Source organism: Falco rusticolus, chromosome 7, assembly GCF_015220075.1.
Source record: "Falco rusticolus isolate bFalRus1 chromosome 7, bFalRus1.pri, whole genome shotgun sequence".
NCBI classification, from domain to species: Eukaryota; Metazoa; Chordata; class Aves; order Falconiformes; family Falconidae; genus Falco; species Falco rusticolus.
Window position 1 is genome coordinate 180,551 of NC_051193.1, and position 69,019 is coordinate 249,569.

Genomic DNA, 69,019 nt, shown 5'->3' on the forward strand with positions numbered 1-69,019 from the left:
AACCTCCCTGGGCAACCTGTGCAAGTGCTTGGTTACCCTCACAGGGAGGAAATTGTTTCCTGGTGTTCAGAAGGAACCTCCTGCATTTGAGTTTGTGCTCATGGCCTCTGGTCCTAGCACTGGGCACCACTGAAAAAAGCCTGGTTCTGTCCTCTTTGCACCATCCCTTCGGGTATCTGCAGACATTGATGAGATTCCCCTGAGCCTTCTATTCCCCAGGATGGATGAGCAGTCACAGCACACAGAGCCTTGCCTCAGACGTGAGATGCTCCAGTCCCTTCTTGATCTTTGTGGCCCTCACTGGGGGCTCTCCAGGCTTTCTTGTAGAGGTGAGCCCAGCGCAGGATGCGGCTCTCCAGGGACGGCCTCACTGCTGCTTCCAAATCCATCACTGACTGTGGAAGATATTCAGCACAAGCCACCACAAATGATTTTTTAAAAACTGTAGTACTTGATAGCGCCTACCTGGGAATTTTATCAGCTAAGGAAGACTCTGACCAAGTAGCATCGACAGGTGAGAAATACTAATGGCCTATGCCAGGGAGACAGACAGACAGACAGAGCCACACTCACACTCACACACACGACACACAAATCTAACGCCATTCGCACACTCAGGAGCAGCCAGTGACGATCTCCAGGCCAGCCAGCCTAACCGTGTGCCAGGTCACATCGCACACATCGACATGCTGGTGGGACGCGGTGGGGAAGGAGCTCAGAGACACAGAGAAGCGCCGAGCGGCGGCGCCGGCCCAGAAGGCAGGTTTCGGTGGGACCGTTACAGACGGAGAAGCGCGGCACCGGAGGGCGCGGGGCCGCGGGCAGGCCCGGGGGTTGCCAGGGCGGCAGGAGCCGCCCCCGGCGGGAGGCGGGCACCGGGACTCAGGCCTGGGCCGGCCGCTGGCCAGGCTCAGCGGCCGGGGCCCTGTGGGGCGGGGAGGGCGGGGAGGCCGGGACTCTGCGGGGCGGCGGAAGCCCCGGCCGAAGCGGAGGCTCCCGGCGCCGCCGTGAGCCCGCCGCCGGGGGATGGGGGCGGCCCGCCGTGCCCCGGCCCGGCCCCGCCCCTGGCCCCGCCCGCCGCCGCCATGTTGCGGCCGTTGGTGTCCGGTGCGGGGTGAGGCCTGTGCGGGGCCCCAGCGGCGGTGGTGGGGCCCTCAGAGAAGCCGCCTGTGTGGGTGAGTGCCGCTCGGTCGGGCCCGGCCGCGCCGAGGCCCGCCCCTCCCGCTCGCCCTCCGCCCTCCCCGCGCCCTCCCGCCGGCTGGGCGGGTGCTGCCGCCCCGCGGGCAGGGCGGGTGGCCCCGCCGCCGGCAGCTGGAGCCCCGCGCGCCCGCCCGCCCGCCCGCCGCACCGGCTCTTCCGGCCCGCGGGGCTCCCGTCGCCTTCCTCCCGCCGCCGGGGCCTGGCCTCTCCCCCCCGGCTTGTCTCCGGCCGCCGGGCCCGGCCCCCGCGGCGGCCCGGCCCGGCCCGGCCTGGTCAGGCGGCGCCGGCACAAACTAACTTCGGCGGGGCTCGCCCACGTGCGGCCGGGGGCGGCGGGGCTGGGCTGTCAGCGCGGTGGCGGGCGGCGGGGCCCGGGCAGCGGGGGGGCGGCGGCCGGCGGGTGGCCCTGGGCCTTTGTCTGGGGTGGGTCGCGCGTGGGGACGGCGTGGGCCGAGGCGGGGGGCGGCGGCCCTGCCACGGGCCGGGTGACCCCCCGCGTCCCTGGGACCCGCTTGCGCCGCCGGGGCGGGAAGCGGCGTGTTGCCGTACGGGGCTGCGGAAACTTTAACGGGTGTTGAAACGCGGGGTCCCGCTGGCCGCTTGAAGCCTCCGGTTTAACTCCCCCCGCCCGCCGGGGGTTCCCTGCTCCTGCAGCCTCGGCAGGGCCCTGGCGGCCCCCGCGCCGCCGCCCCATGGTGGGCACCCCCTCCGTCCCGCCTGTGGCCCCGCCGGGGCCCGGCGCTCCCTGGCGGGGCAGCGCTGCCCGGCGGCCGCCCCTCTGCAGGTGCCTGCTGCTGCCGCCCCGGGAGCGCTCCTCGGCACATGTTGCCCCCTGTACCTCAGCGTTCCTGTGCAGATTTATCAGTATTTACTGTTATTGCTTTTTTTTCCTTTACTGTCTAACCTTGGTGTAATTGCAGTTTTGTGCTTTTCTATTAGGTGACAACCTTGAACCTCCTCCTTGCACAGTATGGTACGCGCTGGTTTGAAAGCTGCAGAGGAGCTGCTGCAGATCTCCGAAAGTCCCCAGGAATAGCACCGCTAGCAAAAGGTTTGTGTGGCATGTTGTGTGGGACGCTGGTGCCTCTGCCCTGCTGCAAAGTTTTGAAGCTTAGCCACAGCAGAAGGCCCTGGGGTCTCGTATACTGCCTCATGCAAGTTCACAGGGTTTTTTTTGGATGGCTTGGAGGCTACTAGGTTCCCCACCTCCTGGAGGAAGGCACTATAGTGAGGCTGGTTTTGCACATGCATTCTACTCTGTAAGTCCTCCTCTGCTCATTTTGTTCACTTCTGTTGTTTTGCAAACCTTATCCTCCATGTTCTCGTAGGCAAGCAGAGAGAGAAAGTTGGGTTCTGAGCTTGGGCTCTGAGTCAAGTCCTTTGCACAAGCCGGATGGAGTAAGGATGGAGGTCTTCTCTTGTGAGGAAAGCTGAAAATAAAGGCTTTGACATAATTTCCATTAATACACTCTTTCTGTTTGCTGTCTGAGAACAGAAATGAACGGTGTTTAGTCAAAATTTTAAATTTGTATCATTTAAAAATCACTTCTGTTGGCCAGATACTTACTTGGACTTCTCTAGAATCTGGGTCCAGTTCTGCTTTATTTTGAGAAATTGTAGCTTCATGTATGACAGGTTGAAAATGCAATTTTGTGGAGAAAAAACTTGCATAGAGGCTTGCGCTCCTGTAATAGGAATGAGCGTAAAATAGTCTTTTATAGGACTCAAAGATGTACAGGAAAGCTGCTAAAAATGCAAGGTTTCCTCCAAGAAAAACATATTTTGTAATGCTGCAGGTACCTCAGATTGATTTTGTCTTGTATTTTAAAACACTGCCGCATCCAAAGACGTGGATACATGTTTGAGAGTGAGAACGGAGAAGTCAAGAGCAGTTAGTGAGCTCATTTTTCTGTATATAAAACTTGAGCATTTCAGGTTATGGGTGAAGTGTCTTCCTTGTGGAAGGATTTGTGTGCCAGAAGTTTGGGGAGCAGAATGGTGCTTAGCTCTTTCCCAGCTGGCAGAAGTCTTCCTACTCCAAGGAGGGGGAAGTTTCAGGTCCACGCTCTTGAAACATCACAGGTTACTGCAGCTAGAGAAAAGTCCTTGTCAGGTGCTGGTGATGTGAAGTGTATCCAGGGACTTAATGCACAGCTGCCCTACCTTGCTGAGGGATGTGATTATAGATGATTGCACAGCCCTCTGTGGACATTCATATTTGTGGTTTAATTTAAGAATGAGAACAAGTTTAAGCTAAACCACAGCAAGCCACTCTTCAGCCAAGTAAATCTCTGCAGAGTGTTTTGTAGCAGATTAACCAAAGTAACACCTCCAGGGCTTGTCTGTAGGCACAGCTGAACTAAATCTCAGAGACCAGTATGTCCTCTTGTTCCACACTGAAGTGATTTCTTCTGGCCCAGCTTTGTAAATTGTTCCCGCTACCAGCAGTCTGGCCGGAAGGGTTGAGCATTGTTTGGTTTTAATGCAGTGCTTGACAAACTTTTAAACCCAATAAATAATAAAGTAAATAATGAAAGCAGCCTGAAATCAGTGGCCTTTTGTGAAGGTATCAGACAGCTTTCTCTCCCTCTGCCTTGTCCCAGGGTCCTCCTCTCTGCCTGTACCTCTGCTCCCAGCTCTTCTCCCTTCTCCTGGGCTCTTGACACACTCCCAGTCTCCCTTGCTTGCCACTGGCTTTGGCAGCGCTGATGCAGCCCAAGTCAAATGAATGTGGCAGGACTTACCTTGCCTGTGGGTGCTTGTGCTCAGTAAGAACTGGTGCTCTGCTAGTTCAGTTGATGCTTTTTGGGTTTCTTCCTCCCCTGCATACAGCGTACGTTGGTTCACGTACACTGGTGGTTTAAATGGAACATGTATTAAAATAATGGCTTATTAAATACTTGGGAAGACTATATATTGTGCTAACTTGAAAATATTTTGATTAAACAGGGGAAAACCAGTATCTCTGACAGTAGCGAACACAAATGTTCAAGTAATTCTGTGCTGTCAGTTTTCATTATGTGTCTCACCGGAGCTTGATTATTGCTGTCACAGGTCTCTGGCGAGTGTCTAAGTCCCCACTTCCCTTCTGGAGGGCTTATAAAGAGAGAGCTGGATTTCAACACTTATTTCTTGTTATGATTTGGATACAATCCTTTATTCTGTCTTTGGGGAGTTTTGCCTCGCATCGTTACCTAATTAAGGATTGCCCCTTTTTCAAATAAACTCTGCTTGGTTTATGGTGCTTTGAGCTGCTGTATTGAGGTATTTACCAAAGACTTCTATTATTTAAATTGCTCTGGGCAGGGACTCATCTTGCTTTTCAGGCCTATTTCTCTTTGGCCACCTGTTTACTCATGCCTTTTTTCCTTGAAGGAGGACTGAATTCTTCAGATGTGATGATCTATTGAGGAATTGGCAGTGATTGTTGCCTATTAGCTCTAAAGAAAGCCCCAGCTAAACAAAAAAACCTTGTACTAATGCCCTTCTGAATATTTTCTGTTGAGGCCCATGAAAATGGCTAGTTTTGGAGTGATGCACTTGACAGGCTGAAAATGTCCCCTGCATGCGCTTGGTGTTGCCTAAAAGGTTACGTTTGAACTAGCTGTGTTCTGTGTGACCCTGGGAGAAGGGGATGCTATCTCCCACTGTGTTGCTTGAAGCACCAGGAACAGCTCTGCCCACAACCTGGAGAGTGCGGGTTGTGTTGCAGGGCAGTCATGTCACTTGCCACCTGCCCCTGATAGCTCGAGCAGGATGGGACCTGAGCTTTTGCTGATCCCCCCAGGCACAACTAGGACAGGAGAGGTCCCTTCTCTACAGTGCCCTGTGAAATGGCGCTGTTGTGTTGAAAAACCTGGGCTAATGTCTTTGTGTATAAACAGTTGATCTTGGAGTAGTTAAAATGGAAGCTGAAGTGTCTGCTGCAGATGTTTCTAGTCTTTGTACCCTGCTGCGTTAGCATTTTGGGCAGTTGTGTTTTTTTATCACATATGGCTCGTTTGCATAACAATCTTACATTTCCCCCAAGGACAAACTTTGTATCTGATAAAATATTTTTTGTTGCTTTTAATTGTAGCTTTCATCATGGGGGACATGAAAACCCCAGATTTTGATGACCTCTTGGCTGCTTTTGACATCCCTGATCCGACTAGCCTTGATGCCAAGGAGACCATCCCATCAGCTGGGGAGGAGAATGAGAATCACCTGAAGTCATCGGGAATCTGCATAGACGAGAATGTGTCCTTGTCCCACTCTTTGCCTCCCTCTGATGCTCCTGTTGTGAGTGTGATAGTGAAGAACACGAGTCGCCAGGAGTCCTTTGAAGCAGAAAAAGAGGGGAATCACCTCGGGACTGGTCTGCTGCATAATGGGTTTCGTGGGTCCGATCTGCCATCGGAAGCTCATGCTTTAGTGCATAATTATGGCAAGTTTGAGTCAACTTTTATTAATGGCGACAGCTCAAGAAGTTACTCTGATAAACTGGACCAATCCAAATCAGAGCCTTTGCCAACATTTAGTCAGTTTAGCCCGATTTCCAGCCCTGAACCAGAGGACACATTCAAAGAGAACAGTATTGGTGATAAACCCAAACATGCCCAAACTCCATATTTTCCACCACCTTCGATGTATATACCGACAGGAGCTTCAGTACTAGATCATCTTAGGAAGGTACCAGAGCCCGAATTAAGCATGTTTGATCAGTACTGTAAAAAGGAACAAAAGATGGAAATCCACTGCCAGCCAGAGAACAGGGTGGAAATGAGCAGGAGAGAACAAGACAAAGCAGCAGAGAGGTTTGTGGAGTCAAGCAAGGACTTGGTAGATACCAGTAGCTTTCTTGGAGAAGGCTTGGTGTTTGGAGACCTCCCTCACAATAATTTAGGAGAAAGTAAGGGGTCTGTGCCCGAGCTGAACATCTCTTCATCAGTACCACCTCGCCAGAGGTTAAAGCCAACTCATTCAAAGTTGTCATCCTGCGTGGCAGCGTTAGTAGCTCTTCAGGCCAAAAAGGTTGCATGTATTCCAAAAGGCGATCAGCCAAATCTTACCAAGGAACCTGTTCCTTTTAAAGATGGGATGAAGGGAAGTCCAAAAATGCCCAAGTCGCCAAAGAGTCCCCGAAGCCCCTTAGAGGTGGTAAGGAAGGCCAGCAAGCAGCCCGAGAGTCCTCGGAGCGTGTGCAGTGATAGCAGTGGAAAAGGCTCTCCTTCCATGGCAGCTGGCTCTCCGCCAGCTATTCCCAAAGTTAGAATAAAGACTATCAAGACATCCTCTGGTGAAATTAAAAGAACTGTAACTAGAATTTTGCCGGAAAATGATGAGTTGGGCAAATCTTCAGAAGAGTCGCCTGTGGAAACCTCATCTGCTGAAGAGTTTATAAAATCTTTCCCATCCCCTGATACTAGTGCAGTTATGGAAAGTGAGGCTAGCAAGAATTCAGCCAAAACCAGGGCTGCTGTGGCTATCCAGTTGTCAAACGTAACAAGTCCTTATGCAGATGGTATGAAAACAGATATTGCCGCAAACAGCACGCGTGCCGTGTCCTTATCTCCCCTGCCAAACTGTGGCAGTGGTGCCATAAAAGTAGGTGTCAAGAGGCAGCAGCAGGGTATTGTGGTGCAGCCATCCAGCGTGACCACCTCCAGCCTTCTTCCCAAAGCTGTGCACTTGGCAAATCTCAACTTAGTCCCGCATAGTGTTGCTGCTTCTGTTACGGCAAAGTCATCCGCACAGAGACGAAGTCAGCCTCAAGTGACGCAGATGTCTGTGCCGCTGGTACACCAAGTCAAGAAAGCTGCTCCTGTCATTGTGGAGGCATTTAATAAAGTACTACACAGTGCCAATCCGGTGCCAATATATACTCCAAACCTTAGCCCTCCACGTGACACCAATATTAATTTACCTGCCTCTGGGTATTGTTGCCTGGAATGTGGGGACTCATTTGCCTTAGAGAAAAGCCTGACTCAACATTATAGTCGACGAAGCGTTCATATTGAAGTCATGTGCACTCAGTGTTCAACTATGCTACTTTTTTTTAATAAGTGTAGCTTGCTTAAACATGCAAGAGATCATAAGAGCAAAGGATTTATCATGCAGTGTTCTCAGCTGCTAATGAAACCAATTTCCTTAGACCAAATGTTTTCATCTCCTACAAGCTCTTCAGCCTCTCTGGCTCCTCAGACTTTGCACTCACCCTCTCCTTCGCGTAAGCCCTGTGCTGCTTCAGGAGGTGAGGTAGGAATTCCTGCCAACACTCAGCCAGCCTTGCCCCTCTATATGGACCCATTGAGACTAATCCGTCATGGACTTAAGTGTTTAGAGTGTAACAAGCAGGCGCAGGATTATGTTGCTTTAGCAGCTCATTATCAGAGAACCTCAGAAGACAATGAGAGGCTGGTAAGTTACCATTTTAATGTTATTAGGTAAATCTCTCTGAGTTTTAAGAGATTGTCCTCTAGGGAAAAAAAATAGGCATCTTGGTGGTAAATGAGTTGCTTTGCCTAAAAAAGTGCTTGTGGGGAGGATTTTGGATGCACATGAGCCCAGACGTGTGTGCATGAAGAGGCATTTAGTGTTGCTGGCTTGCCTTCTTTTTACCCTTTGCCAGCAAAAAGAGGGTAATAAGGAGACTAGGGAGATCCTTGAGCATCAAAGGAAGGTGTTGGAAATCAAAGATCACTTGGATGAGGTGTGCGAGAGTGCTGTAGGGGAGGACCAGTGGAGTGTGACCTGAAACAGGTTTTTGTGCTCTAAGCATGACTAGAGAACAATTTAATTTTACCTTTCCCAGAGTTTGTGCCAGAATCTTCTGTGTAATACTTGGAATATCGGGTGCTGTTTTTACTGTTAATGTGGTGAAGTGTATATTGTGACAGGACTAGCTGAGAGGTGAACGGTGCCGTGTGTGGGGTGTAAGGCTGTTTGGGACTATTTTTGCCCTTTGGGTGGGAGAGGGACAAGTTAGTGTGACCTGGTTTCAGCTGTGGTAGTGTTAATTTTCTGTTTGGTAGCTGGTGCAGTGCTGTTTTGGATTTGGTGAGAGTGTGAAGTTGATAGCACACTAGTGTTCTCAGCTGTTGCTGTGTAATGTTTATACTAAGTCAAGGACTTGTCAGGTTCTCAGGCCCTACCAGTCAGACAGTGGGGTGTGGGGGGCTAAGGACACCACAAAAAGTTGGAAGGGGACACGGCCAGGCCAGCTGACCTGAACTAGCCGAAGGGATATGCCATACCATAGAATGTCATGCTCAGTATATAAGCTGGGGGGAGTTGGTCAGGGCCTGACGATAGCTTGATAGCTGCTCGTGGGGCTGGCTGGGTATCGGTCAGTGGGTGGTGAGCAATTGTATTGTGCATCACTTGGTTTTTTTTCTCCCTTACCCCTGTAATTTATTCCTCTCCCCTTCTCTCTCCTTTTTGTTACAGTTATTATTCGCCCCTCCCCCCTCCTCCCTGTCCCTCTGGGGGGAGCCGGGGTGGTGTGGAGTGGGGAGTGAGGAGCGGCTGTGTGGTACTTAGTTACTGGCTGGGGTTACACCACAGCACGGTGCTGTTTCCATAGGAGGGCTCAAGAGCTTTGCTTTAGTGGCTTCCTGCCTTGCTCCAGTGCTGCCCTGCTTGGGTCTGCACCTCCTTTGTGGACCTCCCTTGTAGGTGCAGACAGGTGGTTTGGATCCCCTTTGAAATGCCAGCTTAGGTCTCTACTGATGAAGGAGAGATGTTCTTCATTGTGTACCAAGGCCATATGCTTTGTGCTTTTTTTTTTTTATTTTGGAAGATATGGTTATTCCTGTTAAAGTATAAGCCAACCTGAAGTTGAACAGGAGGAGGAATCCTTTCTGCTTATCTTTTTAGATGACATGAAAGCTTTCCGCATCTGTGTGGCTGCCAGCAGAGCTGGCAGGCCCCCAGCACAATCTCCACGAGCTCCATGAAGAAGGACTCAGTGCTGACATAAAAAAATTGAGATGACCGTCAGTGTCTGCCATGGCTGTCATAGTACCTGTATGCTCCAGAGCCTCCCTTTGCTTGTTAAATAGCTTGCAGGAGTATTGAGGTCACTGTGGTCCCTTTTAGATGCTTTGTTATCTTTCTCTTAAATTCATTATCAGGAAAAAAAGGAAAAAAAAAAAAAAGATTATGGCTGAATGATTTTTACGTCATGAAAAATGGTGAGGCCAGGAGGGATCAGCGTGGCCACATAATCAGGTTTATTGCCTGAGGCAGATCAGTGAGCATTGCACTCTGTCAACACCGTAACTTATTTTTCAACTATAATGCGTTTTTAGAAAATGTCAGCAGTCTGGAATTAAAACCTTCAGGTAAAGGGATACAGTGAGTGCTTCAAAGTGAGCTAAAATGTTAATCAGTTGCATTAAAAAATATATTTCCTATTTTTGTTGTGGGATTATCAATTCAAGAGCTCCTTAAAGAAAGAAGGAATGTGATAGTATTTTTAGCTTGTAATCAAATAACATATTCTGTAACTTAACCAAGAAAAGAGTTTAAGCCTCTTGCTTTAAGTCTAGGTCTGCTAGATGTGAGATTATTTTTGTATGTGAGATTATTCAATGCTTTTCTGAATAAAAGCATTGAAACACTGGAAAAAGAGGTGACGTTAGAACTTGTAAAACAATCTCCTTGCTGTTTGATCTTCCCATACTTAATGGCATGCATGCATTGCTCTGGGAGTCAGTTTCCACTATCTGCTGTCGTCCAGACTGCCTGGTGGTGCTCCATGCTGTTCCTGGAACATCTGTTTCAGCAAAGCTGTTATGTTTCTAAAGGAAGTAAGAGTTTGTGCCCATATGCTTGTAATTGTATGCATCCAGATTTAGCAGTAGCTAATGGAAACCATATTTCTGCCTTCTAGTAGTACCCAGGGTATTTGGTGTCACTGGGCTGAGAGGTAAAAGGATAGGTGAAGTTCGGTGGTCTCACAGCAGTCCCTGCAGTAGATGGGTACTTGGCTTCTCTGAACAGTCCAAGGGAGAAGGTGTGAACTGCCTTGACATCATGTGTCTCACTTGGGTAAGCACACTGTGTAGCTCCCATCAGTAATGAGGCATGAGAAGCTGAAGGTTTTGCATATCAAGGGTGTTAATGAACATAAGCAAATCTGATATTAAATACGGTGTGAGAAGGATGTAGGTAAGGCTGTTGGAGTATGCATCATAAGCTCCTGAAATAGCAAAACGTGAACCATCCAAACCCATTCTGAGAAGATGCTGTGGATATCCTTGACTCTGCATTAATTAAGATAATTTCTTGGGTTGCTATTTTTATTTCAGTCAGAAGAAAGAGGGATGTTGGTAGGGGCTGGAGATGATCAAGTGACTGATTTCACAAACACTTTGTTAGGTGATAGAAGCAACTGAATACTTTGGTTTCCATCTCCAGAGTTGTACCAGGTCACTCATTTTTTGGGGCAGTGGTAGAATTTGTTCCTGAGAAAGGCATTGATGTAAGACCTGTATCCAACACAAATCTTTTAGTGCCCCCAGCAGTCAATCAAAACCACTATGTCCACGCAGCAGAAGGTGTTGATTTATATTCTGGTACTTCTAATTTTTTATTTTTTTTAAAAAAAAAGGTACATGACTGGTAGTCACGTACCCATGCCTGATCTGGAGCATGCTGCTGTTGCAGGACAATTTGCCAGGATGCAGAGGTGGTATTAACAGTTGTAGGCAAACTCAGACATGAGCTGCATCCCCAGATCTCAGGGGACTTGATTGTCCAGTATTTATCATAGTTTTGCACATTTAAGCAAAAACTGGTGTGTGTTTCTTCCTCCATACCTGCTGTTTTTTTCACTGTACTGAAACATTAGTTTAGAAGCAACTGTGTGTGTGTGTAGATTGTCATAATTTCTTAAAGCTAACAAAAAATTGTACTCTAGTATATTGGATTTTTTTTTTTCAATTTCTTACTCAGTCCCAGAATTCAGACACAAACTCTTTGCCATGCCTCCTTGAGAAAGTACGGAGTGTCTTGATATTTTCTATGTGAGGCTGTGGCTTGACTTAGCCTTTTAAAGAGCTTCAAGAAGTAGCAAGGCAGGTCCCCACTGCATTATGGCCTGAAGCTTATAATCTGTGACTATTGCCTGGTACCAGATTGTCCCAAAAAAGAGGATAATTGGAAAGGATAGACGGATGTATAAAGGAAGGAGTATCTTTGGCTGAAGATGAAGGGTAGAAATGATTTATCTGTAGCACCTGGGTTTATGCTAGAAGATGGAGACCGTTGACCTATGGAAAGTAAGCTAGGTGGATTTTTGTTGATGTTTTTAGGAGCTCTTCTGCTAAATGATACCAAGTCTGGATTACTAACTGTGATATGCACATCTAAAGTGACCATAACTTGAGAAATAGAGCAGAGCATGTGCAGTGCTCAGTTAGGGGGCTTTTAACTCAAAAACCTTTTCAGACCTAATATAGAATGGGTATGTGACCTTGCTTAGAAGAAAGGGTTGGTCCAGTAGGATTGATGAAGAAAAGAAATAGCAGGTAAAAGACTTATTTTTCAATATGGTGGTTTCAGTTATCCAGAAGTTGAAGGATGAGTGAGCCATGGTAAGAGGCAGGAATGATTGGATTGGAGCAGGGGAGGAACGGCCTAAGCTGGCTCTGCTCCATAAGAAAATTTATCCTCTGTTGATACTTAATACTTCTCACTTTAATTGGTATTTCTTACCATGAGTTTGTGAATTACTTTGACATCTTCATGTTTCCCATAGCTGTTTAAAAGGCGATTGAGTTTCCTGTTTGTTCCAGTTGGTGGCTTGGGAAATGCTTGGTCTTATATATCTGAATGGCCTTGGGTCAAGCCCATATTAATAGGACATATAGCAGGTAAATGACTTTCCTAGGTGGGGCCAAAATGAGAATGACATTGTTGGGTCACTGTTGTTTTGGAGGAAGGAAGAAAGGTGTGGATGTGGTCTGGACAGCAGGGAAAGGAGGAGATTTGGAGCAAGTGAGAGGAAAGAGAGGGGGATGATGCTGTGATTGAGAAGATGGAGGGGAAAGACCTTTAGAAAAATCATGGGGCACTTGACTTTAGTATTACATTTTAGACTCATGGTAACTGTATGATTGCAGTTGTTCAAAGTACAGCAGGGAAATCCTACCTGGTTTATTTTTATATAGAATATGCATAAGATGAAGGCAGTTATCTCAGCCAAATACCACAGTGGGATCTCTGTGGCTTACAGTAAGGTTACAGGCTTTGCGAATTGTGAGCTAATCCACTTCAGAAATAGAACTGGATGTATGTTTTGTGGAGAGTTTTAATGGATCACAGTTACTTTGCCTTTAGCGTGGCCAATTTTGCAATTTTTGCAGGCTTGCAATTGAATCAAGTTGTTGGATGGGATCTGTTTACTGCTTTTTAGATCACAGAACTGCAAGAAGGCAGTGTGTAGATTTGAATACCTGGTAGGTTGGATTTTCTTCAAAATAGAAGCTGGGCTGCATGTAAGCATTATGCTTGTCCAGATGTTCAAAAGATGTTAACAGGTGTTCCCTGTAACTTCAGGTCTGTTGACTGACTACAGTAGCGTTATGTTCCAGAGCAAGAATTTTCCGGGGAAAAAAGGTATAATTAAATAGGTATAGTTTCTGCCAAATTAATTGATAAATTTATATTATTTATAATGCAAGTAATTATACACAAGAATGTGTATTTCATTTATATTTTTAGAGTAGAGAAATTAGTAGATCCTAATCTCATTGATGTTCAATGAGATGGTTGTTAGGGTGCTGTGTGGGGGATGGCTGTACTGAAGAAATTGAATTTTGAGGTTGGAGCGGAATCGGGTAAAAGGGAGGTAACTGCAACTGGGGATGGGTTGCTTGTGAGATCTTTTGAGGGATGGCTTTAGGATACCTCTGCAGTTAATGTTTGTACTAAGGACCTTGGAGGATGAATGTGTAGATGAAATTTGCTGAACCAACAGAGTAAGAAATCATGGAAAGCTTGGAATATTTTACAGGACAACCTAGATGATCTTGAAGACCAAGTAGGAATGGGATGAAGCAGCTGAAAAGCAGGATACATGTGTTTGGTCACAAGAAGACTGAATGACCAAGATGATACAGTTGTGCAGGGGATTTTTGTTAACCTAAGTTACCAGTCAGGGTTGTGTTAATGCTCCCTGTCTCTCTGAGAAATAACTTAGCTGGATAAGTATATTGTTTTGGTTATCAGGGATGAACTGAAGTAAGAGAGGGAAGAATGACCAGAGAAATGGAAAGATGATCTCTTGAGGGGGAAACTAAAAGCACTTTTGAGTTTAGCTTGGCAAAGACCTGGTAAATTAGGGTGGGTCTCCTTCCGTACTGAAGTAGACAGTGTTAAGGGTTGTGACACTTTTTTTTTTTTTTCCTACCAGAAACTAAATCTGTAAAAAGAAGTGTTTCCTGTACTTGGATCACCCCAGGTAGTTGTCAGCATCGGTTTTTATGTAGCCTTTTCAGGGCTGGGCTCAAATTACAGGAGGTGAACAAAACCCATGTAGCTCCTGGTGCCTTCATTTTAGATGTGCTTTTTCTTAAAAGAGTGAGAGTGGGTACAGAGGACACTCTGTATCCGGTCTGAGGTTTATAGAAAAGAGCTTTTTAAATTCAGGGGCAACAGTGATGCAAGAACCAACCAAATGGATTTACACAGAAAATTAGAGGACTGTCTGTAATCATCAGAGGAGTGAATTTAGGAAGAGGTTACAGCAGAAGTAATGAACAAAAGACATAAGCTGATTTTGAGACAGAGCTTATTTGTTATCTTGGCAAGGACAGACAAGTACACAATAACATGTGCAAGAATTCAGAGTGCTTCCTGACCCTCTTGGGTACAATTGTCCATCTACTGGTAACCAGACATGTGTTTTGGGTTTGTGTGTTGTGGGGATTTTTTTTGGTCTTATGTGATTTGACTACCCAAAATCCACTGAGGTAGCTAGGAACTTGAATAAAGTACAAAATGTAAAGGACCTCTGAATTGTCTTACACCTTTGTGCTTTTGTTCTCCCCTCCATTTTGTTCTTCTGTTACCCTTCATTTGTCCAAAAAGAATTTTTCAATGAGTTGTGACATATCATGTTTACATACCACCTGCACTGGAATTATTTAAAAGCAATTTTATTTCTGCCTTTTCTTTTTCTTCTTCCTTCCCCCTCTTAAATCAGTGCTTTATAATTTAGTGGCTAATACTTGTCAGAAGCTAGTAGGACCACATGCTGAACTGGTAAATTCCCAGCAGCAAACTAGCAAGCAAGCAAGGCAGCGGCCATAACTTTGCTATTTTTCTCTTCCTTCCCCCTCTGCCATGTTCGTGTTTTACCTTAGAAAACAAGAGGATTGACAATCAACAAAAAATTTCTTTGCCCCATAAAGCCCTGCTTTCTCCCTCTCCCAAACCAAGAGTGATTAATGTAGTAGTGAGGACAGATTTTGTTTGATATGGATATTTTCTCTCTGGATTTTGTGGAAGCACAGGGATTGAGGATGTTATGATGAAAGCATGTTGAGGGAACGGAGCTCCAGGCAGGGATCCCTGGGAATGCAGACGAAGAGATGAGTGGCAGGATAGGAGTCAGAGCCTGTACCCTGAGGCGAGAACAGAGCATTGGGATGAGGAGGAGAGGCTAGGGAGGAAGAAAAGCTAGAGTGTGGTTCCACGGTCTGCATAAATCAGCATGTGATCCACTGCCATACAAGATGACAATCCCACCCTCTCCTCCTTCCCCATTCACTCTTGCTTGCCTGGCCCTGGTGGTCCTGCAGCCCCTGGGGGACTGAGACCGGCTTGGGGGAAGAGGAGAATGAGCACTGGTGCACACTGGGAGCCAAGGCATGGCTGAGAGCAAGGAGGAGGTGACAATGACAGCTGGAGGCAAAAGCAGTTTGTCTCAGGTAGGATGGAAACTGAGGCTGGAAGCTGGTGTCTTATGGCACCAAGAGGAAGGCTTCTGCTCCCCTGTTCTTATTCCGTGCGGGCACTAATGATGCTGCTAAGGGCAACCTGGAGAATATCAAAAGATAGTGTAGAGCTCTGGTGGTGATGGGCAGGGGCATGAGAGCCCAGGAGGTGGTCAGTTTAATCCTGCTAATCCTGTTTATCCTGCTTAATCCGGTTCATTGGTGGGTGTTATGGCTTGACCTTGGCTGGCCAACAGGTGCCCACCCAGCTGCTCTCTCACTCCCCCTTCTCAATAGGCCCAGGGGAGAACACATGAGAAAAAGCTTGTGGGTAAGGACAGGGAGATCACCTAACAATTACAGTCACGGGCAAAATAGACTTAGCTTGGGTAAATTAATTTATAGCCAACTAATTGTAGCAGGGTAGGAGAGTGAGAAATAAAAAGCTATAAACACTTTCCCTCTGCACCTTCTTTCTTCCTGGCTCAGCTTCACTGACTCTTCTACCTCCTCTCCCTGAGTGGTGCAGGGGAATGGGTGTTGTGTCACATTGCTTCATCTCTGCTGCTCCTTCCTCCTCACATTCTTCTGTTTCATTGTGGGGTCAATCCAATGGGAGACAGTCCTTCACAAACAGCTCCAACATGGGTCCTCCCCACAGGCTGCAGTTCTTCATGAACCACTCCAGTGTGAGTCCTCTCCATGGGGTGCAGTCCTGAGGAATGGACTGCTCCAGCGTGGGGCCCCATGGGGGCCCCATGTCCTGCCAGAAAACCTGTTCCTGTGTGGGCTTCTCTTCACAGGACCACAAATCCTACCAGGAGCCAACACCAGTGTGGGCTGCAGCTTCCTTCAGGGCACATCTACCGTGGTCCTCCATTAGAGGGGGACAATCTGTGTCACCATGGTGTTCACAGTGGTCTGCAGGGGAATCTCCGCTCTGGCACCTGGAGCACTTCCTCCTCCTTCACCCACCTTGGTGTCTGCAGGGCTGTTTCTCTTACATCTTCTCACTCCTCTCTCCCAGCTGTTGCAACAGCATTTTTTACCCTTTCTTAAAATGTGTTCTCACAGGGGCGCTACCTTCATCACTGATGGGCTCAGCTTTGGCCAGTGACAGGTCCATCTTCTCACAGAGGCCGCCCCTGCAGACCCCACTACCAAAATCCTGCCACATAAACCCAATACAGTGGGTCAGAAGAAGAGATATGGAAACTGAAATTCTTGAAATTACAGCTGAGATCATAAAGAGAAAAGCACTACGGACTGAGAGAATTCAGAATTAAGCTTATCTGATGCAACATTATCTAAGATCTGTGATGCTAATATTTTTTCCATTGCAATTCCACTTAGTTTCCTAAGACCGTCAAGTTTCTAGATCTACAATGATGCTTGAACCAGGGATTTTTCCATATGCACGAAAATGTATTTTGTGTTGGTTGAACAGCCTCAGTTTCTAGGGAATAAGATTTTAGGTGAATGCTTTGTTTTACTGAGGCTTAAAGTGCCCTGGTGTCTTGGGATGATTTAGTGGGGGGTGTGTGTGTGTAGGCGTCTGTCTTGGTGAAGGTCTGAGGAGGATGCTGAGTTTGGGAGTGTTGGGCAATGAGTGAGGTGCAGGAATACAAATGAGAGTGAACAGAGTTGACAGAAGGAGGTGGGATACAACGATGAGGCTGAGGATGAATAGGTGTGATGGGGAGAAGTGGACTGAGTTGGAGGTACCAGAAGAGAGGATAGATGGGAGAAGTTTTGCATTGAAGGCTGTCTTATGGTTGTGTCCTTTAGGCCAAGCAGACTTCCTCAGTGGCATTGGCCCCTTAGGCTGACATCTTAAAATAGGCAACTGTAACCAAAGAAACAAAAATATCTTTGCTGTGCTTGGGTTTGACAACGTGAGAGTGTATAGGAGTTAATTGGGATAAAACATCTGTGTTAGGACTGGACTTGGCATGTATTGTGTCACTGAAACTCGAATGCACTGGTTTTAGGGTATCAGCTGGGTTCTAGATTTTTCTCACAGGCTTTATCTGAGAGAGAAGATTGGCTGCAGGAATTTTGCAGGGGTGCCTGCATGTGAGAAGACAGGAGCTTGCTCTGACTCTCTGGCCTGGGGTGCTTTGCACTGCCAGTAGGTAGAAGAAAACACACTTGTGAATGGATCAAATTTGACTCTTGAGTTGTGTAGTCAATCCTTTCAATAAAACAGAAGATTAATTGTGCCAGCTCTTTGCAGGCACTTTCCAGAGCAAAACTGTGTGTTAACTATACATTTCCTGATTTGCAAACACCTCTGTGGCCACAGGGTTGGGTTTAACAGACAAACTTTTTTTGAGCAGTACATTTTCTCAACCTTCACTCTACTTCAGTGAGTGTTTTGATTCCTGCCCCCCCCCCCCCCCCTTCTGAAGAATAGTAAGTAAAAATGGCAATAAAATAAAATGTTCTGAAATGGCTGAACTTCTGAGAATTTGTGTATGTGTGAATGTGACTTCTGGAAGAAAAGCCCAAATGAAATGTGGCAGGCAAACGGGAATTAAAGAAAACTTGTAATAACCTACACTTTAATAAAGAGTTATTTATGGGAATATATGGAAAAACACAGACATTACACAACTCAAAATCATATCCTGGTAACATGCTTTAGAAATAACTGACTAATGAATGTCTCAAATTGCTGCCAGGCTTCTTTGAAAAGTCATGAAAAACTAGGAGAGAGATAAAAATGTGACATCTGGAACCAAGTTACAATTTCTCATACAAAGCAGAAGAGTTGCAAAAGAAAAAGCCACTCTGTCTCTGAGATGAAACCTTTGGTGAGGAAGCCCACGTGCAGCTGCCTGTGTGCTCCTGACAAACGCAGCAGCTCCTGGTGTAAAGTGAATGAGTGGATGCTCCTGTAATACCCCTGGGCAGCATTTCTGGCCTTGCATCTTTTGCAAGTGTTAAAAAAAAAAAAAAAAATAATCAGTGTGAGCATAAAGATGCCAGTTACAATATTTTCCCTCCACTGAACCTTTTTCAGCTCTATGTTTCTTGTTGATTCAGTGGAAAAATAAACCTGCCATTTTATTACCTAGTCACTCAGTCCTGTATGGTGGTCTTGAAGCTCTTTGTGGTCAGCCCTTACCTGTAACATGCTGAGCTGCTGGGTTATGATGATCAGTCTTTGACTTTTCACTGTTCATTTCCCTTTCCTAGATACTTTGAGAGTATTTTGAAGTGCCCAAATCTCAGCAAAACTTCCTGTGGACCTTCCTCCATCGAAGAACTGACTGTTTATTCTTTTTGGCTAACCATTTATTTATCCAAGCAAAACCCTTCCTCTCTTACTCTGTGGCACCTTAGTTTCCTTAAAGTCCTTTAGTGAAGAGTGTTGCAAAGCCATTTTGGAAATCCAGGTAGCCTGACTCATCTGCTGGTCAGATCTCCCTTACTCACATATGGGTTTGTGAAACAGGAAGGGAGAAGCTGCACTGACTTTTCCCAAGAAGTAATTCTGGTTGAAGATGACAGTTTTTCTTTATTCTTACTAATTTACTGTTGTGACTCATTGCTCTTCAATTTGTCTGTTTACTCTTGATTCCTCCATGAGACAATCTGAACTCGGAGGCTTGGGCTGGGTTTTTTGTTCCCCCTGCAGAGCATGGTGTCAACATGGGAATCCTTCTTCCCTGGCCTCTGCAGGCCCAGTAAATTCACTCAGCCTTATCCTTGCTGAGTCTTGCTTTTTATTCCCACATTGTGTGTATGCGTTCTCTGGCAGCCTTCCTGTTCTTGTGGAATCTGAAGAAGATAACCACTAGTTTTGATGCCTCCTGCCAACTGCCCCCCAAACTTTCCTGCCCTATATTAGCATGGTTTTGGTCCCCACTGAGCCTTTCACATAACAGTGGAGGTGGCAGGAGCTTGCTGCTTCTCTGCTGTAGCCAAGCAACAGTGTCCAGGCATGGAGCCCATTAAATATTGGTGGTTTTGGCATATTTTAGATCCAGCATAAGCACACAGCAGTGAAAATTCAGGTTTTTAGTGTGTGCTGATTGCCAGGGTACCTTTGTGGGATATAGGTATTACATGCTGGGGAGAAAGTAGTAAGCCCCAAACTCTCTCTTTGCAGACTTAAAATTGAAACTAAATTGACTTTGACAAGGCAGGATCTGGAGAGAAAATGTTCTTACTAAGCTGCAAGGGAAAAGGTGCTTTCAGCTTGGGGTTGTGCTGAGTCTGCCTTAAATATTAGGTGGGATCGAAGTGAGAGGAGTCCTGTTTTAACAACAAGAAGTTAGATTTCCCATTGCAAATTGAAACCTGGTTAGAAAAAAATGCCGTAAACCATAGTAAAACTGCCCTGGATATTAATTTCTTGTAGCTTTTATTTGGAGATTTGAGAGTGCTTTGGAGAATTCAAGGCCCCACTCAGATCCTCGCAGAGAGGTCCTGGAGGCTTTTCTATTTCCCATTTATATTTCACTGCTCAGACCATGGCTTAGTAGCACTGTTTTTCTTTGCTGAAACTTGAGGGGCTTCTCGGCATTTGAGGAAGGGCTGAAATACTCCTGAATTTATTTGTATTGCATTTGGGTATGTGCATGGTGGTACTACAATACAGTTTCTTCCACCTGTTTATCTTCTTCCTGGGGAAACTTGTTTCTAAACTGAAGTTGCAACATGTTGCATACCATGTGTCCAAGGCTCTTGATGTATTTAGCAATATCTGCAGTTTCTTCCTTCCAAAGCCTAGGTTTTTATTCCCGCCCCGCCCTGCCCCCCCCCCCCCCTGCCTTGTACCTTTTGGGGTTTGTCATAGCTTTGCATTTTATTATAAATGATACTTTCTATTACCTGCAGTGTTTTTGACAGTTTCCCAGTGGATGTTATATAGTGGAGCATCACAGAGATGCTGCATGAAATAGCAATGATATAGAAAATGGAGTTGGCCCTTAATTTAATTTTGTTTTATTGCCAGATTTAGGGACTTCTGTCCCAGGTTTCTACCCTGGTTGCCAGCAGTGGAGCCTGCAGAACTTGGTTTGGCCTGCCTGTGTGGGTACATGCTACGTTAAAAGCTTTGTTTGACCTTGTAGACATACCCTCTGGTACAACTTCTCTGATCTAATGAGCCCTGTACCCTTCTTTAATTGTACTGGAAGAAATCATGTAGTTAATTTGTAGTTAAATTATTTGATAATCCATAATTAGCTGCTTGTTGTAGTTCATTCTTAAGCTAGAGTTAGGAGCAGAGGAATAATTTTGTGTGGGTTTATTAATGACAGAAGAGAGTTTGAGCTCCTAGAGGGCTCAAGGCTGGAGGGCTGGTATCTACTTCAGCTCTGCTCCTGCTTAGGCATCAAGTAATGTGCATCCTACAGAGGATGAGTAGCTGCTCCTGGGCTTTGAAGGAATACAGAAGAGGCAAGACAACTGTGAAAGGGAGCAGAGGTTTGACAGCTGTTGAAACTGGGACGATACGTCCACATAAAAAGCTTTTCATGTCAAGTAAGTGATGCTTCTTCTGCAAAGGGGTATTGATAGTAAGCATAGCCCTTCTAAAGGTGGGGAAAAAGATGGGTTTCATAAAGGGTGCAGAAACAGGGAGAGGAGTCTTTGCATAATTTCTGATTATTAAGAGTTTCTATAAGGTGTCATAGTGCATGTAGTTTGTGGTCTTTGAAAGTTTAGATTTCATCTGGTCCAAAGCAGTTTCGCAAGAGACACAACTGTGGTTTTGGTGGGGGAAGGCTGCTGCATGTTCAGCACTAAGGGTTTTGAGTCAGGATATAATGGTGTTTTCCTGCTTTCTTTTGGTGATTTTGGTGTGGGGGCTTGCTGAGAAAAGTGCTTTCCTTCTCAGGCGCCTTAAGGCGGAAATCAAAGCAGTGACCAGGCAGAATATCTTCAGAGCTAGGAGGTGAAAGATTTCATTTTCATTTTTTAGGGGATAAAACTGGAAATAAACCACAAAGGACATGGTTTAAGAGTGGATAGTTTCATTGGGAATGGCTAATTGTGGAAGTTGTTGGACTTGTTGGAAAACATTATAAGAAGGCTAGTGAAAGAGCTTTGTAGAGTTACTGCTAATACTAGAGGAAGGTGTACTGAAGCTTCTTCTAAACCTGAAAGTTTTCTAGGGTGAATTGGGAGGGGGCGGGGGGGGGGGGAGGCAAATAGAGAATAACTAACTAATGTAACCTTTCTTTCATCAGACGTGTCAAGTGTGCCAGATGATGCTGCCTAACCAGTGCAGTTACTGCGCTCACCAGAGGATCCATGCTCACAAGTCTCCATACTGCTGCCCAGAGTGTGGAGCTGTCTGCCGCTCTGCCTATTTCCAAACTCACGTCAAGGAGAACTGCCTGCACTATTCCCGCAAAGTTGGATTCAGGTTTGTGAGGCTCCAGAGGGTCCCTGCTGAGATGGCGAGAGGGAGTGGGAAATGGGGATTTAGATCTTTGAAAAGGTGTGTCTTCCTTACAGCAGAAGTGAAAGAGGATGTAGCCCAGGCCTGGCATGGTATTCTGCATGACAAAACAAGTTTGAAATGGGGAATTACTAAATGGATTAAGAGGAGGATTTCTGACAGCAGAAATTATTTTGAGGCAGCTCTAAGGTGAAAGGTGCTTGTGTTGAATTCAAGTTGCAGACAGGCATCTCAGGATTGATATTTACAGCAAAAAGATGACAGATCTTAATCCTTGAAATCTCTTCAAGGTTTGTACTTATGTTTATGTCAGTTATAATGGACTGAGGGATGTGTGCCTTCATGAGGAGGGCATAGATGATTCTCTTGTATACCCCTACAACTCTCCAAACACTTCTCATGAACTGAAACAGATGGAGGAAAGATCCCAAGGTTCTGGATGTGGTGGTGTGTATATGCGTGTGTTGTCTTTTCTCCAACCAAATTGATTGCTTTAATAAAAGATGTTACTTTACCCTACAAGCCTTTCCTTCTTGGCATGTTGAGATCACCTCAGCTGCAGCACAGCTCTTAAGGCACAGATTATTTGCTTGGGAGATGAGACTGGGTGACCTTTTAATATTCCTTAAAGTTCTGTTTTTTCTCCAATTGCCATTAAGTACTTGGAAATTTAAAATGAACAGGGCGATTTCTGCTCTTGGAGCTGTTCTTTTAAGATGTCTGCAGATTCAGGAAGCCTCTGCTGTGTGGTTTCTGTTTTCAAGGGCTTTTTCTTTCAACTGTGAAGACAAGAGACACATAAAAAACCAAAAACCAATCCTGAATTTAATTTTATACAGATAATTTTTTTTTTTGTTATGTGGGATCTGATTTGAGGGGCCACAGCCCACAAAAAATAATTAATTCCATTGCAAATTAAATGGCTGTGGTATTCGGGCTGTTTGAAAATGAGTTAATCATAGAGAAGGAGGAAAGCCGGGAAAAAAGTATTTTCTCTGAGATGGAAAAATGAGAATGGAGTAGGTGTCAGAAAACTAATCATGGGCTTGGTGCAGTTCTTTGGACTTCACTGGCCTCTGAGAATCCCAAATGCAGGCCCAACTTCATCACACTGAGCTACTTGTGCAGTATTCCCATCCTCATCTATGCCTCAATCAATAACGTGTTACAGGGTTACACTGGCTGAAGCTGTATCATATAGGAAGCTCAGTCACTTAGCAGTGATCCAGTGCAAGTCCTTTCTCCTCTATTTCTAGCTGATGGGCTCACAGTGTACAACAGAGCTTGGTCCTGACTCTTAAGTGTACGACCTGGCACTTTTTAGAAATGTCATTAATTCCAGATATATTACAGTAGTATCTTTATGATGCCTTAATCCTTGTCAGCAACAAGAGCTTCCATCTTCTACAGATGCTTTCTGTGCCAGGGGCATCAATGAAGATCTAAACCAAGAGAGAGATCAAGAATGCTACTAATGGATTTTTTAGCTTTACCTAGTTTCTCTAGAAGCTAAATTTCTTTAACTTCTCCTCTAATTTGCATCTGCTCAGGCTCATTGGAGAGAACTGAGTCCACCAAACAGGTGAACTTCTGGCTGAGCCATCCTTGTTATCCTGCCTGTCTGCTGCAGGATTGATGTCATTGGCATTGTTGAAAACAGAAGAAAGAAATTCTAGTTGCAGAACCGTATCTCGATAATCCTGTGGCATCTGCCCTGTGGTCACATAGTGACTTTACTTCTTTTCTTTCACTTTTATTACTCACAGGGCTGAAAAGCCGAGTTGTTCTTTTAAATCCTTCCTAGAATCAGCTTGACTTTTGCTGCTTCTCACTATATCCCTGTTTTTCTTGGTTTTCTGATGCATGTTTGGTTTTGTGATCAGTCCTTAATCTGTCTCCTTTTCTGCTAATACCCCAATGCATTCAATTAAGTTTGGAGTAGTACTGTTTTATTTGGGGTATAGTCAGGGCTAGTGATTGCACTGAAAATGAGAAAGGTCTTTTGCAGTTAAAAATTAAAATCAACAAGCCTTACCTAAGCACTCCTTGCCATTTTGCTTCAGGTGTCGCCTCCCCACCTTTTCCAAGCACCTTCTAGCTGTCCCCAGTGATACCAGACTTGTTTTGCTGCTTGCTGCCACCTGAATTGTTTTGGGACTGGAAGGTGACGGCAGGCATAGGAAGCGTATCTTGTGGCTTTATCTTCTCTTGCAGGATGCTTTCCAAGACTTTTACACCACCCCTCCTCTCCCTGAGGCTATCCAAGAGTCTTCTGTTGCAAATTATTCCCCCTCCTCTTGTTGGGGAGATAATAGCAGTTTGCAATTTGCAGAAATTACGTGGCAAGCCTCTGACATCCTCCATCCACTTTGTTCTGCTAATTAGTTTACTTTATCAAACTTCATTATTCTGGCACTGGGATTCTTGATTACAAAGTGGCTGTTGTTTAAACTTCCATTTACTGCAGATTAAATTAACTTGTGATCATTTGACCCTGAGTTAGTATTTATATCATCCCTAATTCTATGTGAAGTACTTACTGTAACTGAATGTAATGCAGGACCATCTCTTGTTAGCTGGGGGAGTGTTTGTGGAAGAAGCCTGTTGGATATTCCTGGATGTACTAGCCAGACCTTGCTGTCAGGATTAGCATTTGTTCTTCATTTATACTTTGGGGAATTTATTCTCCCATAATAACAGGCTTCCTGGTGTTACTATACTAGAAAGTCTCTCTCCCCATCTCACGTGAATCAAGATCAGGCTTGAAGGCAGGGCTACCCAAAGTATTGTCATGTTTCCCCAAAGATGACACCAGCTGCTGTCACTGCTTCCCTCTCTAAATTTAAGAAAAGAGCGTTTCTGTATATAATTTTGGGGGAGAGGGTTTGGTTCCTTTGGGATGGCTTCTGCCTAACGATCTTTTGAAGTGTAACTTCAAAGTGTGGGCTTGTTTCCTAAACACTTTTGGGAGGCTTATTCGGAGGGAAGGGTAATCTAGCGGCTTGTTTGTTTTTGATATGATCTTGGAGCTCTTCCAGTTGCTCAGTAGCTGGGGTCCATCTGCGACGGCAGCATCTGTGCTGTAGCACCACCGAATGCATGAACCCTAATAGTGCCGCAGCAAACAGCAGCCCTCAGAATGAAGGAAGAGAGGTATTTTTAAGGCAGCTTAACTCCGGGCTTGCCAGAGGGAGTTATCCTTTGTGTGTGTCTCGTATCCTACTAGCACAAGTGTAGGTCTCCTGGATTGCCCAGCTGAGCTCCTCTGCTGTAATGGTCTGTACATGGTGCTGGCTTAAGTGGGTATCTGCTGTTAGTAATTTTGATCAAATCTTCTTAGGAGAGGCTATTCTGGTCCAGGATCAGCGGAGGTGCTCCTATGGGCATGGTAAACCCTGCAGCTGGTGTGGCTGAGGCAGGCGAGGGCAGGTGTCTGCATCCTCATGTGTCCTTGTAGCGTTGGTGTGTGGGTTTTCTTGGAGCACAGCAGGCAGGTAGGTTCTCAGGAGGACTATAAGAGTTAATATAGTAAGGCTGCCAGCTGTTGCCTTTTTGGGGGAGTATCAGGCAAGATCTGTCACAGGCGTGCATTAGGAAGAGAGGTAGGCTGGGACCAGTGGGGTGACCCTGGCTTTCCTTTTGGCCTGGGGTTTATGTTTTCAGCTGCCAAGAAGAATCCTTTTGCTGTCCCATAAGCAGGTTCATTACACAGTGTGCAGCACCAGTGCACACACCAAGTTGAGGTATTACTTATTTCTTTATTACAGTCTGTGCAAAGTAGGGAGCTAGGTGGTAGCACGCAAATGTCTAGCTCCCTGGTTGTCAAATTTTACAATATTTACACAGTTTAGCATACAAAAACATCACCTTCCTTGGTTATAAGTTACCCAACTCCTTCATTATTTAGTACTCAGATTCTCATTTGTCAAATAATTCTTTTGCTTCTCATGTTAATTAGTTGGCATGCTGTCTCAGCTTCTTTTAGGACTGGGGGATTTCTTGAATCAGTTGACTTGATCCTCCCCCTTCTGGAATGACCTTTCCCCTAGTTGTGCTGAGCTCCTTGCCTGTTATAAGCTTCCTATCAGCCCATCCATCCATAGAGGTGCTTCTTTTGTGAAATTCCTTTTCTGAACAAAAGGATTTGCCAGCAATGGACATACAAAGTGCTTGTAACCTGAATTAACCATTCACAACTCATTTGCTCCAACTATCTCAACACCACCAACAGCACATTCAGTTCCATCAACCACCCGATGTCACTTTGGCTCCATGTGCATCCTCTGCTTCTTCCTCTCTTTCCTCCTGGAGCATCTGCCCAGCTCCCAGACAAGCACTTCCCAGGGAACACCTGTGTCTTTATGATTTTAATGAGCTTAATCGGTTCCTGGGTGTTTCTATTGCTGTTTTCAGTATCTTTGCTGGTGCTGTCATTATTTTCTGGTGCTTAGTGGAGTATGAGAAGCAATTGTACAAGATTACTAAGATTTCCTAGCTGAATATTCTTTTTCTTTTTATTTTGTACTAGGGACTAACTGGTATTTATGCTACTTATTGCTACCCAGCGGTCTTATCAGATGCTTTTACTTTAGTTCTTCACATGTACCTGTGGGGGAATTGGCTTTCACAGATACAGGGCTGGCATTTTGCTGAACCACATCTTCCTTTATTCTTTCTTGGTTGTTTTAGTCTCTGAAGGCTTCTTTTATAGATCTTGTTTACTTGTCGCTAACATCTAGTTGTGAGATCATTCTGGCTTGTGAATTCCTGCATTGTATTCCTCTGTGACTCTTCCACATTACTCCTGAAAGAGACAAAACGAGGACCCACTGTAGCCTGGTGTTTGCCTCCATCTGCACTGCTTTGCATGTGTGTTGGAAGCAACGCTGTGGCTGTAACTTGGCTCTTTCTTTGTGTGTCCCCCAGGTGCATCCATTGTGGAGTTGTCTTCATGACCCTTGCCATGCTGAAAGTGCACATCCATGAGAAACACTGCGAAGTCTTCCACAAGTGTTCTTTTTGCCCAATGGCCTTCAAGTCGACCGACAGCACCATGGCTCACATGACCAGCCAGCACCCAGAAGAGCCTCATAAAACTACTCAGTAAGTATTTGGGGTTTATCTATTCTGCTTTGCTGTGTAGCTCTAGGATTCCCCCTTTCCCTCCCAGATTTTTTCTGCTTTTGGTTTCTGTCCTCATATGAGAAGATCTGCTGCTTTGGCTGGCTGGCAGAGATCTGTTCCTACCTACAGTGTGCTCTCCTTGGTATGAATGCAGTCTCCTGGGTAGGAGGAGAGGATCTGGGCAGGGAAGAGCTGAACATCTGTAAAAGGAACTTAATTGTTGCCTCTTTGTCTGGCAGGACTCACAGTGGCACCTCTTGGTAGATGGCTCCAGGGCAACGGCTGCATCTGGCACCTGAAAGGAAGAGCAGAATAATGCTATGCAGTGTTGCCCTGAAAAATCACTAGAGAGAAACCACCTGTTTTTTTCAAATCTGTAGCTTTCCCCTCCAAGGCTTGAGCTAGTGCCAGAAATGCATGTTTTAAGGGAGGAACTACGGAAAGGTGGGATTGAAGGTAATGTGTAGCTAGCTAGTATACTTTGGGTTTGCTCCCATCTGCACACACACTTAGGTAGTTATACATATGCATAGAAGTAAACATATTTTTAGAAAGCTGTGGTATGTGCCTCAGGCATTTTGTTGTTCTTCCCAGTTGAGTTAATGGTTCAGTTGTCTGCGTGGGTGTGTGTTGACAATGCACTGAGCGTACAGCCCTCCTCAGAAACTCATCCCATTCTGAAGTTGCTGGGATAACTTCTTCCACTGTTTTCTTAAGATAGCTAATGTAGAGAAACTGAATTTACTTTTTTTAATTGATCCAGGGTGATATACAAATGCTCTTGCGAGACGGTCTTTAACAAGAAGAAGATGCTCCAAGAGCATTTCCAGCAGAACAGCAAGTTGTTAGTGGGAGTGTTTAAGTGCCCACAGTGTCAGCTGGTTTATATGCAGAAGCAGCAGTTAATGCAGCACGTCAAGGTAGGTAACTCTCACAGCTTACTGGTACGGGGTTCTATTTTTTGAGTTCACCAAGAGTTTACATCAGCTGTGTGAGGAAATTGGTTGAAGGAGTGGAAGTTTCTTGAGTAATGTATTAGTGGAAAAATAGACTACAATGATTTACAGTATTATCTGGAAACATCAACGGAGCATTTTGTGTTAGTTGGTAATAACGCAAGCAGTTGCTTTCATCTATATGAATTTAACCTTATGACAAAGGCTTGTTATCTATGGGTAATCTTTTTGATTTACAACTATTTTATATTAAATCCAAGGAAGTGATTAAACAGGGGCGGGAGCTTTATCTTTGGTTCGGAGACAGGGAGAAGTATTCTCTGCCCACAGTTACTTTATTTACATAGTGAAAGCTGAATCTCCCTCTTCTGGGTGCTCACCTAGAGAGTTTTGGCCCCTTTGCAGCTGCCTCAGAGAGCGACTGCATGGCATTTAATGCCCCACCTCCCTGGCTGCTCCACTTGCCACACCAGATTGCAAGAGGGGAGGGACAGAGGCAGAAGCAATTGCCCTGGAGGTACCAGCCTTTGGGCCGTGGGACCCCGGCCTTGTGTGCATCCATGCTGGCACCACTCAGGCTGCTCCAAAGGGTGGTCTGAAATGGATAGTTGTGTGCAGCCCCAGAACTTGGTGGAAATGGTGGTCTGGAGAGTGCTTTAAACCCGCCCTCCCTCAGTGATGGCTGCAGCAACCACTGCAATAATTGCACTATTATTCATTGCTCTTTTATATATATGAAAAGCCGGTTATTATCCATTTGGTGGTGGTTTCTAGTGGGATGCATGTGACGACTTGCAGATCTGATCGTCCCATAAATGTGTGAGCACCACATTTTTCTGTTGCCTTAGTATGTTTCTATGTACAGCATCTATACAACACTGTTGGGGAAATCCTCTCAGAAGATGTCTTGGTGGCATTCTGAAGAAAAAGTTTGCAAAGTCTTAATTTCCCGTCGATTGAAAAGAAAAAGTGACTTTTTTTTTAGTCAGTGACTTTATTTTGTTTAAACTTACGTTTTAAAAAGCAAGACGTTTCATTAGCTCACTCCAAAAAGCAAAACCCGTTCAAAACTACTACTTTGTTCTCTCCCCCATGCCTTTAACTTGCAAATCTGGATATGCTTTGCATGCAGTAATGAATTAAAATTTGAAGCCCTCCTGTGAAGCTGATGATTGCTGATCTTCCTGTACTATAGCTAGGAAAATAGAGTTGAGGTTAAGGCTGGGACCTTCAAAGAGGCATTCAGCCCTAATGCAAAAAGACGAAAAGACAAGATGGGCTTGAGCTGAGGTGCACAGTTTGTTGCAGCTTATTTGCAAATCCCACCCCCAGGGACTGCCTGCAGCAGTTTGTACACCAGCACCCTGACATCTCCAGTACAAAACTTTTGTCATTTAACCAGCTGTATTTGGCCATCAACAAGTCTTTGAGATGGTAATTGAATGGCTTTGAGATGGCTTTTTTGGCTGTGGCAGGGTAGTAATTGCACTAACCCATCTCCTTTTCTGTCAGATCCTGCTCCTTTATGTAATACAAAGTTCATAGGAGGTGCTGTCTAATGTGTGCCCATGTGGAAAATAAACCATGTGTCTTCTCATCTTCCCTGGCTTTCTGTTGTTAAAGCATAGGAGTAGGAGTTAGAAGGTCTGGTTCCTGTTACTGATTTTGCAGAGAAGTCAGTTCGTTTTTCTGTGCTCCTTCTCCCCCACCAGTGGTGTAATAACAGGAGAAATGGAGTAATGGGTAATAATGTACTCTGCTCAGAAGACACTCTTGAAATTTCCAGATGGGGAGAAAGGTGAACTGTTCATGTTACCCTAAATAACTGGGAATGCTGTGGAGCAGCTGTCATTGCTCTGCCATTGTATGAAAGAGCTTCTGCGGACATCAGCTGGATCAGGTGCAAAGCACACAGGCTTCTTGGATGAGACCTAGTGTTTGGAAGTTTGTTTGGTGTCTAACCCACAGAAAGACTTCCAAAGGCCTGGGGTTTTTGTGTGTTGAAACTTTACCCGTTATTAATTACTATGCACAATTAAACCTCTTAATTATCCTTTTGTGTGGATGAACTGTTGTTGTTCCTAGGGGAGTTTCTTGAGGGTTTTTTGGTATGTTGCTATTTTACTTGCTTTTGCTTTCCCACAGCTCTTCATTTCTGGATTATGTTCCTTGTGTTCAGTTTTCTTTGTTAAAATAACTTTTTGCGAGACTTTGGATTTTGGCCTGTTGAACAACCAAAGAGCCTGGAGATGTATTCCTTATAGGGCTGGTTTCTGGCTTTATGCTTGCTTTTATTTGTCAGGAACAAAGCGAACCATGAAAATGTAAATAGCAATAGACTGTGTGGAATTGAAGAAAGCAGAGTTGGAGAAACTGAGAGGTTGTGTCTTCCCGTCCCTAGAGCAAAGATGAAGCCGCTTTGGAGCCCCCAAGATAACAGCAAACATTTCATTCAGAGCTTAACAAAGCTCAGTGGTTTTAGAGCTTAGGCTTTTGAAATAATGACAATTATCATTGCTCTTCTATTACATCTTCCCTGTTCAACCAGAGTTCTCAGAGGTCATCCGAACTGTTAAACAGGCAGCACCAAGGAGCTGCTGTTGTCATGCAGGAAACATAAATAGAAGCTTCATGTTTCTTGGGAAAAATCTCTTGCTGGGGAAAACACTGCAGCCAGCTTCAAGGCAAAGTGGGAGGATATGGAGGAGCAAGATATCAGCATATTGTTTCAGGGTGTGAGGGGCTTATATTATTTATTTAAATAATGAATGTTATTTATTTGTAAATAAAAGTGTGTAATATGAATTACATATAAATGTTGTGGGTGATTCCATTATTGTTGTTATCCAGGGTGTTCATGGAGTCCCCCAAAATCCTGAGGAGCTCTCAAACTTTCCACAGAAATCTGAGAAGGCATCAAGGAGCCAGTTTCATACCCTACCAAAGGAGCTATCAGTAGCCAACGGGACTTCCCGCTCCCCTCTGCCAAGGAAGGACATGAGGGTGGAAGGACACAATCCCGAATCCAAGTCCAGACTGAGAAGAACAGGTTGGACTTGCAAGGAGTGTTCACAGTGGATCCCCGATAGGGAAACCTATGTGTCCCACATGAAGAGAAGTCATGGAAGGGTAAGGACTCAGGTGAAACACTTCAGGTAGATAATAAGATATTTTTAGCAAAAGAGTCTGATAATCATTAATATTTGGAGCAAAAAGAAACCAAGAATCTGTTTGCCAGCTCACTAAGGAGTAAGCTCAGGGCCAGAACAAAAAAAAAATTATGTAGGCTGTTGTAAGCACACTTTCTGTCCTTGATACTCTACAACCTGCATACCTCATCCTCTTCGCTGTTCCTTCTCCCACTGCATCTAATGTCAGGCTTCTGGCTTCCTCTTTGGCTCATCAGGGTAAGTGGATGGAAGGTCATGTCTTCTCCAGTTACTGGTTCAACAGCCCAATCTAAACTATCTACACTCAACGTTACAGAAGGACATACAGTTCCTCTACATGATGTATTGTTTGGTAGATATCACTACATCTAACTGGGGAAGAGTAACAGATTCATGCAGTGTGCAGAGCTATCATTATAAGAACTAAATCTCAATTTTTTTGGTTTCATCCAGCTGAAGCATGTTGCTTTGACCTACTTCTGTCAAGCTTATCCTTGCTTGCTGACAGAACATAGGCCAAGATGGTGTGTGCAGCCAGATTTCTTAGTACTTTGGCATCAGGATTCTTGTTTGATATACTGAGTCACCCTTCCCAAGTCCCATGAGCACAGGCTGTGGAAATGTGGATTATGGTCTTTGATTCCTCCTGGCTTGACTTGGGCAGTGCAACTTGTCCCACTTGATATGTATCAAGAGGAGATGAGTGCAGGGTGAGAGTGCTGGATTTTCCCGTTTGAATTCTATAAAAGTAGGAAATTTGCCAAATATTTAAGTTCAGTACACATATATTCATTAAACAAGTCTAAGAAGTTTTTAAATGGAATGCATGCAGGTTATACAGACTGTAGTAAAAGGAGGAGGCTAGTTACAGGGCAGAGTTGCGTAGGGGGACAGGGATATCACACATGGGTAACAAGCAGGACTGTGTGATGCTTTTTAACATTTTGTCCTTTTATTGTGCTGAATTATGAGGAGAGAGAAGGGTAAGTGGACTTGCACTTCACTCTAGGGTCCTGCTTTCTTCTGGGGCAGAAGGGACCTTCCACTGAATTAATTCTGCAGAGGGTCCTGCAGTGACATAAGCCCACAGGAGAAGCAGCTAATGCATTTCCTATAAAACGAACAAAATCAGGCATGTGCTTCAACTAGTCCTGGTTTTTGTAAGACTGGTGCTGATATTAGCCAACTGTTGGCCTGAGTCTAAGTGGGACCCCAAAATCTCAGTGATCTTTTTCAGTGGAAGAGGGATTTTTTGCACCTGAGAGGTAAGATCCAGATGAAGAGCATGGGAATATTAGAATCCAGTCAGTGCCTTCTGCCTCGCTATTATTAAAAGATATTTCTGTTCTTCTGCTAGTCTATGAAGAGATATCCCTGTCGACAGTGTGAACGCTCATTTAATGCCTCCAACAGTCTGCGTAGACACATCCGCAATAATCACGATACAGCAAAGAAAGTTTATACTTGCTGGTACGTACTGAATGCTGCTTTTCAAATTTGTTTTCAACAACAAGCTAATCCTTCAAGTTTGGAAGCCCTTTGTAATAGATCATGTCTGCTTCTGTCTACCCGAGGCTATAAGTTACTGAGGGAGAATGAGAAGAATGTGTTCAACATGAGAGACTCGGTGGCTAAAATAAGTCCCTGCTTTTGACAGCACAGTGCCCTTTGGAAATGTAGGTTAAAGTTTGATTTGAGATTGGCAGGTGCAAAATGAGAATGATATTGTGCACCTGTGTGGAACAGCCAATAAAATATTGGGCCAATCTTTGTTCCTTCATGGTTGCTGTAGTCGTGCATCACTCTTGTGCCTCCCCCATGAAAAAATGGTACAAAAAGTGTGTAAAATCCTAATGAACCAGGGCAGTAGATCTTGCCACCTCTTTACACAGGCAGAACTGACTGCAGAAGCTGCAGGGTGATGCCGAATTAAGCCTGGTGGATTTGCTTGGGAAGATGCACGTTGGAAAATGGATCTGGAGACTTCAGACAAGACAAGCTATATAAATCAGCAGTGAATGAAAATCATTGCTAGTGAACATATTTTAACTGCAAGTACCGTCTCAGTTCAGGACAAAGCCCAGTGTTTACAAAACTGCCTCTGCAACTGCTGTGTTCTCATCTGCCATTGCAGAATAAGTCATACGCCAAGCGACTGGGCAGACTTGCTTCCTGTCTCATTCTGAGACATCCTTCTGAAACAGAATTAATGCATATCTGTGTTGGAAGGAAAGTTTGCAGTGATGTAGGTTGGGAGGTTTTTTTTTTATTTAACTCAAATTTTCGTTTAATGCTGGTGTTTCTGAAGAGTGTGGTGTCACTTTACTGCACTTAAGTTACTAAAAGCCTGTCTTGAAGAATACATCCCTCATGTACTTTATTTCTTCGGACTGCTTAGTGAGCCATAGTAGCTTTTAGTAAATGGATAAAGTATTGGCATCACCACTGGGGCCTGATAGGAGTACATCTGATAGGAATACATTCCTGACGCATTTTTCGGTGAGGACTTCTAAACTTTCCATTTCTTGTAACTGTGATCTGACTTGGAACCTCTGGAGAAGATGAAACGTTGGCTCCTAGTATTTTTCATTCAGCTTTAAGTTTGTGGTTGATGGTCTTTGGCAGGGGTCCTTAAACTACGGCCCGCGGGCTGGATACGGCCCCCCAGGGTCCTCAATCCGGTCGCTGGTATTTACAGACACACACAGCCCCTGCCCCGCCAGGGGCTGGGGGGGAAGGGAAACTAAGCAGCCACAGATGACTGCCTGCCACTTCATCCGCGTGCTGGCCCCCTGGTTAAAAAGTTTGAGGACCCCTGGTCTTTGGAGTTACACGCACCTGATTTGTGTAAATCTATTCACTGTGGATCAAGTGTTTTCAAAGTGGAGTGTATCAGAATTGAAATGAACATAAAGCCTAGCTGGGAAGGAGATTTGTATAGGAATACCTCATAATCTGGGGGGTGCCAGCCTACTGTGTGCATTGGCTTTATAGGCCCTGGAGTCCAGTTTTTCTGTAACCTTTCAGAATGACACACAGTTGTGGACCCACAGCTTCACTCAAGGGTCCACGATCATTCCATGTTTACAGCTAGAAATTCAAGTAAATTGTGGTTGTGTTTAATTCTCAAGCTTGTAGTTTAATTTTCAAGCTCCTCAAAATCTGTTGATGAAGTCTTAATTGAACAGTGGTTGTGCTCTCTTTAATCATTGTAGTGGGAGACTTACTGAAATCACAGTACTCTTCAAATGAAACCTTTTCCTTGAAATACTTGTCCCAGCATCTCCAATGGCTGCTCTTTGGATCCAGTGTCTCCTGTTCAGTCTCCCCTTTGATCCCTTATAGTTTGTCCAGAGCGCTGTTCTAAAAATCTCCTCAGTGACTGTTATTTGCAAATTAGAATTCCTTTGAATTCCTTCTCAGCTCATTTCTTCAGTCAGTAAGAGAACACATCTCTGCTTCTCCTTTTCTTTTCCCTTGGTTAATGGTGTCTGTTTTCCTTCTTCCCACCAGGCAGTTTGCATCAGTCTCACCTGTTATTCCCTTCAGGGGTTTTGACACCTTAACTTCCTATCATTCTCCTCTCCTGGATTCCATGTGAAGCATGAGTAAAATTTGTCATTAATCCAGCAATTGAGTATTTTTGTGACTCCTGCATGCTGTCTTTTAGGTGACCTCCCTCTGACTCTGAACATTTGAGGCTGTGATTTCCCTTTTCCCCCTGCCCTGCTTAGGTCTCTACCTCTTGTTAAATCTGTAGGGAGAAACCAGTGATGGAGGACTTGCATGAACACCCTCCTGCCAAGCTTGTCACTGGAGTAATTCAGGTTAGAAAAGCATCTTTCCCTGCTTACATGAAAAGAATTCAAAATTGGGACAAACTGCACAATATTCTGATGTTTTATGTATTTTCTTTCATAATTTACTTGGTTATTGTTGTGAGAACTTGCTCTTAGTTTCCAAGTTTTAAGTACAAACTGCCTGGAACACTTGATTTTCAACATATTTATTTTTGATAAATACCACTTAATAACCTTTCGTCTTTCTTCCATGAGGGAGAAAAATTCCATCATTATTAAATGTTAATTTATCATCTAAGCAGTTCCTGTTAAAAACCGGAAGTATTCAATGAGCACGTCTGCATTTTCGCATCATTACTGACTGTTGTTTAATTTCCATCTAGTTACTGAAAGATCAGTAGGAATCTTCTTCTCTCCTTTCAAAAGATGTCTTTGTTGCCCAGAGACACTTCATCTCCTCTCTGTTGATTTTCATCCCTTGCTGCCTACATTTCAACTGCAATTTGTGCATTTCAGAAAAGTCAGGTGTTACTTGCCTCATTGCTTGGGTCAATACGGAGCTGGTGGACCTTTCCCATGTCACACTGGCAGGCAGCAAAAGAGTACAAAGTCAGTCTTGGGTTTCCCAGTTGCTAACAGAGACCCCTGTGTACTTCACCATGCTGCAGAGATGTGGTTTATGTGTCTGCAAGGCCTGGCACTTATTTCCAGTAGACCTCAGTCATCCAGGAGTGAAGGTTGTTTAACAGATGGCATATCCCCTTCACATCTCCTTTTGAAATGTCAACCATGCTTTCTAGCAGCTCTTGAATCCTACCAAGTTTTAACATGAATAATTACATATAAATGATGCGTACATGAGTGCTTCTTCCTGGGTTATTGCAATTAATGGAAGTTCAGCAGTTTTATAAGCATGTTAAGTGTGTTATGATACACATGATCTTGTGGATGTGATGCTGCACTGGTGCTTGGGAACGCTGGGTGCAGAACCGGGTTCTGCTGCAGGCCTCCTTGGTGTTACGCAAGTCATGAGGTCCCTCTGCATGGAGGTCTCTCATCTGAGAGTCACTTTTCTCCCATGTATTTTCCATCTTGATTATTTATCTTGTACTTGTGTAGCATGTATCACGGTGAGCCAGATTTTCACTAGTCCCTGTATTTATTTAGTACATTCCCATTCATGCTTACTGTGGAAAATTCTAAACTGTGCTAGATTTCTCTCAAGGGTCATGTTTTATTATTAAAATGATGATTTGTTGCATATTTTGGTAATTTAATAGTACATTACTCATCAGCATCTGTCTCCAATGGCACCTATTGGTGTGGCACATAACAGAGCTGTTTGGATGGAAATTAACTGCTTGGCATTTCCTTTAATAAATTTTCTTCCTTTTTGTATTCTCAAGGTACTGCACAGATGAAAATCAGACATTTCCTCAGCCATTCATGCTGGAGAATCACATCAGCCTCATGCACGGCATCAAAAACCCAGACTTATCCCAGATGGCCAAAGCAAAAGCTCCAGAGAGAGATACAGCTGAAGTAACTGATATATTTTCATTGAAAAATAAATGTACCTGGCGAGTAGGTGTTCACTTGGGGTGTTTTGTCGAGCTGCAGCCTTGCAGCCAGCAGTCAGGCCGTCTCATCCATACGGCACATTTCCTTCCCCTCCTCTGAACTCCATCCAGTTTGCTTCTCTCTGGCAGTGTCAGAATCAGAACTGAAAGTGCAGCTGAGCTGCAGCAGCACCAGGGCAACGTATCTTGCATTTTTCAATATATCCTTGGAACATGTGGCCCTGTGTTTTTATCTTTTACTGGCCGTTTTTCAGTCTGCTTTGTAACCAGGTCTTATTTAGGTTTGTTATTACTGTCATTTTCCCCTGCCACTGTGTTCACCAGCCTGGTACATTTTTCCTCTTTCTCCCTTGTTTTTTTCTGCTAGTTACAAAAGACTTCTGTTATGAGAACTGCATTCCTCCTAAGTAGGACTGTATCATTTTTTTCAGCAAATGTAACTGTTCAACTCATTTTATTTTGGGCCAGTTTGGAGCAGAGGGTTGGCTGATTGGCCTTCTTTGCTCCATTTCCTTTGAAAATAGACATACATTTTCCATATGACTGCAATTTATTTTCATCTGTACCCTAGCATAGAGGGGTCGCAGCCAAGACTGACTCCCCTTTATATTTATGCCACAAGAAAACCTGGGGTAACTCAAGATTTCACTTTCATGAGCTGGTGGCTGCTTCCCCCAAGCACAGCCAACATACCAGGGCACCTGGCTAAGCAGTGGCGGGTGGTGGCTTCACATGGCTCCAGCTGCTCTGCAAATACAAGCCTATAAGCTGTATCCTAAACAAAGACTGCTCAGTGCTGCTGGATGAGGAGATAACAAAATCACATGATGGGACATATGCAAGTGAGCCATCCTCATGGGAGGAGAAGCACACTGTGGGATTATAAGACAGAAGGGATGGGTTAATGAGAGATGCTGTGAAAAAAGCCTGAGTGGAGGGGAAAATGTTCAGAGTTAAATCTGAGAAGCATTGTCTAGGCTAAGGACCATCCCTGTGACCCTCAGCTGTCCCTGCTCTGTGGGCTCCTTCTTCCCACACCAAGTTCACATTTTCTCTCCCAATCATGTTTCTGCCCAGCCAACTCCTCCCAGATCTCCCACCCCATGTCACAGGACAGCAGTTGAGATCCTTCATGCTGGGGTGAGGCATTTGGGTACTGGTAGGAAAGGCCATGCAACAGGAGTCCCTAGGGATGGCTTCCTTTAGTTTGTATCCAAATACCAATGCGTATTCACCCTTGGGTGTCTTCAGATATGCACTTATTCTTCCATTGGCTCGAACAATAAAGTAACTTTAATCTTATTTTTTTAAGGCAAAATCTCTGAAGAGGATGGCAATGGATGAGCTGGGTCAAGCAGAGACCACTGCGGGTTCAGATGTGCCACCAGCCAAAAAACTGAAAACGCATTGGAAATGTGCTAAATGTGGCTTTGCGACAGACATCAGTACTGAGTTTCAGGAACACATACCTCAGCACAAGACAGACAGCTCCACCTACCAGTGCTTGTTCTGCGGCTTGTGCTACACCTCTCACATCTCTCTGAACAGACACCTCTTCATTGTTCATAAAGTAAAGGATGAAGAGGAGGAGGAGGAAGAGGAGGAGGAGGAAGAAGATGAACGGCAGAAGTTACAAAGGGAGATGAGTGAAAATGGACATGAGAGCTATAATGGTGAGATGAACACTATGGTAGAAGAAAACCTGAAATGCAGAGAGTGTAGAAGTGACTCAGCTCTTTGTGAACACAGTCAGACTTCTGGCGTGGAGGGTCCTAACAGCACCTCGCAGAACAATCATTCAGTCTCTTAAGACTTAAAAACAAAAAACCCCTTTTGATTGGTCGGGGTTCTTTGTTGGGTTTTTTTTACTCAAAATACAGGGTGGGGATGGGGTGAATCTTTGAAATATTCTGTTGATTTTTTGGGATGGACATTGCTTTCCGTTAACTTCTATTTGTAAGGGAAATTTAAAAACAAACAAAAAACCAAACCCTGCCATTGCATCCTAAGCACTAACTCTCTGCCAGACCAGAGAGATGAAAAGGGAAAGCAGGGCGAGAATCCTCGCTGGAGCTTGTCCAACTCCTGAGGATCTAGGAGCACTTTCTGCAGCTGCAGTTTCCTTAAGATGAGCTCTCTTCTTTTAAGTGTGCACTGCCTCAGCCTCTGCCCGGAGCCCCAGCCTTGCCTTCCCTATCTTGCTTTCTTTCTTCTATTTATGGCTTCTTTTTTCTCTTCCCATCCTGCTTTTGTTTTATTCATTTTAACTCATAACACTGTCTCAGCAAAACACACTTGTCAGGACCATGCTGGCGGATCTGGGATCTGGTGTGTTACACGGGACGGGTTCAAGCTGTAAGTTGTGCTGATACTTCTTTAATTGCCCAAATAACAACTGTATTTTCCAAAACACAATGTAATGAAATGTCTTGGACCTGAATCATCCTGAAAGAGAATTTTGTAGCCCCTGTCCTCTTGGGTGAGCACAGCTCAAAGCTACGTGTTGCGTTAAGGAGGGTCTGGTCCCCCTTGGGGATGTGTTGGCCATGCATCAGTGGAGTTGTGCTGCTGGAAGCCGTTCCAGGGCTGGGTGCAGCTGGGCCCGGTGCCTGGTGGCTCATCCTGGCAGGGAGCTCGGGGCAGAGCTGGGGGGCAGGTTGGCACCATTCCCAGAAGGGGAAAACATTCCCTGTCCATGACATCACCTGGAGGGAAGCTGCGGCGGCACTCCTGACAGCACTGGTTTGTGGGGGGCTCCCTGGCCAGCTTGTTGTGAGCTGCCAGGGCAGGAGGGGAGCGTGGCCCACGCTAGCAGCAGCGGGAACCAGCATCCCGCGGTGCGGCGAGGGCTGGTGTCTGGCAGGGCTCAGCAGGGCCTGTCACATGGGAGACGTTTCTTTCCGTGCAGTCATATTGACTCTTTTTGCTCACTCATTCCCGTCACACATGTGCTTCATGTAATATAATTATCTTCTTACTGTTCTTTTTTTTATTATGTTGAGCCAGAACCCTGCTCGTTGTTTACTATGACAATGTTTAAATAATTTAAGAACTATTTATCTTATCGCATTCGGATCGCTCACCTTCTCGTCTTGACGTGTTTTGATACAACAGTTTGGACTCTTTGTATTTTTTGATACGGTGTACGTTAGCCTAGGGGATGTTTTACCAGGTAGCCTACGTAGAGTTAAGGATAGCAGGGGGCGCTCCCGAGCCATCACGTATCTATTTAACCCGCAGCGGCGTCTGTGCCTTGCTACGATGTTTACTTCAAAGTATTGCAAATAAAAGCATCCAAGGGTGCCTGCCTGGGCGTCGTTCTTGGCTCGGGCCGCCACCGCCGCACCTCGGCCGCCGGGCGGGGCACAAGCGGCGGTGACGCGACCGGAAGCGGGGCTGGAAGCGGAAGCGGGGCTGGAAGCGGAAGCGGGGCCGGGCGGGCGGTGGTGCTGCCGCCGTCGGGGCTGGCGATGCTGTCGCTGGACTTTCTGGACGATGTGCGGCGCATGAACAAGCGGCAGGTGCTGAGCCGGGGCGGGGGGGTCGGGGCGGGCCCCGGGGGGCGGGCCGGGTCGGGTGCGCCCTGCCCGGCTCTGCCCAGGCCTGCCCGGTCGCGGGGCCTGACGCCCCCCTCCCCTCGCAGCTGTACTATCAGGTGCTGAACTTCGGCATGATCGTCTCGTCCGCCCTCATGATCTGGAAGGGGCTGATGGTGGTGACGGGCAGCGAGAGCCCCATCGTGGTGGTGCTGAGGCAAGTTCCGTGGCGGCGGGGAGGGGGGGGCTGTCGGGGGGACTGGTACAGCCGTCGCGCTGCGGGGTGGGGGTGAGACCCCGCGGGCCTTGGGCAGGGCCGGAGAGCGGCGGGCGCCGCCCTGTCGTGGCGGTGCGGGCTCGCTGGGCCCACCCGGAGGAAGTTTTCCGGAGGGATGGGGCAGCTGGAGGATCCTGCCCCGTCCCCGGCGGGCGAGAGGCTCTGAGGATTCCTGCTCTCGGGTCAGGCAGAGGAACAGCGAGGGAAGAGGAAGTAGGTGAGCGAGGCTGGGAGCATCGCGTAGAAATAGCATCTCACCCTTCCACTTCTGCCAGCTGGATGGATTGTATGTTGGAGAGTTAGTCCTGAGAAAGGGGAAAGAGGAGGAAGGACTTCAAAGAAATACGGTAAGAGCGGAACTTGCACATTTCTGGACCGTACCAAACCTGGAGAAATGCTGAGTGCTGGGGGCAAGAGAGACTTGAAAAAGGCAGGCCTTGAAGCAGGGGATGGTGAACCCGTTGCTTGAGGGGGGGATCATTCCTGTATAAAAGCAGTGCTTATGGCAGAGCTTGCCTTCACATCAAGGCAAATGGTACTTCCTGTAGTAGAAGTTGTGGTAGCAGAACATCACAGTGCACTGGTACCTCCTGCTGTGCCTGTCCGTGTCTCTTGTTGCTGCTACATGAATGGTTGAAGGATGTGGAGAGCCTCAGTTAGTGAAAAGGAAGCTGAAATCTTTGAGATGCCAGTAATAAATTCAGTTAGTGAAAAAGAGTTGTTGGGGTTTTTGAATGGGAACTGGCTTGCCAAAAAGCCCAGTGAGCTTTATTATGTGTTACATTGCATCCTTAAAAGTATCCGCTAACTCTTCTTTCGCAGCTGCTTGGTTTTTTCCAGGCCTTCTAGTGAGCTGTAACATGGCCAGGTAAAGGGGAGCCTTAACTGTAGTCCTTTCTATAAGAGTTATTGCTCTGTAACTGGATATGTTTTAGGTGTTGCATGTTGTCCTCACAAAAGTGCCATTCGGTAGGTACCACCAGCGCTACTCCCACCCTCCTGCTGCCTGGGACAGGTTCCTTGGGCAGTCATTGGATGCTGGTGTGGATATTGCGCAGGGCCTGTTCTGTGGCCATGTCAGCTTTTGTGTGTGTTTCTACATTGGTGTTAATTACTGCATGCCCTTTAACTAAACTCCCTCCTGATGGGCCCGTGAAGTACAGGGGAGACGTTTCATGCTGCTCCACCCAGTAAGATGGGCCATTAGGTCACATCCCTTCTTCACTGATGTGATCTTCTGTTCTCAATAGCAGCTTCTGAGCTGTCTCAGGATAAAGCACAAATTTATGCAGTACTTTAAAGTTCATCATTTTGTTTTGTACTGCATTATTTATTTGGACTGGAAAAGGTTAAGTAGTTTGTAACAATTGCCATTTACAAGATGGGAAGAGAATAACTTGAATAGTGGTGCCTGAAATGAGATTAAGCAAAGTGATTAATCACAATAACAAATTTTTAGCACACCTGTCTGTCTGTCTGTTCCAGATGGGAATACAAGAGCCTGTATGTTTTAGTGCGTGGTTCGTAAGGATGATCTATCTACCTGCAAAAAATAAAATTAAATGACATTAAAAAAGCTTCCCACCACTGCAGTGCTGCCATTTAGCCCTATCAAATAAAGAGCTCAGAAGTCAAAAAGATACTTAATAACAACAACTTTGTTAAGAAGAAAGAAGAAGACTTTTCCTGTTTGGTGTGCTTTTAACACTGGCTCCTGGCAGTGCTCTTCTCCCAACAAGTCAATATTGCTGGTAGCATGGTGATTGAAAATCTTATTATAATAGAGGTTAGACATCTGCCTGGTCTCCAAGGTGGTTTCCTTAGGAGTTCTTCATTGAGATTCTTGTGAAATTTTTCTTAAAGGACTGTAAACTCCAAAACCTGATTCTGATATTTTTAATTGCTCCTCTTTTTCAGTGGAAGCATGGAGCCTGCATTTCACAGAGGAGATCTCCTGTTCCTCACAAACCGAATTGAAGATCCAATCAGAGTGGGAGAAATTGTGGTCTTTAGGATAGAAGGAAGGGAAATTCCTATAGTACATCGTGTCCTGAAAATTCATGAGAAGTATGTCAAGAATTTTGGGAATTGTACTGCAGATGTTTAGCTAAATTTATTTTTCCTCAGTTCCTTGGATAAACAAATGAGTGGGATGTCAGTATATTCAGGTGCTGTAGGAAGTAATGTTGAAGTTTCAGACAGGCAAAATCTGCCCTCCTTGGCTTACTTGTAAAGATCACCTAACAACGCACAAGGTGGGGTGTCTGTTCCAGTGTCCTGGGCTCCCTGTGTCACTTAATGTCTCCTGTGCCATCATTTCCATCCCAAGCTGCTATATAATATTACTGGGTTGTCTCCTGTAGGTATGGATGCATTTGTATGTGTGAAGTGACTCGTTTGTAGAGGTAGAATGTACAGAAGGGGGGCATTCTGTGTGTAGCATGCATTATTTTAAAACTTGTCTTCATAAGGTCCTAGTTCCTGCTGTCATGCAGAAGCAGGGTGTTCCTTTTCTTTGTAGGAAGTTTTGCATTCTTATACTTGGTGCCTGTATGTGCTGCACGCTCCATATACTGTTCATTCTCTAAACATTTAGCAGGTTGTGTGTGTGAAGGAATAAAGCGCAGTTAGTCTGGTTTGATTGCTGAATAGGGCTTGGTTTTCCAAGCAAGGCTTCCTCTGCAGCCATGAGCCTTCCTATTTTGCTGGATGGAACTGTGGCTGCTCCAGGCTGGTCTGTGGGGATCCAAGCCAGCCCTGTGTGGCACTTGAGTGAAAACTAAATCTTGAATTGAATGCCTCATTCTTCAAATCAGCTCTGAGAGGGCAATAATTGGATGGGGTCCCAGCATCTCTTTCTGCTGAGTAAATGCCTGCTGCAGTATGAATGAACTGGAGCTATACTAGCACTCGAAGATCTGTTCCTAGGTTAAGTGAATCACTTTAATCCTGTGTAATGGTGGCATCTGAGGATTGCTCTAGTCAAGTGAGGTCGATGGGATAGAGAAGGTCCCTTTGCTCAAGCGTTCATAACAGCCACAGCTACAGCTGTTGGGACATCTAAACCATTTGTCTGGACCAATGTCAAGGTCGACAAACTTCGTGCACATAAATAGTCTGGCTGAAATCCTGGCTGTGAGAGTGTGGCACCTCTCCCAGTAGACAGAGCACATTCTTTGCTGTTCACATGTATTCTGTACCCTAAACGTTTAACAGTGTCAGTTTTCAAAGTATTGTTCTTTGGTACCACTAATTTAAAAACAAGATCAGTGTGCTTGGTAAATTTGATGCCTAATGTTGCGCGTGCACTTTTTGTGATGTCTTGGGAACTCTTTTAAACAAAACACCACTTTCCTGCTCTCCTGTTGCATGCTAAAGGCTCAGCTGGGCTCTCGTGCTGCTGTTTGGGCTGATTATTGAAAAGGCAAGAAAGGTCAGGGTCTTCTGTCTGCTCTCAACCAGTGTATAGGAAGGAGAAGCAGACACATGCATTCTGTGTGGTAGTTCATCTTCAGATATTACCCACTCTTCTTTTTTTGCCTGGCTCTATCTCACCGCTAGGTATTAAGGTATCCAGTGGTTGTTTTTTGTTTTGTTTTGGTTTTTTTAAATCTAACAGGATCATAGGACCAATCCTAGATTCTGTGAAGTAAACCATTGTCCAGTGTTGTTGTGTTTCATTTAAATAAAACAACCAAAGACAGACCTGATCTTTATGTTAGGAAAGATAAAACTGAAAAATCTGTACTGTGACCTGAAGCTGGACTCTGAAGGCAGGACTCTGAGATATCAGTTGCTGCTCTCACTGTTTAAAGAATACTTTTCTGGTGCCAGTTTGGCATTCAAGAGTGCCCTCTGAATGGCTGGAGTTTCCCATTACTTCCTATAGTTATGGACTGAATATGAAAGCTGTGAAAAGGCTCTGTGAAAGCTGACAGGAATGTCAAAATGAAGGAAAACAGAAACCCTGTTCTCCACGATTTTGTGGCAACTCAGGCTCCAGTTCACATCAGTAGTGTTTCAGTAAGAAAATGTTTTTTACTTGTTAGCCTTTTCTTCATTGTTCAGCACGAAACTGAGTTCATTCTTTGTCACTAAACATTGAGCCTGTGGTCAAAATTTACTTATTGGTTTTGGTGCAGGACAGACCAGTTTTCGTTCACATTTCAGACAGGAGAGCAACTGTGCTGTGGGTTTCTCATACTGGTTCATGATAAAGCACTGAATCCGCTCAAAAAGATAATGCACTCTGATGCCATCAGTCTTCAGAGCTGAAACTACATTATCTGCACCTTTGGGTATCTTCATCTTTTTCCAGACTGTTATCTCTAAGCTCCTAGAGCAAGGGTCCTCAAACAACGGCCTGCGGGCCAGATACAGCCCCCCAGGGTCCTCAATCTGGCCCCCAGTATTTACAGACCCCCCCGCCGGGGGTTTGGGGGGAAACCAAGCAGCCGCAGATGACTGCCTGCCACTTCATCCATGTGCCGGCCCCCTGGTTAAAAAGTTTGAAGACCCCTGTCCTAGGGTGTTTGGCTCACAGTGTGGGAACAACAATGTGCTTTGAAGAAAGGTCTGTTCTTCCCCCCGACACCCTTTTTTTTGTCTTCTAAGCTTCTGTCAAGTAACACACATTAGTATTCAGGCATAATGAAAACAATCAGCACGAGCTCTGAAGGCTTTCTGCATACTTGGCCTGTGTTGTATTTGATCTGTCATTTCTGTGAGTAAGCTGACAGAATCAAGCAAAAATAATGCTCTGGCTCAGCATCTGCTGTTATGTGCCACAGGGAGATAGATGACTGTGGCTGGCTGATCCCTGAGTAGCAGCACAAACTGGTGCTTAGAAGCAAGCATTGCTGGCAGGCCAGCAAGCTGAATGGAAATTACTGAGGAAGGACACATAACGTGGTATATAAAGCTAGAGCGTAACAGCAGCTGTTTCCTCATCAAAGCAAAGGTTCATCTGCTCTAGGATCCTGTTTCTAGCAAGCTAATTCATCTCGAGACAAAGACTAGAGAGAGTATGTAGTGATAATTGCCCTGCTTTCTGCAAATCACAATTTCAAGCACAAAGTCACAGTTCTTTATTAATAGCCTCCCTTTCTTTGTTACACGGAGTATCCAGTCACTTTTTTAACTGATACAACTTTTTGGCATCCAAAATATCCTTCCTGAGAGACATGGTTTAGTTTGCACTGTTGTTAGTTCTGCATAGCACCTTCTCTGGCTTGTTTTAACATGTTACCTCTGAGTTTCATTTGATGCCCTCTAGGTCTTATATTGGAAGAAGCAGTGAAAAGCTGTTAGTTTGTTGCTGTTTGTGTCATTTATATTGGACTACCATTATATCTCCCATCAGTTCTGTCTTTTCCAGGCTGAAGAGTCCTGGTCTGTTGTTTCTTGTATGGAAGTGGTTCCAGACCTTGTTACCCATTTCTGAACCTTTGCCAGTTCTTCTCTCCATTTCAAAAAAGGATGTAGGGGGTTCAGAACTGCACAGAGCATTCAAGATGTAGGCACATCGTGAGTTCATGCAGTATCATAATGGTATTGTTTGTTTTGTTCTGTCCCCCTTTTCATAATAATTCCTAAGTTTCAGCTTGCTTCTGACCACTACTGAGTGTTTGCTTTAACCCCAAAGTCTCATTTTGGGTGGTAGTACAGAGCCCAGAACCCAACATTTGTGTTTGAAGCAAGAGAAGCATCAACATGAGAGAGGTCAAAAGCAAAGAGGCGATAGCTGTACCTTCACTAGAAATGGCTCATCCTGCTGGTTCTGTTCTTAAACTCTGCTGGAAAGCTTGGTTGGGGGCAGAATTCATTCTTTTATTGGCAGGGTTTTTTTCAAACTGTCTGCTTTCCACTGCATTTGGCAGTTTCCCTTTTTCATCCTGCTCCAATGTGTAGGACACTATTGCTTCTAATATCTTGGTGTTAGTCTACATGCTTGTTCTAGAGCAGCTTTTATTAAGTTCTTTTTCTCTGATTTACCTGGCTGTCTTGTCTTTGCTAGGCAAAATGGTGACATCAAATTTTTGACAAAGGGAGACAATAATGCCGTTGATGATAGAGGGCTGTACAAACGAGGGCAGCACTGGTTGGAGAAAAAGGACGTAGTAGGACGAGCAAGAGGGTAAGTAAAGTTGAAAAAGATGTGACTTTTTACACTGCCATTCCCCAGTGCCATCTGTCAATCCCTCTCAAACTCTCCCTACTGGGTTTTTGTGACCTGCCTGAAAGCATTTCAAAAGGTACCATGGAGAGTTAAAAACCAAAGGTAGTCCAGTCCTTAGTTTGGCTTAAGCGAAGGCGTCGTGCTGTGAGCTACATCCTGAGATTTTGATGCTGGATGGACACCGGTGCAAAGGTAGTGCACACTCAGGCGTGATCAGAATTTTCATCAAAATTATTCTGCAAGGCACGGTCTTTGCAGGCAAGTGAGATCTGAACAAGACAGAGGCTAAAACACGCTCTGTGGTTTGTTGTCACTCAGCCCCCACTGCCATGACTTCCCTGCTTGGGAGGAAGAAGTCCCAGGCCTGTTGACTGTAGCCCTCTGCGTGCTGGAGTGGCTTTTCCTTTGTACAAGTACCAGGGCAGTGCTTCTCCTGTATGCAACCTTGAATAGTGTTTGTTTTAATAAAAACTTTATTCTTGTAGATTTGTGCCCTATATTGGAATAGTGACTATCTTAATGAATGATTACCCAAAATTTAAGGTAAGAGCTTTCATTTTCTGCCTGCTTCTCCTGCCCCAGCTAAAATACTTCACGAGAACTTTATTCACACAGGCAGAACCATTTGCCCTTTGTTTGCTGCTCTTACTGCATCTTTGGATGTGAATGTGGACTCTTGTGTCTTCTCTTCTTTCTCTTACAGTATGCAGTCCTCTTTTTACTGGGTTTGTTTGTGCTGGTCCATCGAGAGTAGCTTCTTGCACTGAAGTATGAGGTGAAGGTGCCATGGATTTTTTTGGATGAACGTTTTAAGTAGATGGTGGTCCAGTGTGCCAGGAGGAAGAAGAAAACATGCATTTCAAAGCTTCTTGCCAGTTTGGGTTTGTTTTGTTTTTTACTGCATAAGGGCAAATGTTTGTCACAGTATTTCCAATGGTTTGTCACATTTTAGCATTTTTAGTGAGTTTTTATATTAAAAATTTAAGCCAAACTGTTCAGTGTTTGTACTTTGAAGCTGAGCTTCCTCTTGAAGTGCCTACAGGACTGGGTCCTCTAAGTCTGTGCCTCTGCTGGGCAAGCGTGACCTCTCCCTGCTGACTGAACTGTCAAATGGTGAGCTCTGGAGGTGATGTTTTTTCTAATTCAGAATTGGAATAAAGATTTTGCGTCTTTCCTAGAACAAGCCCTGCCACGTTCTTCGTTCTTGCCCTGCTGAGTGCAGCCTTGTTGCCCTGTTTTCCTGGGCGGGGGGCCAGGGGGCGGGATGTATACACCTCGGCTTTCCCATTGCAGACTGACTCCTAAAGCCTAGCAAACTAACTTGTGCTTTCTTTACAGAACAGCAGTGGTTGCTCATCTCATTTCTTTTTGGTGAGTAAGCGGTCCTGAGCTGTGGATCTGTTTGATATTTCTGTGTTTCTCTAAATCACACTGAAATAGTCTGCTTAAAGACTACAAGGTGTTTTGGGCAGAAAATGGCAAAGGATTCCTTTGTGTGTAAGCTGTCATTGCAGCACTAGGTAACAAAAGAATTGAGATGGGAAATACCCATAGCGGTATGGCAGGGATGTTTTAGTAGGATGCAATAGTAAAATTTTCTTAGTTTTGGAAATGGGTTTTAGGTTTAATGATCCCTGCAGCTGGCCATGTCTCTTACAGCTCACCTGAAAGCTACAGAAAGACTGAGCCCCCACTGCTCGGAGGTCTAAAAGAAGAAACCACTTGTCACCACGTGCAACAGCTTTTTTTCTAGGCTTCTTGTTCATGATGGTGATCCTTCTTGTGTAGCTGTGGTGTCAGAGGAGAGCCCAAGGAAGAGGTGCAAGACAGAGACTAGTTACCAGCTTCAATATAAATTTGTGCCACCTGCACAGTGTGATTGACCATTATAATTTGCCTCCACAGTGTGCAAACTGACTCATGGAAACATTTTACTTCCCCTTCACTAGGACAGATTTTCATAAAAGCAGGCAGTGGAACCATGGTGCCATTACCACCTCTGCTTGAGGCTGCTTGATCCATTTTCTACAGTTTACCAACCAGCTGTCTCACTAGGACAGCTTCCCCCTGGCAGTGGGAGCCACTTCTTGTGCTTTCCCTGGGCATTCCTCAGTCTTGCAAAATCTACACACAGTTCAAAGCTACTGTGTGTTTTTTCAGGTGCGTTTCATTGCATCCTCTGTTCCCTCTTTTTCATGACTGCTCTGAGGTTCAACAACAACAGGGATCATTAAAGATGATTGCCACTGCCATGAGTACAGCTTGTGTAGCATAAAACATCAGGAAAGGCAAGGACAAAACCCAGTAGGGTGTTTAGGGTCTATTTTCAGTTTCTTACATATGTACCTCGTTAGGCTTCTCAAGCCTGTCCGATCTATGGAAGTGAATTGTGCTGTTAGTTATGTCCACAGGACCGTTTTGCTTAATGCTTAGTAGCTGGGCTGACCTGTGGTGTCCCAACACAAGTTGGTTTAACCAGGTGGTTTGTTCCCTGGGTAGGATGAAGCAAAAAAAATCATGTTTGGGACACTGCAAAGAGTCTGTGAAGGGATCCAGCCCTGAGCCTTGGGCCTGTGGCTCTTTGAGTAATTGTAACTTAATAATAAAAAATGGTAATAAAATCTGTATCTCCCACTCTCAGTGCTGGAGCACTTGAGAAGAGAATGTGGGTACAGAGTTTTTCTGAAATGCTCAAGTCACGGATGGGATGATTTGTCAAAAGCCAAACCTGGCCAGCAGCAAGGGAACACAAAATCTGTGGGAGCTGCTGTGACCATGGAGGACCTTCCTAAGGACTTGGAGCAGTGTTTCCGCCTTGGCAGGTCCCACTGAGGCTTGAGTCTATTCTTCTGCTTTGCCTTTAGCTTAAACTGGTTTTGTGCATAAATTGTTTTTTAACTTGGGCTTACGTAAAGGACTGAGTTGAGCTCTTGTGAAGTCTGCTAATCGACACCTTACGGTGAAAACTCACTGAAGGTGCTGCTGATGCTGTTCTCCAAGTCCTCTCGCATTCACACCCTTTGCAAAAATCTGAGCATGCAGAAGCAGTTGTGTTACTGTTACTGAGTTAATTTAACAAAAAAAAAGACTAAAATACAAAGGATTTATGATTATAGAGCAAAGATGAGCTGTTAAAGATCATCTGCTGAAACCTCAGTTCCAAAAGAAAAGAAATGGTCGTTCTGGGATGTTAGGAGAGGGTAGCCTGTGGGTGCTGCTGGTGGCAGGGTTACCCTCCTGGCGTGGCTGGTCACTGGCAGCAGGTGTCACTGGTTGCTGTGGCTGAGGGCATACTCTGCATGCCAAGGTGGCTGCAGACCTGTTTGGAACTTGAAGGAAGGTGTGTGCCTTTCCCAACCTTGCTCTGGCATGATGCTATGTGAAGTAATTGAGCAGGAAGTGCTTAAAAAAGTGCAGGGTGGTTGGGGTAAAGGGTGGGATGGAACCTGCTGCAGCCCAGCTTCAGTGGGTTGCTCTTTTTCTGAGTTTGCAGACACCTTAAGAACAGAAAGAATTGCCCTAAATCAGGGGCTGCAGTGTGAGATTTGGGAATTCGTCTCTGTGGTCTGTGTTCTGCCTATTTTCAGCTCACTGTAGCTGAGAATGTGGCTCTCCGTTATCTGCAGCTGTGAAATGAGGTATTGGCTCCGATTAAGGTGAGGATAAATAAGCAGTGAATCCACTGACAGCTCCAACGCCCACCAGCTCCCGCACTGCCTCCCCCATCACTATCCCTATAACGCCTTTCCTTCCAGCACAGTGGGAAGAGGGGGTGCGAGGTATGAGCCTGCACAAGCTGGAAACAGAACATGGGATGACAAAGAGTTGTTGCTGGCTGTCCCCACCAGACTTATTCTGCTTTGCTGAGCAGAAAAGCTACAGAGCGTGCAGGATCTCTGGTTCAGCTGGGTGCTAATGCTGAAATGTTTGGCAAGCGCTGCTGTGCTCCCACAGAGCCAGGGGTTTTGCTGTTAGAACTTGACGTGTCTGTTTTTTGTTTCAGTTTTATTCCTCTTTTTTTTTAAAGCTGAAGCCGTCTGGTCAGCTCTAGCAAAGCTTTTGAGACTGAAGGCTTTGGAGATGGGTACAGATCTCTGTGTCACAACAAGAAAAGGATTTGTTTGTGAAGTATGTGGGTGTTGGAAGGTCTGGTTTGTAAAGGAAAAAAAAAACAAACCACCCAAACCCAAGAAAAATACCTGCCAGGGCTAAGATTCCTTCTGTTTCTGTTATGGTTACAGCCAAACAGAGCAGGTTTTCTGGTAGGCAATTTCATTGCTTAATTGCTGTTCAATCACATCTGCAGTTCAGGGCACAGATATCTTCATGGGCAGGAGCTGTTTCACAGAGCAGAGTGATGCTGGGCTATTTCTGATCATTGCTAGAATTTTGTTGGGTGACTCCATTTTTTCATATTGAAGCTAAATGCATGAGCAAAAGCGTGATGGATAGGAGGTGAGCTGAGGAGTAACATGCTTAATGTCAAAACTCCTTGAGACGAAGGCTATCTTTGTATGTTTATGATACTTAAACATATGGTTGTTGGTTGAACGGTAATAAGCATTACACTGTTTCATCCAGATCTGTTGCTGCATATTGCTTAGCAGGGGTTTCTAGGGCTTGGATTTGTAAGACAATCGTTGCATCCTTTCATTTAATGAGGCGAGGTAATCTCACGGCGGTTTTCCTGCCCTTAAAATCAGAACAGGTCAACCTCACTTTTTCCAGGACAATCTGCAAGGTGAAGTCTTGTCCATGCGTGTTTAGAAGACCAGTTCCTGTGGGAGAAATGCATGAAAGCTCCCAGAATGGGCCAGGCTGGCCAGGAGAGGCGGGGTGGCTTAGGCAGAGCATGTCGCTTGGGGATGGCTCCTGTGCTGGAGCAGGGGAACGCAAAGCAGATGTTTAGGTAACCCAGGCTGAAGACGCATGCTGTGTCAGTGGCTCAGTGGCTGAGTCAGATGAGGAATGTCCTGGTTCCCGTCCTCAGTCTGCGAGATGTGCCTGGTGATGCCGGCAGGGCACAGCCTTTGCCCTTCCCATCAGTGTCTGCAGCTCCCGGTGGCAGTTGATGTGTAGTAGTGACTGATCCGACTGTCTCATCACTGGCTCCTGAGAGAAGAGAAATAGCACCTACACTGCCTTTTGAGCCAGTTGAATAGCTGCCTGCCCCTTCTGCCTTCTCCCCTCCCCTGCAACACTTCCATCCCTTTGTCATCTGCACCCAGGCACTTCAGCTTGCTCGCCCCTCAGGAAGCCGCGGGTCTCTGCAGAGACAGAGATGGCTCTGCAGCCTGATGCATGTTGGAGTTGGAAGGGGTATGGTGGCTTTCCTGGCAAGCCTGCCTTGTTGGATCTCCTTAGCTGTAACTGGATGGCTTTGCTGCTACTTGGCGGTCTGCCGGGCTATGAGGAGCCCCTCTTCATGGTAGCAGCTTTGCTGCTTGCTGTTGTGTGCTCATCCCTGCTCGCCCCTCAGTTTCTGTGGAAAGCCACCAGCTCCTCCACACAGAGTCCTGCTTCCCTGTGGAGCAGGGCCTGCCTACATGCTGGGTCCTGCTGCTTGCTAAATCAGTTCCTGCTCACGGAGCAGTTCATACACATGTTCAATTCTAGCAGGTCCTTTAAATGTTTGATCCAGCAGAGTTCCCTAAACCTTAGGGGAAATCAAATACCTCCACAGAGAAGAACAGTCTAAATAGGGATGGGCTAGAAAACCTACCGTCTGTGATCCAGGATGGAGCAGGCACGCTCTGTCTCTCACTCCCTCTGCCTCATCTCCTGACTTGCACCCCTTCTGTTTTAATGATTTAGAAACACTTCCCAGAGTTCTCTCTGCGAGAATCTTAATATCACCTTTCTTTTCCAATCTCTCCTTCCCTTGCAGAAACTAAACCTTGCAAGGGTTTCAGTTTCCAGAGAGACAGAAGTAAAAGTAATGTAGAGAAAAGTAACTTCAATTTAATTTCTCTGAACCTCAATTCACTCAGACTGGGACATCAGATTTCTGCCATGTAATTCTGGTTGGGACACTTCTGAGCTAAGCTAGGCCTGGATTTGCCTGCAAGAAAACAATATTTTGTTCTCTAAGTCTCCTTGCAGAGCAGTTATTCTTACTATGTCCAGTGAGTGGGAAACCTCAGGAAAAACCACAACTTGTTTAAAGCTTAAATGAAAATTGAAAAGGAGTTGAAAACAAGATGTGCAAGTTTTCAAATTTTATCTTTTGTAAATAACAGTTGTTGCCTGTGGACAAATGAATGTAACGGAGGGATTTAATCTTTGTAAACAAGAGAAAAATGCATCAAAGTAGACCCTCAGGCTTATGGCAGGATTTTAAATTTGACCTGGCTTTGGAGAAGTGGTGAAGAGGAGGCTAAAACAACTTAACTGCTACTGAGAGTTTTATTGGCACCAGGAGCTCTGTGAAAGAGGCGAACAGGGGGATTCGACGCCTTTGCTGTTTGTGTTTGTTTTTTATTAGAGCCATTGATTTTGAGCATGCATTTGCCTGCCCAGCTGGATGTCTGCAGGGCTGGGGAGTGCCTGCGCTGTGTTTCTGGAGCTCCACAGCTCGGAGTCTCTCCCAGACCAGATTGGCCACGTTTCTGGGAGATGCATTAGTCAATGCCAAGGTTTCCAAGCATAATTTAACAAAGAAATAAACTGGACCTTGCTTTAAACGCTATAAGCCACAGTATTTCCAGGTTGGTCTGTTCCGTTTGTTCATTATTAGCTCAGCGTTAGCAAGGCCCTCTTGGATGTGCAGGTTTTAGATATATTTATTTTCCATAGTTATGGAAAGGTCTCCTTTCTTTGCTCGATGAAATCTTGCTTCATCTTTAGTTACATTTGGAGGATTTGCTAATAGTGCCCATTTCATAGGTCTGTTACTACTCATATTAGCCCTACATGGACAAAAGGTGCTCTTCGATGAGGAACAGGGCACCCCAGGCGTCCTGTGCGGCCAGCAGCTCCTGGACACCAGCAGTGGAAGAACATGCAGAAGGGATCGGTGACCCAAAGGATGGCAATGAACCCGTAGGCCCGGTTGTAGCTGCCCATAGGCTCTGCAAGGACGCAGACCTGAAAGCACTGACCTGTTTGCCGTGGTGAGCACCCCTGTTTTGTCAAGCCTACCGTGGCACCAAGGGGCAGAACAGTGGCTGAGGTGGAGATGTGGGGATCGGTAGGCTATAAACCAGATCTGTGGACTGGAAAGGAATAGGGCTGTTCCTTGTTCAAGAAGTTAGGAGGTGCATGGGCAAGGTGAGCCCACTGGGATCATTCAACTGGATTTCCCAAAGGTACTTGGCAAGGTCCCTCAGCAAAGGCTCCTAAAGAAAGAACGCAACCCCAGAATGGGAGGTGAGGTCCTTACAGGGAGAAATAATTTGCTAAAAGGTAAGGAACAGAAGGTAGGAGGCAACAAGCTCTGCAGCAGAAAACACCAGGGAGCTGTACAGGGACCACATTCAGCACATTCAAAAATGATCAGCAAAAACAGGCAAATACTGAAGTTTGCTGCTCATGCAAAGGGTCGGTGGATGAAGGCCAACTGTGGAAAAAGACTGGGCAATAAAAAAAGATGAAACTCAAATGTATGTAAATATGAAATGGTGCACAGGGGGAAAAAAGACAATTTTAACTCTATTTATAAAACAACGGGTTCTGAGTTAAGTGTTACCATCTGGAACGTCGGGGTTGTAACAGATTGTGCTATGAAATGGTCAGTAGCCATCGAGAAACATTGTGTGCAAGAATTACCACGGGAAAACAGACAGCAAAACAAACCATCGCTGTTTCCTCCAGCTGGAGGCATCAGGGGAAACCAGTGGTGCCAGCTAAGGATCCCTGGGGTTTTTTGTCTGCTTTGGGTGAGACGGGACCATTTCCCGGAGGGTGTGGATCTGTGCAGGGCTGCAGGGAGGTGGCTGCAGGCTGCTCTCACCCAGCCCCAGAGGGTTAATCCTACCAGGAGAGGGGATGGTTAGCTCTGGGCAGAGGCAGCTCTGCCTCAGGACATAGCCATCTATCAGAAGCCCGGTGTTTGCTGAGTCAACCCTGTCCCTCCCCAGCTCCATTATAAGGCCCTTGCAGGAAGCTGGTGGTCTAGAGGCCCATCTCCTGCACCGCTGGTGGAAGCCGGTGCAGTGACCTTTGTCAGCAAAATCAATTTCTGAAATAGAATTTGTAATGCCTTTTTTGATATATAAGCTGGGAAGATTCCTTTGGTGGCTGGTAACAGTTGGGAAAGCGAGCCTCTGCTGGGCTGGAGAGAGCAAGCAGTGGAGGATGCTGCAGTGGTGATTCCTGCCCTGAATGCTGCAGGTCTCAGCAGGCTCCAGACCAAAGCTGTCCAAGGTTCCAGCCTCCCCTGCTGCCAGTGCTTCTCTTAGTATGCTAAAGAAAGCTTGCATCCATTCAGATCACAGGTAGATCAAGTTCCTGTCTACCCACAAAATACGGGTGCCCCAGAGCCTTGGTGGACTAAATGTAGGGGCATTTTTTTTTCAAAAGCAAGAAATGCCACCTCCCTGAGAACAGCAGTAGGTTTGTACTTTGGATTCTAATCTACAGAGGAAATCTTTAGCATACTCTTCAGCACAATTCACCGCTGATAGTCAAGGCACTGTGAACTGGCAACGTGTCACAGGGAAGATTCATGAGCACATACTATTTCTTACCCCGGTTTTCTGAGCACCTGTTACGGCCACTGCTGAAGACAGCATCTTTTCATGGGCTGGCTCCTCCACTGCTTGGCAGATGTGTGGGCAGGCGCTGAGTGGGCCAGCTCTGCATGCCAAAGTTGGAGGAAGGCAGATGCAGAAAATCTATCACAAACCCTGCCAGGCTGGTGCCTGGGGATTGGAGCTCAGAGTATGGTGCCTCTCCCAGGTGGGTCCTGGGTGCCAGTTATTTTTTCCAAATTAGGAATGGCATCACCACTTTGCAAGGAAGATAAGGACTAAAAAATCCAGAGGAAACCTGGTCTCCATTTGTAAGCAAGGCTGCTTTTGTTCAGGCTCAGGGTGACAAGAGAGTGGGCAGCTCTCTTGCCTTCCCAGGAATGGTGGAATTTGGCTGCAGTGCCATCAGCCCACTCCAGCCCCATATGACCAAGCTGCAGACCTCACTCCCAGGTGCAGTAAAACACTCAGTGGATGAGCCCAGCTTGTCAAGCATCTACACCTGCCTGGGGGCTGCTCAGCTCCCATGCCACCTTCATTGGAACATCCACTTGGCTGTAATCACACTACTGAAGAGGGTGAGCTGTGCTAAGTCTCCTGCTTGGGGTCTGTCTGTTGGCATCTGGCAGTAGTATTTAATGAGACTGCTGCAGAGGATGAAAGTGGTGATCTCAAAGCCCTGCCTGGGTTACAGCTGCACAGCTGCCTGTAGCACTGGTGCTGCCGCTCAGCGAGTGGTCAGTTTGGGTCTGTTTCATGAGTTGTTTTCCATAAAAATCCCACTGGCTGCCTTGAATCATGCTCCCACTTCCAGCGTCCAAGTTCCCGAGCAGCTATTCCGTTACTCTTCCCAGGCTTGCAGTCTGGGTTATGGGCTCAGCTCTCCCACATGTGCCCCATCTGGTCGAGCCTCAGTACTCAGCAATTAATCTGGTGTCCCCTCAGTTTCTAAGCATTTATAATGACACTGCAACAGGGCATGAACTCCCTGATCTCCTGGCTAGCCCCAGCACAGCCCTGCTCAGCAATATTCCCGCTGAACACAACCAGGAAAGGAGCATGGTGGGAAAGGGGAGCGAGATTTCCCATTGCGGCTCAGGACCTCCAGCACAGGTAGGCACAAGGCTAGTGGGGGCAGCCACATCCCTGCTGGGTGGAGGACCAACTAGAAGGCAATATCTCCCAGCTGGCCATGCCCATCACCTGGACAGTAAGGGCACACATGCTGACCAGCCAGCTGCCCACCCAGGGGGACACATAGGCAGTTCGGAAGGATGCATGTCTAACACAGGAGTATTTTTTTTATTTTTTTTCCTCCTTGTAATGTTAGAGCTGCGCTTGCAGTTTGGACTCTAACCCCCTGCTGCTGAAGAGGAACAAGCCACCTCTAGCCCTTTTCTCTTGAACAGCAGTAAATGCTGAGAAGGTCATTGCTAATAAATCTTCCCTGTGCTAGTTCCCAGAGGAACTGGGTCATCTCAGGCACTTCCTCTCCCACAGCCTGCACCTCCTTGCAAAGTTATGGAGCTGTAAATTTGGCAGAATTTGTCAGGACACTAACAGATCTTAATGGGTCTCACCTGGGCCTCCACCCCCATGGGCCCAGGAACCCATTTAAACTCAGCCCTGGGCCATTAGTCTCTCATTGATGCGTATCCTAGGAGCGTTAGTCTCGAGCTGAGCAGTGCCTGGCTATGGACTGACTTGACCTGATCTCAGCTCTGACTCATGCCTATGGACTCTGTCTGACCCTGGTTACTCCCACCAGACCTCATCCTGACCTTCACCTTGCCCTGAGACCTGCCTCATCACCATGAACATGCTTGATGATCTGGACTCTCTCTCTGAACATGATGACCATCTGTGAGTCTGCTCTGCTTGCCCCTTGGGTAACTGGCTGTTGGGAGAGCTGCATTACCAGCTACCTGATCCTGGCTGGTGCTCAACCCTTCAGACCCTTTGCTTCCTGATTGTGGTCTGTGCATACAACACAAAAGGGAGATAATTCAAAGCCCAGCGTGCTGGGTGAGATTGCTGGGCACTCTTATTTGTCTCTTCTTTATGCACATAGGTTTGTCCTGCAGCAGCCCAGCCCCTGAAAGCACCCCTGTTGTATAATCGTGAATCTGGAGGAGCCCAAAAGTCCCTGCAGGCAGATGACAAGAAGAAATGGAACACAACCCGTGTCTCAGGACCCTCTGCTCCGACGCTTCCAGTTGTACATGGACTTCACTTTGTGTGAACCCTGGGCAGAAACATGTCCATGTCCCGCCCCCCCGCTATCTCCCTCCCTGACATGGCTGGGCACAGCTCCATCCATGCTGCTGCTGGGCATGCCCAGCTCTGGCCCATTGATGGGAAAGGAGGAACTGATTTGGAACGTGACAACCAGCAGCAGGTTTGGGTGCAGTGATCAGGGAACAGCAGCCTGCAAGATCCTGAAGGGAGTGGAAAAGGTAAGCGGTGAAACAGACTCTGGTCTTCAGTTTCTGCAGGGCTCTGATAAGTGGGATCCTGTGGGAGGCTGCTCTGAAGAGGAGAGGAAGCTCAGCAGAGCCGGCAGGCCTTTAAGGACAGGATCTGCCATGTCCATCCCAATGAGCAGGTACATAAGTAGGTGTACTGGGAAATGGGTTTGGCTAAACTGGGGATGAAACTCATGACTGAGCTCCAGTGCAAAAAGGCAGTACGAAGGGTATGGGAGCATGGGCAGGCCATGAAGGAGATATTTGGAAATGTTACCTGTGCTTGTAGGAACAACTTTAGGAAAGGCAAAGCTCAGATGGTTGAGACGTGCAGGGCACATCGGATCTCCTGCCACTACAGCTGCTTTAGTCACGGGAGATCTGATGCTCCTTGTGCATCCCAACAAGCCCCTTTAGCTGCTGGAGGATGAAGGAACCTGTTCACGACGGCACCACCGCGGCTGGCAGCGGGCTCAGGCAAGGCCGGGCTGCTCCGAGCTGCTTTTGCCTCGGCGCTCGCAAGCGGGGGCAGGGCCAAGGGGGACCGGCAGCGGGTGGGGGCGGGGGTGCCGCGGCAACCCCACTGAGCGCGTCCCGGGCGGGCGGGGGCAAGCGGCGACCGGGCGGCGCGGACCGGGCAGCCCCGCGGGCACCTCGGTGGCCTGGTGGGCGCCCTGTCCCAGCGCGTCCAGGCGGGGGTGGCATTGCTGGGGTGGGGGGCACAAGCAGAGGGCCAAGGCGCCGCGGGGCCTGCGCCCCCCCAGGCTGCGGGGCAGCGAGCGGGTGCGCTGGGGCTGGGGGCGGGCGCGAAGCCCGGGCAGCGAGCGGGGGGTGCGCGCCGCGGCCCCGCCCCTCGGCCCCGCTCCGCCCCGCGGTCTATAAGAGCGGCGGGCGTGGCGGGTGTGCGTGTTCGGGTCCCGGTCCCGACGGGGCGGCCATGGCGGCGCGGCGCTGCCTCCTACTGCTGCTGTGCGGCGCCGCGCTGGGCCCCGCCGTCCGCCTCGACCTGGCCGAGCACCGCAACCAGGTGGCCAAGATCAAGGTCAACCCCCGCGGCAGCCTCTGGGCCACAGGTAGCGGTGGGCGGCGGGGACGCAGGCGGCGGGCCGGGCGGGGCACGGGGGACCCAGGGCAACCCGCGGGGCGCCCCCTGCGCCTCCGCAGCCCTGTGGGGGCCGGGCGCGGCGGGACCCCGGGGCAGGGGCGAGACACCCTCCTCCAGCGTCTGCTGGTGGAGCGCCGGTGGCGCTCCGACCTCGGCGGTCCTGTCGGCAGGAGGGGGAAGTTTCCCCGAAGTCCCGCGGAGCCAGGACCCCGGGGCTTTGCGTTTCTCCTCGCTCCGTCCTGCTCGGCTTATCCAGGCGTCCGTTGGGTTTGCTCGGTGCTTCCCGCCGACTGGCGCTGGCGTGAGGCAGCGGGTAGCATCGAGCCCTAGCGCCGCCCCGGTCCCGCCGGTGCGCGGTGTTGGGACACGCCGGTTGTGTTGCAGGTCACTTCATGGGGAAGAAGAGCGTCACGGGCTCCCCGCACCTGGAGTCGCCGGTGGAGCCTGCAGTGCCATTGGCCTTCGGTCCTTCTCTCAGAGCTTTGCTGGAGGACGTGATGGAACTGCTTACCCGTGAGCTCCTGAAAATCCTCCTGCAGGAGAGACTTTTGGATGAGAACCAAGGAAAATATGACCTCACTGAACAGGTGAATATTGACTAAGATGGAGGGAGATGCTCAGAGCAGGGAGGTGGCGGAGATGTTAATCTGCAACAGCCAGCTTTACTGGAGATGGGAGCACCAACACAGCTGCTAGCAGAGTTTTCCCCCCTTTTGTGTTCCTGTTAACCCCCCCTTAAACCACTTCCTAACACCAGCCATAAAGGGGCAGAGAAATCTCCTTAGGCTTGTGTCTAGCTGGGCAGTGGCTAATAGTCCCAAGTGCTTGGGAAGGATGTAGGGGCAGTCAAGGGATGCTGCGATGGAGCTGTGGCAGTGGTGATCTCCAGCCCAGGCAGGGGCTGTTAATAAGCATCTGGGTCTTCCTTGGCCAGATGTAGAAGTGGATGGCTGACCGCTGTGGTGGCCGTGAAGAAATGTCTCCTTTTCCAGTCACTGCAGGGAGAAGGAAACCCTTTCTCCCCGCTATTTGTGTAGAGGGAGGCCAAGAGGGGCGCACAGCTCTGTATGTGAGGGGAGTGTGTCCTGCAAAGATCTTGGGCTTCTGATGTGCCCCTCTTGGGTCTGTGTCGCTGTGGTCGGGATCCCTTGTTACTGAGGAGCATGTAGCTTTGTTAGCTTGCCTTGCAGAGGGGAGGCGTGCCTCAGTTGTACCTCTGCAGAGTGGGTCTTGGGGAGCAGGCAGGAGCTCTGGTAGTCCTGCTGTGCGTCAGCAGGTCCTCAGCCTCCTCCGTGTGGCTTCTGCCTCAGAGCTCACCTGAGTGGAAAAACCTGCCTCTGGGAGCAAGGCACACACAGAGATCCTCATGCAGGACACGGAGATGAAATTGCTCAGTTTATGGGGCTCTGCTTGTCTGTTGCCTCATGTGCACTTCCCTGGCGTCTCCCCCTTTCTAGTCACTGCAGAAGATAACTGAGAGCCTAAAAGGGATGAAATCCTCCTAGGTGGGTCCTGCATGTGCTGTCCCACCAAGCTGCTGTACTTGAGGAGATATCCAGTAACACTGCTGTGCAGGTAAAGCTACTTCTGTTATCTAGGTTTGGGCAGTGCTTGCTCCTCCTCTTTGCCTTTTATATTTTTGTTTTGTTTTGTTTTTTTGAGGAAGGCACAGGTGGAGCCGAGTTGCAGCGATATGAGCCTGACTGGCATTAATTGCTCAAGTGCCCTTCTTGACTCGGTTTCAGCAGACTAAGGTAAACCGAGGCTTTCCTAGAGAGCTGGTCCAGTCAGGATAGAGGGCTTTCCACTGTGAAGGTAACAGCTGGGCATGACTGAAGACACCAGCCCACCCTGCTCCCCTTAAGATGCTTTGACTGCTGCGCTGCTGCAGCTTTTTCTGCTTGTATGCAGTTGAAAGGGAGGAGAGGGCTTTGAAGGCCCTAGATCCTTCTCCATCCCCACTAGGGAGCCTTTGAGGTGGAGAGCATTTGCTTCATTAACTGCCTAAGATGATGGTGCTGCCCTAATGATTTGTGAGCATGTGGTGTGAGTTTGATAAGAGTGATCCTTGTGGCTCCCTTCTGTGCAGGTGAGCCACATAGTCACAGCTCATGTTGCAGATGGGCTTGGGCAGAGGTTGCCCTGAGCACTGGTGCTGTGTCTTAGGCTGGCAGCTGGGTGCTGGTGCCCTGCCAGCCCTGTCAGCGCTCATTGCCCGTGCCTGAAGGCAGGTCCTGGCTAGGGATAGCACCCAGCACTGGACATTGGTGTTTGGTGCGTGTGTGCTGGGTGTCAAAGTTTTGCTGGTGGAGGGCAATTTGGCTTATGGTCAAGCAGGTGCTAGCCAGCTGCCTGCCTCACTGCCCCGATGCCTTGCCGCGGGATGCCCTGCACACATGTGGCATCGCAGCTTAGGTGCCTCATGTGCAGCTGGCTCCTACCCCTCACCTTCTCCCAAAGCTTCTCTCCTCTCCTTGGCCAGTGCCCTGGTGTGCCAGCTGTCCTCTTGGTGGCAGTGGAGACCTTGCTGGGTGGTAGGCCTGGTTCTGCCCTTCAGGTACCGCTGAGCACCTCACCAGACTCAACTCCTGCCTTCCTGCTCCTTTCTTTGCCACCTGTCCCCCCAGGGCATCCTCCCCCCTGAGCTGCTGGTTGATATTACAGGACTGCTGCTCCCTGTTGCCTTTGAGTGCTCTCTGTGTTACGCTTTTCTGTCAGACCTTATTTTTTCTTGCTCTTGTGGGTGACAGCGGTGCCAATGCAAATTCCTGCCACCCTGACAGCTTTATCCCTCAGTGTGACTGTTGTTGGACATGTAGGGTCAGCATCCAGCCTGTGCTTGAACTGGCCTGTGTGCTGTTTCGCCACCTGTCTAACAAGCTGTTTGATAGCTCTGCTCTATGAAATGCTGTCTACTCCCTGCTCAGGATCAGTCACTCTCATCTCAACTCTGTTTAGAAAAAGAGATTCTTCTCCTTTCCTTAGGACCCCCTGGTCAGCAAGGCAGGAGTTAACATGCTCTCTAAGTGTTGCTCTGTTGCTCCAGCACACATGCTCTGCTTTGTGGCTCAATAAGTGTAGAGGGAACTTGACTTTTATTGAAAAATCTAATGAGCTTTTCCTTTTCTGAGGGTGTTACTGATCATTCACAAATGGGTTCTTTCTTTCTGTGGGGCCCCTCCAAGCATGAATAAATTACAGGGCTTAGTCTTTTTACTTGCTCTCCCTTCACATGGGTTGGTCCTGTCTGCTGCTGTTGAGTTTTCTCTCGGGATGTTTCCCATCCCTTTGCAAAGTGGGAGCCCACAATGCTGCTCTGTGCTTGCAGTGGCAGAGGTTGTGCAGAGCAGAAGGGGGTTGCAAACGGGGATTTCTGGTTTGTCTTTCTAGCCACATGTGGCAGGTAGGGCTTAGCCTTCAGCATGCTGGGGCTTCACGGTGCTGCTCTGTTGCTGTGTGTGACAAGGATTCAGCTGGCTGAGGAGGATTGATCCCATCCATTGTCATCTTCTTGGGGATGTGGCAGTATTTCTCCTGGAGACAAGACCGTGTGCATGGGGAGTGGAATGGCTGCAGGGGTTTGGGGAGAGGCCTCCTTCATGAAGGCAGATGCTGCCCTTCGTAGCTCTGGGACCTCTGGGCAGTATGCAATCCCACAAAATCTATTTGTAACTCTTCCCTGCTGTGTTTTGTCTGTTTGCCCAATCATATCTCTCTGCTGAATCAGGCCCCAGGCTGCTCTTGTTCCTGAAGCCCAGCCCAGTGGCTGCTGTCTCAGCAGCTGGTGAAGTTTGCTTCTGATGTCTGTCAGCTGTGGTCCAGCTGCCGTAGCACAGGGTGGGAGCCAGGCTTTCATGTGCTGTTCCAAGCCACCCATGAAAGTGCTGTCATGGCCCAGCATGGGACTATGTCTGATCATCTGCCCTGTGGTACCCAGCAGGTGACGTTTGTGGAGGCTGTGTATGGGACCCAGTGTCTCACCATTGTGCCTTTTCTTGTAGGAGACGGGGCTTTTAACAAAGGTGCTGGAGAAGTATTTTTCAAACTGAAGCAGCACAGCCATGGAGGATGAGGTCTGCCGGCTCAGCCATGCACAGTGAACGGAGGAGAGCATAGTCTTTGTGGGTTACTGTAGTGACATCACTTTTATTTATTCTTTCTGTAATATTGTTAATAGTAATTGCTTGTATGAAAACCAGAGCCTCCTTATATATTTCCTGTATGTTTTCTGCTTTCTTGATGTCTGATGTGCCCCTGTGAGTAAAACTGGCTCTTTGCACAGACTAGCTCAGACTTTTTTTTTGGGGGGGGGGAAGGCAGACCCTCAGGGCTTGTGCAGGAAAAATGGGAAGTGGGAGCAGCTTAGTGGGGGATGGAGAGAAGCTCCTGGCTCTCAGCAGCCAGGAGGGGGTTGGATTCAGTCCCTGCGGCCTCTGCTTACTGAAGGAGATGCTAACTGCTGCATGATGAAATTACAAGTTTGGATGAGCTGATTGCACCAGTCACTATCAGAGCATCTTTATAACCCTCTTTGCTGGAGAGATTACCAGCAAACCCTCCTGAAAACAAAAAGCATCTTGCTTGTGGTGTTGCTGGATTTCTGGTTCAGGCAGGGTCCCTGCCTCATCGGACTGCAGGGTTTACTACAGGCTCATTGTCCTTGACTGCAGCTTCTGCTCTCCCTCATGTGCAGGTGCTGACCATTAAACATGGCTTTATGTGCCTGTTCTGGGGTGATGGCTTGGTGTGTCTTCACGTGGGCAGAGACACAGCCCTGTGTCCCTCTGTTGTGCAGGACAGCTGAAGAGGGCACAAACAGGGGCTGCCCAAAATGGGTGATGGAGCATGGTCCTGTGAGCTCTGGTTCTGCATCTTCTGAAAGTGCTGTGTATAGATAAGCCTTATGTCCCCCAGCTGCCATGGGCGTGTGCCTAGGCAGAGCCAAACCTGGCAGCAGATCCCAGAGTGATGCCATGAATGAAACCATAAGCTTACACACACTTTCAATACTAAATTCAACCTGAACCTTTGACCTCCTGCAAGGAGGAGAACCCTTCTCCCAAGAGCAACAAGGAGCCCAGAGCCACATCATGCCTACTCAAGGGACAGTCCAGCATCTGAACATGCTGATGACCAGAAGGGAGAAAGCCATGGTAGGAGACCTTCCCACCTTGCTCCCTATCACTTCAAGGATGGCTTGAAACCTGGATGTTGTTTATGAATGTATTGGTCCTGCAGGAACTTATGAGTGAAGGAATGGCAGTGGCAGCCCTAAACCCTTTTCTGGGGAGCTGCAGGAGATAATGGCTGGTCTCCATCCCAGGCAGATGTGGGGCATGCAGGCACAGATGCCCTGACTCACTCGTATTATGGCACAGTGCTGCCTCCTGGCCAGCCCCAGGCCTGGAGATGCTTCTCAGGAGATGGTATGGTGCTGCAAACCCACTGCCAGTGTCACAGGATGTCCTAAGCCAGGTGAGAGCTGGAGCCACCAGTGTGGGGGACAGCTGGGGACATCACAGGGTGCTTGGGGCAAGCTGGCAAGTCTGGGGGGTAAAGAAGAGGTAGGCACTGCAGAAATGTGTGATGGGGTCACCACTCCTTCTCTGAGCTTAACCTTGGGGTGCAAGCAGAGTCGACTGTCTGCCCAACTGCTCACCTGTCCCCCCTCTTGTCCCCTGTATGCCACTCCTGGCTTTGCTGGCAGCAATTGCCCAGGTGTTGCCAGCTGGGAATGATGTGCTTCAGCAACGGAGTGCCAGCAACCCCCATGCAGCAATCCGAAATCCCACGCCCTGGCCTCTGGAGTGTACAGGCCAATAGGTGAGCATTGGTTTTGCATGTACAGCCCGGCTTATGAGCCTTCAGAGTTGACGTTTTTCCAGCTGTTCGTAGACTGGTTTTGGTGGGTAAAAGCTAAATATCCTACAACTAGTTTGCCCCAAACATTGCCTTCAGAACCTGGTGCTCCCCATCAAATGCCCCAGTGCTAGGGTCCCTCATCCTTCAGGAGAGTGGGACGGAGCTAGGAGGGATTTTTCTCAGGAGGCGCATAATGATCGGTCAGATCACACCAAGCCTCCCCTGCCTCACTGCAGCAGTCGCATGGCTGCAGCCTTTGGGGAGAGCATAGCCCCAAGCAGTAGCATGACGGTCGCAGCTTCTCCAGCCTGCTCATGAACAACCCACCTTTAGCACCACAGCAGCCTCTATCCCCTTCTTGTGTCCTCTGTGGTCTCCTATCCACCAGCTCTGCTCAAGGGTTGTCCCACTGTCCTTCTGTGGTCACTCATGCCCAGGACTACAGGAAGCCTCCCCCAACCTGGGTGTTCTTTTGCCCAGGCTCGCTGCTGTGCACTGGGACATTGGTGACCCCTAGCTCACTTTTCATTAGCTGTAGCAAAGCCTTGGCTTAAAACTAATTATAAACAAGAAAAGTAATGATATAGCATATTGTGTTTGACACTGGAGCAGACCAGATGCCTCTCAGCCGACAGTGTGGTGGACTGACAGCCTAATGGGATTCCTGATCTGATGACATGTCATGGGACCACCAGCTCACATCCTGCCCAGGCAAGATCTGGGAGAGTGAGCAGGTTCCTGAATATCACAGCAGAAACCTGCCATGAGATACCTACATGAGATCCTCATTGTCCCACCCACCCCACAACAACCTGTCCAGCTGCCTGCCTGTCTGTCCCCCATCACCCCCTGTGTTTATCTTGCGGGTCGAGATAAAAATGGGGCAGTCACTTGATAATTACAGTAATGGGCAAAACAGACTCGACTTGGGGAATTTAATTTAATTTATTGTCAATTAATGTAATATAAATATTTGTCTACTGATTCAGGTTTTGGAAACAAATGAAACCCTCCAAGTATTTTCACACTTGGGGAAAGCACCTCTCCTACCCTTTGCCAGGCTCAGCACTGCTCCCAGCACCTCTTCTCCTCCTTATACTGCAAGTTAAGCTCAGACCCCTTGGTGAAGCCACAGGCAATGGCAGGGGATGCAGTTAGGTTGTAGCCGTCTCCTCTCTGCTGCTCCTTTCTCCTTTGTCTTTTTCCTGTGCTCCACTGTGACTGCTCAACACTCACATCTTTCTTTGAGGGTGTACCTGTTCCGTCATGGGCTCATCCATTGGCTGCAGTCCCTTTGGGGATGTATATGCTCCAGCATGGATCCTCCATTTGCAGTGGTCCATTTGAGGCATGCCTGCTCCACCATGGACTTAGCGCTTCATCCTCCTCCTCTGAACTGCTATGTAGGCTGCTGAAACAATGTTGACCCCCCCGAGCCACATGTTGCTGAGAAGCAAGGTATCCAGCACCTGCCTTGGACACCATAGAATCACAGAATGGTTTGGGTTGGAAGGGACCTTAAAGATTGTATAGTTGTCCCCCCCCCTGCCATGGGCAGGGACACCTTCCACCAGACTAGGCTGCTCCAAGCCCTGTCCAACCTGGCCTTGAACACTTCCAGGGATGGGGCAGCCGCAGCTTCTCTGGGCAACCAGTGCCTCAATGCCCTCACAGTAAAGAATTTCTTCCTAATATTTAATCTAAATCTACCCATCTTTTAGTTTAAAATCATTATCCCTTGTCCTATCGCTACAGGCCCTACTAAAAAGTCTGTCCCCATCTTTCCTATAAGCCCCCTTTAGGTACTGGAAGTTGCTGTAAGGTCTCCCCAGAGCCTTCTCTTCTCCAGGCTGAACTACCCCAACTCTCCCAGCCTGTCTTCATAGGTGAGGTTCTCTAGCCCTCTGAGCATCTTTGTGGCCCTCTTCTGGATTCTCTCTGGCAGGTCCTTCTTATATTGGGGGCCCCAGAGCTGGATGCAGTACTCCAGGTGGAGTCTCATGAGCAGAGCAGAGGAGAAGCACCTCCCTTGACATGCTGGTCATGCTTCTTTTGATGCAGCCCAGGATTCAGGTGACTGGCTGGGTTGCCAGTGCACATCATCAGGCCATGTTGAGCTTCTTGTCCACCAGTACCCCCAAAAGTCTTTCTCCTCAGGGCTGCTCTCAATCCATTCTTCATGCAGCCTGTGTTGATACTGGGAGTTGCCCCAACCCAGGCACAAGACCTTGCACTTGGCTTTGATGAACTTCATGGGGTTCACACGGTCTCACCTCTCAAGCCTGTCGCAGGCCCTCTGGACGGCACCCTGTCCCTCCAGTGTGTTGTTTGCACCACTCCACTCGGTCTTGCCAGCAGACTTTCTGAGGATGCCCTTGATCCCACTGTCCATGTTGCCGACAAAGATGTTGAACAGCACTGATCCCAGTATGGACCCCTGAAGAACGCTGGTCTCCACTCGGACCTTGAGCTATTGACAGCAACTCTTTGAGTGCAACCATCCAGCTCATTCCTTATCCACTGAGTAGTCTTATCTGTCAAACCCATGTCTATTCAGTTTAGAGACAAGGATGTTGTGTGGGGCAGTGACAAAAGCTTTGCACAAGTCCAGGTAGATGATATCAATTGGTCTTGCCTCATCTGTCAATGCTGTAACCCCATCACAGAGGGCCACCAAATTTGTCAGGCACGATTTGCCCTTAGGGAAGCAATGTTGGCTGTCACCAGCCGCCTCTTTATTTTCCATGTAAACCAGCATAGTTTCCAGGAGGATCTGCTCTGTGATCTTGCTGGGCACAGAGATGAGACTGACCAGCCTTTATTTCCATGGGTCTTCCTTATTTCCCTTTTAAAAAATGGGGGTTATGTTTCCCCTTTTCCTGTCCCTGGGAACTTCACTGGACTGCCATGATTTCTCAGATGTGGTGGGTAGTAGCTTAGCTACTTCATCTGCCAGTTCCCTTAGGACTCATGGATGCATCTCATCGGATCCCATGGACTTATGCACCTTCAGGTTCCTTAGGTGGGCTTGAACCTGTTCTCCTACATCAGGCATTCTCCCAGTCCTTGCCTTTGCCTTCTGACACTTGAGCAGTGTAGCTGGAGCAGTTGCCAGTGAAGACTGAGGCAAAAAAAGTTGTTGACTACCTCAGCCTTTTCAGTGTTCCAGGTAACAAGGTGTCCTGTTTCCTTCTGGAGAGGGCCCACGTTTTCCCTAGTCTTCCTTTTATCACCAACATGCCTACAGAAGCTTTTTTTGTCCTTGGTGCCCCTGGCCAGATTTAATTCTATCAGGGCTTTAGCTTTCCTGACCTGGTCCCTGGCTGCTCAGTTTCCCTGTTTTCTTGCCAGGCTATCTGTCCTTGCTTCCACCCGCTGCAGGCTTTCTTTTTTGAGTTTTATTTTGTCCAGGAGCTCCAGGACCACCCTATAACTCAGTCTGGAGAGGACCTCAGTAGATCTCTAGTCCAGCCATCTGCTTAAAGTGGGATCAGCTCTGGAGTCAGACCAGCTTACTCAGGGCTTTGTCCCATCAGGTCTTGAGAACCTCCAAGCATCAACTTGCTCCACTGCTTGGCTGTTCCAGTGTTTCTCCTTTTCCCACACAGGCAAGCAACCACTCAAACCCAAAACTCCCACTCTGTTTTCAATTTAAACTACAATTTAATTTACAATTTAATTTAAAAATACAATTTAAAATACAATCCAAATTAAATTACAATTGCAAACTGAGAGTCAGAAAAAATTTTTGAGGAATACCACTTTCTGGCAATTTGTCAGCTCTGCCTGGTGTCTGCCCATCTGACATTTATCTGCTGGTCCACAGCACGCACAGTGTCTCAGCACAAAGCCCTGTCACTCACTAGGTTATATTCTTTGGGGATTTCCAGGACCAAAGCTTTCTGTCCAGGCTAGGGAAATGAGCAAATTCTTCATATTTTTTCCGGCTCTGCATTTGTTCCCCTTGCTGCTCTGGTTCAAGGCTGCCTCTCCGTGATGCTGCTTGGACTCAAGAACTTGCCCACAGCAGAGCTTGATGCTTTTGCACACCACAAGCAGAGATGCAAGGAGGCCACTGACTCAGCTGAGGTCAGTGGGAAACTTCCCTGGGGCACACAGACCACTGCAGAGCAGAACTGTGGCACAGAGCCTCCAAAACTCTCACAGTTCAGGGCACGGACATCTGGGATCGTAGCTGGTCTCCTGGACTTCCCCCATAACTTGTGGCCGTGGTGTGACCACAGGGATGGGAAGAGGACATGAAGTGAGATAAGACAAATGGAGAGAAGCCACCTTCACCACTGACATTTGCTTCTGTTTAGTTGTGGGACTGCCCCATGAGGAGGAGCTGGCTCAGAGGGATGTTTGTGAAAGTCCACTGCCACCACTTGGTGTCATTGCTGTCCCAGGCTTAGTGAAGTGTTCCCTGTCATGCTCATTCACGCAGGACTGGCTTTCCTGCTATGTCCTCAGCAAAGACATCATGCCCCAGGTTGGTGTGCTCCTTCCTCCAAGGTGTCTTCAGACCTGTCTTCCATGGGAGACCAACAAAGCAGGCAACGAGGAAGGGAGACATAGAGGGAGAAGGGAAATCAGGTTGCCTTCGGGAAGCAAAACAATCAGGGAAAGCTCTTCTTGTCCTGATATGAACACCAAAATCTGACCTGAAAAAGGTAAACCCAACCAGTACAGAGGCTGAGACACTCTGAGGAAGCAGGTGTCCAGAGCTCGGC

General features: G+C 47.1%; 3 protein-coding genes across 9 annotated transcripts; all 3 read left to right on the forward strand.

Moving 5' to 3' along the window:
- The first annotated feature begins 1,064 nt into the window (after positions 1-1,064).
- Positions 1,065-39,476, forward strand: ZNF592 (zinc finger protein 592). Of its 2 annotated transcripts, XM_037395997.1 has the most exons (10): positions 1,065-1,175; positions 2,140-2,251; positions 5,279-7,599; positions 21,329-21,507; positions 26,470-26,646; positions 27,431-27,587; positions 30,474-30,752; positions 32,151-32,263; positions 36,000-36,135; positions 37,486-39,476. In XM_037395997.1, the coding sequence occupies exons 3-10, from the start codon at positions 5,287-5,289 to the stop codon at positions 37,981-37,983; spliced, it is 3,852 nt and encodes a 1,283-aa protein (XP_037251894.1). In that variant the 5' UTR covers positions 1,065-1,175; positions 2,140-2,251; positions 5,279-5,286; the 3' UTR covers positions 37,984-39,476. The 2 variants fall into 2 exon arrangements, with proteins under 2 accessions (XP_037251894.1, XP_037251896.1); XM_037395999.1 differs by lacking the exons at positions 32,151-32,263; positions 37,486-39,476 and having other exon boundaries at positions 36,000-36,125.
- An 84-nt stretch (positions 39,477-39,560) lies between these two features.
- On the forward strand, positions 39,561-47,341 carry SEC11A (SEC11 homolog A, signal peptidase complex subunit). Of its 4 annotated transcripts, XM_037396000.1 has the most exons (6): positions 39,561-39,694; positions 39,817-39,926; positions 41,904-42,053; positions 46,003-46,122; positions 46,650-46,707; positions 46,868-47,341. In XM_037396000.1, exons 1-6 carry the CDS (start codon positions 39,644-39,646, stop codon positions 46,916-46,918), a joined length of 540 nt encoding a protein of 179 aa, XP_037251897.1. In that variant the 5' UTR covers positions 39,561-39,643; the 3' UTR covers positions 46,919-47,341. The 4 variants fall into 4 exon arrangements, with proteins under 4 accessions (XP_037251897.1, XP_037251898.1, XP_037251900.1 ...); XM_037396001.1 differs by lacking the exon at positions 46,650-46,707 and having other exon boundaries at positions 39,563-39,694; positions 46,868-47,155; XM_037396003.1 differs by lacking the exons at positions 46,650-46,707; positions 46,868-47,341 and adding an exon at positions 45,364-45,536 and having other exon boundaries at positions 39,563-39,694; positions 46,003-46,116.
- A 10,844-nt stretch (positions 47,342-58,185) lies between these two features.
- Positions 58,186-62,710, forward strand: NMB (neuromedin B). 3 transcript variants are annotated; one of them, XR_005105528.1, is made up of 4 exons: positions 58,186-58,392; positions 58,809-59,011; positions 59,882-59,999; positions 60,087-62,531. XR_005105528.1 is itself a non-coding variant. In XM_037396005.1 (3 exons), exons 1-3 carry the CDS (start codon positions 58,257-58,259, stop codon positions 59,927-59,929), a joined length of 387 nt encoding a protein of 128 aa, XP_037251902.1. In that variant the 5' UTR covers positions 58,186-58,256; the 3' UTR covers positions 59,930-62,531. The 3 variants fall into 3 exon arrangements, 2 of the variants coding, with proteins under 2 accessions (XP_037251902.1, XP_037251901.1); XM_037396005.1 differs by having other exon boundaries at positions 59,882-62,531; XM_037396004.1 differs by lacking the exon at positions 59,882-59,999 and having other exon boundaries at positions 58,187-58,392; positions 62,426-62,710.
- Positions 62,711-69,019: the final 6,309 nt, after the last annotated feature.

Excerpts from the sequence above, each read along its gene's own strand:
- ZNF592 (XM_037395997.1), top strand. The coding sequence starts at position 5,287 with ATGGGGGACATGAAAACCCCAGATTTTGATGACCTCTTGGCTGCTTTT. Across the intron at positions 7,600-21,328 it reads CAGAAGACAATGAGAGGCTG|ACGTGTCAAGTGTGCCAGAT; the intron begins GTAAGTTACCAT and ends TTCTTTCATCAG. Across the intron at positions 32,264-35,999 it reads AAGAAAGTTTATACTTGCTG|GTACTGCACAGATGAAAATC; the intron begins GTACGTACTGAA and ends TGTATTCTCAAG.
- SEC11A (XM_037396000.1), top strand. The coding sequence starts at position 39,644 with ATGCTGTCGCTGGACTTTCTGGACGATGTGCGGCGCATGAACAAGCGG. Across the intron at positions 39,695-39,816 it reads GGCGCATGAACAAGCGGCAG|CTGTACTATCAGGTGCTGAA; the intron begins GTGCTGAGCCGG and ends CTCCCCTCGCAG. Across the intron at positions 42,054-46,002 it reads GTCCTGAAAATTCATGAGAA|GCAAAATGGTGACATCAAAT; the intron begins GTATGTCAAGAA and ends TGTCTTTGCTAG.
- NMB (XM_037396005.1), top strand. The coding sequence starts at position 58,257 with ATGGCGGCGCGGCGCTGCCTCCTACTGCTGCTGTGCGGCGCCGCGCTG. Across the intron at positions 58,393-58,808 it reads CGGCAGCCTCTGGGCCACAG|GTCACTTCATGGGGAAGAAG; the intron begins GTAGCGGTGGGC and ends GTTGTGTTGCAG. Across the intron at positions 59,012-59,881 it reads AATATGACCTCACTGAACAG|TCACTGCAGAAGATAACTGA; the intron begins GTGAATATTGAC and ends CCCCCTTTCTAG.